The 68998-nt window shown below is 42.3% G+C and overlaps 6 protein-coding genes across 13 annotated transcripts; 3 read left to right on the top strand and 3 right to left on the bottom strand.

The window, feature by feature from the left end:
- Window positions 1–305: 305 nt before the first annotated feature.
- On the bottom strand, window positions 306–5826 carry LOC110369470 (circumsporozoite protein). The gene is made up of 4 exons (XM_021324103.2): window positions 5738–5826; window positions 4106–4273; window positions 3880–4026; window positions 306–2615 (listed from the first exon to the last, which is right to left on the bottom strand). The coding sequence occupies exons 1-4, from the start codon at window positions 5738–5740 to the stop codon at window positions 2538–2540; spliced, it is 396 nt and encodes a 131-aa protein (XP_021179778.2). The 5' UTR covers window positions 5741–5826; the 3' UTR covers window positions 306–2537.
- Window positions 5827–8356: 2530 nt separating this feature from the next.
- On the top strand, window positions 8357–15382 carry rnf11a (ring finger protein 11a). 2 transcript variants are annotated; one of them, XM_012877661.3, is made up of 3 exons: window positions 8357–8720; window positions 11091–11260; window positions 14000–15382. In XM_012877661.3, exons 1-3 carry the CDS (start codon window positions 8622–8624, stop codon window positions 14169–14171), a joined length of 441 nt encoding a protein of 146 aa, XP_012733115.2. In that variant the 5' UTR covers window positions 8357–8621; the 3' UTR covers window positions 14172–15382. The 2 variants fall into 2 exon arrangements, with proteins under 2 accessions (XP_012733115.2, XP_012733114.2); XM_012877660.3 differs by having other exon boundaries at window positions 11088–11260.
- A 1634-nt stretch (window positions 15383–17016) lies between these two features.
- On the bottom strand, window positions 17017–18997 carry LOC105936705 (heme oxygenase). Its single transcript, XM_036136829.1, has 6 exons — window positions 18882–18997; window positions 18696–18767; window positions 18433–18544; window positions 18122–18337; window positions 17572–17844; window positions 17017–17460 (listed from the first exon to the last, which is right to left on the bottom strand). The coding sequence occupies exons 2-6, from the start codon at window positions 18743–18745 to the stop codon at window positions 17278–17280; spliced, it is 834 nt and encodes a 277-aa protein (XP_035992722.1). The 5' UTR covers window positions 18746–18767; window positions 18882–18997; the 3' UTR covers window positions 17017–17277.
- A 4393-nt stretch (window positions 18998–23390) lies between these two features.
- Window positions 23391–29264, top strand: LOC105936690. Of its 6 annotated transcripts, none has more exons than XM_036136826.1 (7): window positions 23391–23913; window positions 24649–24688; window positions 25019–25125; window positions 25371–25427; window positions 25504–25857; window positions 28743–28865; window positions 29009–29264. In XM_036136826.1, the coding sequence occupies exons 1-7, from the start codon at window positions 23842–23844 to the stop codon at window positions 29051–29053; spliced, it is 798 nt and encodes a 265-aa protein (XP_035992719.1). In that variant the 5' UTR covers window positions 23391–23841; the 3' UTR covers window positions 29054–29264. The 6 variants fall into 6 exon arrangements, with proteins under 6 accessions (XP_035992719.1, XP_021179772.2, XP_012733092.2 ...); XM_021324097.2 differs by having other exon boundaries at window positions 23393–23910; window positions 24649–24734; window positions 29009–29263; XM_012877638.3 differs by having other exon boundaries at window positions 23396–23910; window positions 29009–29262.
- Window positions 29265–31841: 2577 nt separating this feature from the next.
- LOC105936689 lies at window positions 31842–40634 on the top strand. 2 transcript variants are annotated; one of them, XM_021324091.2, is made up of 8 exons: window positions 31842–32008; window positions 33723–34057; window positions 34167–34277; window positions 34576–34698; window positions 37105–37465; window positions 37730–37789; window positions 38239–38609; window positions 38740–40634. In XM_021324091.2, exons 2-8 carry the CDS (start codon window positions 33725–33727, stop codon window positions 40267–40269), a joined length of 2889 nt encoding a protein of 962 aa, XP_021179766.2. In that variant the 5' UTR covers window positions 31842–32008; window positions 33723–33724; the 3' UTR covers window positions 40270–40634. The 2 variants fall into 2 exon arrangements, with proteins under 2 accessions (XP_021179766.2, XP_012733091.2); XM_012877637.3 differs by having other exon boundaries at window positions 31842–32054.
- A 6765-nt stretch (window positions 40635–47399) lies between these two features.
- lyl1 (LYL1 basic helix-loop-helix family member) lies at window positions 47400–54196 on the bottom strand. Its single transcript, XM_012877612.3, has 3 exons — window positions 52861–54196; window positions 50887–50984; window positions 47400–48099 (listed from the first exon to the last, which is right to left on the bottom strand). The coding sequence occupies exons 1-3, from the start codon at window positions 53610–53612 to the stop codon at window positions 47585–47587; spliced, it is 1365 nt and encodes a 454-aa protein (XP_012733066.2). The 5' UTR covers window positions 53613–54196; the 3' UTR covers window positions 47400–47584.
- Between the last annotated feature and the right edge of the window lie 14802 nt (window positions 54197–68998).

Below are 68998 nucleotides of genomic sequence, written 5' to 3'. Positions count from 1 at the left end.
AAGAGAACGCTTCCGGTTCTTCCTTTGAACTCTTTTCGTCTAACATCATCACTTGGTCCTTACATTTCTGACTCCTCTCATGATTCTGTAATGCATTTTTACTTTTTTGCGTCTGCGAGCAAATCAGTACGTACATTACTTTACCTGAGAGTTATCCTTAGGTATACGTTGAACGCAAAACCCCAGAGCATAAAGGTTTGTCTTAGCGTTCCAACATACGGGTCGAAATACTAAATCCTAAGAACCGCTGAAGGAAAAAGAGGTTTCGGTTTATCATATACAGGAATGGCACAAGTCCCCAAGACTTTAGTTCTGTTGATTTATTTGTCATTGCACAGCAAACATCATCTCATGAAAAGTCATACGTTACATTTCTGTTCAGTACAATTCAGTCAGGAGCAATGGATCATAAAGTGCCGTGTGAAAAGTTGCCCCAAAATAAAAAAAAAATACAGAGGACTGTGTCAATTATTTGCTTTGATGCAAGCATCGTCGACTGGTTGTGCACACGTTAAATAAAAATATACCAGCACGTGAAACATTTAAGGCAGCACAGGTGCACAGCAAGTACGCCAACCTATCGCGGATCTTCTAGACAAAACAGAACATTAAAATGTTGCATTTATGTCCTTAAAAGAGGTTTTCTTTTTTTTTTTTTGGGCAAAAGATTTGCTCCACTGAAAATGTGTACCACCAAGATTTTCTCCCAAAGTTCCCCCCGAAACATATTCAACATGTAAGAAAAAAAAAAAAAAAATAAACAAACATTCACGGAGCCCAGCGATGCAGACGGTGTGTTAAAAGACGGGAAAAGCGAGCGGAACAGATGTTCGCACACACTCCAGATGCTCCAGACGTTCTCGGCTCAGCGAGTAGGCCAAATAAAACAGCCAGGAACAGCTGCAGACAAAGCGCGCCATATGTTCTATTGTTGATCACACACGGCCCGGTCTAGCTGCGCCGCTAACGGGAGCAGGAACGAAGGAGGTCTGAACTGGAACGCTCTCTTGTGATCAGCTCTGTGTGTTTTAGACAGAGGGTGAGAAGAGAGCCAGCGTCAATGGGAAACAAAACCGGAGACAATCTGCTTTTTGACAGCAAAATGTGAAAAACAAACCGACGGCATGCATTTGAACCAGAGATGTGCCAACTCCAAAACAAAAAAATAAATAAATAACAGATCTTTTTATATTTAAAATCAGACATTAAAAACCTCAGACAGTCTTAAAATGTTTTCTTTGGTGATCTAATATCCATTATCCTCCCTTTTATTATAATCCAGCGTCAAAACACGATGCATTTACTCTACCTCAAATTCCTCTGATTGGTCCGTTATCAGGCTGGCCCTCTTTAGAGTTTGGTAAGAAATAAATAAGCTAATTATGTTCCACTATAACCGCTCCAGTATTTTATTAAATGAAGAACAATAAATAGCATTCACTATGCAAGCTTCCTTTTTAAATAACTGAAAGTGTGGAAGCTGGGCTTCATCAACAGCTTGATGGCACCAGGCTACCTATGCAGTCTCTATTTCAATACTTTCCAGCTCTGGAAAAGTCTGATAGAAGGAAACCAGAGTATAGAAAATCCTGCTTTTCCCAGACTTTATCTCCTTTGTCCAAATTCTGAGTCCTTTCTTGTGTCCTTCTGTCCTATTTTCCTTGTATGCTTCCTCTGTCCTTTCTTGTGCACTTATTCCTTTTTTTTTGTTCTTGCTTTCTTCTTCTAGAGGTCCCTGTCCTTCCTATAGTTTTTCTTCATTATTTCCTTTGTTGTATTGTTTAATTTTCCCTTAAGTCCTAGCCGCCTTCCTTCAATCTCTTCTTTCTTCCTGTCCTACCTAATTTCCCTTTTCTTCCTTTCCTTCTCTACGTGCTTCCTTGAATCCTGACAACCTTCTTCTTTATGTCCTTCCTGTACTTCTGTTCTCTCTTCAATTCTTTCCCTTTGTCCTGTCTTTTTTCCCCTTCCTCCCTGATGTGCTTCCTTCCTTCCTCCATCCCATTTCCCCTTAATGCATTTCCTCTTTCCTTCCTTTTGTCACTCATTTAATGTTTTATATTCTCAAATGACCAGAAAACACTGAACCTCTTATAGAAAAGTCTGAAATCCTGCACAGGAGCCCCATCCCTCCAACCACCAATAGGCCAAACTATATTGCATGCAAAATCCTTTACTTGCAGTATGTTTCTGTTTATTTGTTCTTCATAGAAGACCCCTCACCCATGACCCTATATACTGTATGATGATAGCATAATAAACTCCTGACGGGCGACTGCAAGCTGTGTCATACGCTATTTGGCTTTCAAGGTTACCAAGTGTTTCCCAATTTTACTTCTGCATTTCAGCAGTTACACAGTTAATCATCCCACAGAGGAGGATAGAGGATCAGAGCCAGAACCCAAAAACCAGGGCCAGAGTGTAGCCCAGCATTTAGGTATTCTGACTGAAACAAGGCCTCATAAATCTGTGTCCATAAGGGCGTAATAAAGGCCATTTTTGCCCAGCACGGCATTCTAGCTGAACCTTAACACAACTCAAACACTTCCAGTTGGCTGAATGTCCTCTTCATCCGTCCCGCTGACGTCTCCATCGTGATCCGTGGTTTCAGAGCGCTGCGGATGAAAACATTTACATCTCAATAAATTACAATATCCCCAACAGGTTTATTTATGCAAGTGGTGGAATTCAAAAAGTGTAACTCGTACAGACTCTCCACGCACAGGGATTTATTTTTAGGTGTTTTTAATTCTGTTTTGTTTATCACGACAGTTTACAGCTGATGAAAACCCAAAATTCAGTTTCGCTGAAAATTTAATTACCGCCTAAGACCAGTAAAAAAAAAAAAAAGAAAAGAAAAAGAAAGAAAAAGAAAGGATTTTGCGACACAGATATCAGCGTCTACACAATCACGGGGAAGTCTGGTGACTTGCCAGCTGACGTGGCAGACAGTCAGGCCATAAACGCCATTGCTTAGAAGAAGCTTATTGGTCACAGAATCTTATTCATAAAAGGTTAAGAGGATGGGAAGAAAAAGTGTGGGAGTAAAGCTTTCACAAGCAACAGGAAGAACAGCAACCATGAGAGGGTTGTGGAGCAAAGGCCATTCCAGAGCCTGAGTGGGGTCACGGCTTCAAGGGTCACCCCGCACAGATCTAGTCATACACCACTACTGCTGTCATACTCCTTGTGTTAAGACACAGCTGACCCAGTGCACTGCAAAAAGAGAACTAAAAATAAGTACAATTTTCTTGAAATGAATGTATTGCCCTTGATTTGAGCAGGTAAATAAGACTATTTGGCAATGGAATGAGTATTTTTACCCCTAAAATAAGATAATTAGATATACTGCACTTGAAATAAGACGATGGAGACGAATCGTTCCTATTTTAAGTGCAAAAATCTTATTCCATTGGCAAATAGTCCTATTTATCTGCTTAAATCAAGGATCAATTTCTTATTTTTAGGTCTATTTTTGCAGTGAGACAATGAGACAACGTCAGAAGCTGGGCTAACAAGAAAAAGGGCTGAACGGCTACTCAGTGGTCCTTAGATGAATGTAAAGTTTGCACTTCATTTGGAAATCAAGGTCCTAGAATCAGGAGAAAGATTGCAGAGGGACAAAATCCTCTGTGCTGAAGTTTCCATGGTCTGTAAAACTGGAACGTTTTGAGAAACCCAGTTCTGGGTTTTCATCAGCGTGACCCATAGTCATGAAAATGAATAGAAATAAACAAGTGAAATACACAGATCTGTGGGTGTAACATGTCTTTATAACAGGAGCTTCCCTTCTTAACATTAAATGAACCTGAGAAGCCCCTCTAGGCGTAGCACCTTTCGCCCTGCTGTGAAAACAGTACCGGATTCATGATGACGTACCTGAGGGTTCTCGTACGCCTGGGGGGCGGGGTCAGTCTCCTGCACCGGGTGTCGCTCCTTCCCATCGCCCGACTCGCTGTCCTCCTGTCCGCCTGGAGGCGTGCCGTCGTGCTCTGGGGGAGGCGGGGGAGCAGCGGTGTTCTGGATCTGCAGAGATTTCACCGCCACATCTCTTAGCCGTCTCCGGTGATTAAAACTCCAGATCGGCGAGGAGGCACTTGCCTACCTCTGGGTCATGTGGTTGATCGCCTGTCTCTTGGACTGGACGCCTTGCATCGCACATAAATGGAATCGCAGCGTGTTGAGGCCGTGGTGGAGGGACTCCGGGGGGCCGGCTCCATGAGGCTGGAGGTGGGAGCGGCGGTGGAGGTACGTGGACTACGTAGTTTGTCTCCTGAATATACACACAGACACAAGAACTAGATAAAGCCTGTATACACTGCAAAAACGGATCTAAAAATAAGTAAAATGTTCTTAAAATTAGTGTATTTGTCCTTGATTTAAGCAGGTAAAAAAGATTATTTGCCAATGGAATGAGTATTTTTACCCCTAAAATAAGATAATTAGACATCCTGCACTTGAAATAAGGTGATGGAGATGAGTTGTTCCTATTTTAAGTGCAAAAATCTTATTCCATTGGCAAATAGTCTTATTTACCTGCTCAAATCAAGGACAAATACACTAATTTTTAGAACATTTTACTTGTTTTAAGTTCCGTTTTTGCAGTGTACATGTGGGAACGGTTCTAGAGGACTCTGTCTGACAGCTTATCCTACATCTAGTATCGCCGTAAAGCTCCAAAATGATCTCCAGCTTCTCCACCCTCTCTATGCTACATATCTGTAAAAGTGATGGTTTCCGGCGAGGGACAGCGATGCTGCCGCAGGTGTCAGGCAAAGAGGAATAAAGACAGAAAGGAAACGGCTGCACCAGCACACACAGCGGTGAGTTCTGCTCGGTTTGTCTAAAACTTTATATAATCAAAATAAAACTCAACATGAGTTGGTGACCTGACACCTCTTCACCTGTTGTCTGGTTAATGATTTTTGATTCCAATGTTTTGTTTGAGGTCTGACCTGCTGATCCTCGCTTGGACCAATTCTGATTTGTTTAGAAGGTTTAAAAACAACAGCAACGACAAAGGGCCACAGGTTCCTCGAATGAGGTGGTGAATAATCTTAAATTTAACAGAAAATGAAGAAATTGTAAGATCTCGCCAATTTCTTCAGTCATTAACCTTTATCAAATGTGAAGGAAATCCCTAGAGTACATTTCAGATGGGTTTATAGACTGAAAATACCGAGCGTTTTCAGTTTTGGGGCGTTTTATAAACAAGAAAATGTGTCTTCCAGTCACGAGAAAGTTGCCTCCTCTCCGATCTGTGGCCAGCCGATGGTGGTTCTCTTCTTAGAACCGGTCCAAACGAGTCAGAACCACCAGACAAGGACCTGCAGGACCGGCTGTACCATCACCATTAACACATCAGAGTCAAACCCTGGCTCGAACAAGGCTGAACGCTTCAGACTTAAGGATCCACGTCAAATTCTGCCAAAATATTGTGCCCGTTGCCATAGTGTTTACTAATAAAGCACATCAGCCTGCGCCAGTTATGACGTCACTGACCCAAAATACACACAGAGCAGAACCACCAGGTTCATTTCCTTCGGTGACTTTTTAAAAACTGTTGTAGTCTATATTCCTGCATGGGAAACCCATAGTTTGTAACCTAGCGGAGGGATTTATCCCCAGTGAACACAACACAACCCAAATGTGTCTGTTTAGAGCGGAATCAGCCACATAAATCAAATGTTTCTACGCGCGGGTGTCTACGAGCAGCACTACATTATCCTCTACTCACCATTCCTGACGTCCTTTGGAAGACGGCAAAAACAATGCCGCTTCCTACAGCCCACTGTGACACCACGTGTTGCTTTACGTATGAAAACGTCAACTGTTGGGTGGGCGTAACACATCACATCCGGTTCTGCTGGAGTTAGCCTGTTAGCATGTAGCCTACATTCCGTACGTAGCTCAGCGGTACGTACGCATATACGTAGACGCGTCGTTGGGCGCAGGTTCGCACGTCAACGTCACCGCCATATTGTATGTGGCAGAAAAAAGTTAAGTTCTGTTGTAGTGAACGTGGATCAGAAAAAAAAAAAAAAAATTAAATATCATGAGGTGTTTAAGAGGCAAAGAATGGGGAGCAGGTAGGAAAACTTTGAAAATATTATATGTTGGACTTATTAGATCGGTTATAGATTATGGATGTGTGGTATATAATTCTGCCTCAAGTAACTTATTAAAAGAAATAGATAAAATACAGTATCAAGCGTTAAGAATTTGCTGTGGGGCAATGAAGACGACACCAGTGTCAGCACTACAGGTAGAAATGGGGGAAATGCCATTGGAGTTAAGAAGGAAACAATTAGGAGTAGGGTTTTGGGCAAAAGTAAAAGGGCATAAAAAAAGTTATCCTATAAATAATATATTACCATGCCAAGAAAGTGTTAAGAATGTAAAAGTAAATAGTTTTGGATGGATAATAAATAAAGAAATAAAGGAAATAGGATTAAATCAATGTTTAATTAGCCCGGTTGTGGATTTTTCATGTAATCCGCCTTGGATACAAAAAGAGGTGAAAGTTGATTTAACATTGTTGGAAGAAGGAAGACAAACGGTAGAAGGAGAGGTGGAAAGATACATAAGAAGGGTATATGGAGAATACTTACAAATATATACAGATGCATCAAAAATGGTAAATGATAGAGTAGGGATAGCATTTATAATTCCAGATTTAAACATTATGGAAAATAAAAGATTAATGGATAATTTGAATTGAGTTACTGGCTATTTCAATGGCGTTAAAATGGAGTGAAGAATTAAGAGAAAAGAAAGTGTTAATTTGTTCTGATTCAAGTAGTGCATTAATAAGTATTATGGAACAAGAGTCGGAAGCAAGACAAGACATTCTGATAGATATAAATAATTCAATAAGTAAAATGGGAAAAAATGGATCTACTGTTAAATTTATTTGGATTCCGGCTCATACCGGAATAGTTGGAAATGAATTAGCAGATACATTTGCAAAGAGTGCGAGTAAGAGAAATGAAGTTGAACTGGAAGGTAAGTATAGTAAAAATGAGATAAGGAGTATAAGTAAAATATATTACAAAAAGAAGTGGCAGGAAAAATGGGAGGGTGAAAAGAAGGCAAGGTTTTATTATAATATTCAAAAAAAAGTGGGGGAGTGTAGAAAAGAAAATAGGAATAAACAAGAGGAAGATATTATATCTAGATTAAGATTTGGACATGTAGGGTTAAATAGTACTTTGAAAATAATAAATAAACATAGTACGGGGTTATGTAATTTTTGTGGAAAGTTGGAAACAGTTATACATATTTTTATGGAATGTAATAAATATAATCTAGAAAGAGAGGAATTAGTAGAAGAGTTAAATAGGAATAAAGTTAAATTAAATATTAGAGATCTGCTACAAAAATCTTCTGGAGATGTGGTTTTTAAATCCGTGTTTAGGTTTCTTAGGAAAACAGGTCTAATAGGGAGATTATAGGGATTAGACATCTGGTTCATACTCCAGTCCAGAAGGTGGCGGTAATGCACCTGAAAGTTGTTTGCCAACCGCCATAAAACAAAAAGAAGAAGAAGAAGTGGATCAGAGAAGATGCCTCATTCCTAAGCTGCGTGGAAATGTATTCGGGCTGATTTCACTACTTGTATCTGCCTTCTATAAACTAAGGCTGCACCATGTTGCAAAACTGGACACACTAAAGCTGCAGAGTGGCAACACTAGGAAAAAGCCGTGCAAGACCATTCTTTTTCAAGGTTTTTAGCTTGCATACAGTACAGACTATTGTATTTAGACATAGTTGTGCATATATAGATTTTCAAGAATTATAAATAAGCCAAATAAATAGCTGTGCATCTTTATACTGAAATTTGCTGCAATTTACTGTGATCTTTTTCAAGCTGTATGCCAACGAAATTTCGTTCTGTACGCACTTTGTGCATACAAAATGACAATAAAGTTGTCTAAGTCTATATAACCATAGGTTAAGATTATAGCTGTCTATATATATATATATATATATATATATATATATATATATATATATATATATATATATATATATATTATAAGAACTGTGTCTCCAGCTAAGTGAGATCATGTATGTTGCTACACAAAGTCACTTCACCCTGGAACTAGGCTTTTTTTAATGAGTGACCATGATTTGCATGAAGAAACGGGAAAATGTCTGAGTGGAAATTATTGTCGTATTCCACAGGAGAGGAGAAATCTAGGGGTTATTCCATGGGCCACTGTAACAGAGGCATGACAACAACTCTACAAAGTTTGGATTGCTTTTAAAATTAGTTTAAAGTTGGTGGGAAAAGTTTTTCTTCTGTTCTTGTACCTTTTATTTTGAAACGCAAGTCGGAAGTTCCGTATTGGCCAGCTTCCTTATGACGACATTTCCGGCTTGTTTGCTGGCGTAAACACACCAAACAGCTGGCCGCGTCTACCTGGTCAAAACAGTCCATTAACATCTGTGTCACCTGCCGGGACGCAGAGCCGCCGTATTACTCCGCGCCCAGCGGTGATTCGCCTGAACTCGTCCTTCCTGCCGCCTCCTCTCCGCGACTAAACGGCTCGTTCCCTGCAGACTTCTGCCCACAAAAAAGAAGCGTCCGCCTTCTCTCTCATGGTGGTTTCAGGTCAATGGGGAACTGCCTGTTTTCACAAGGTGGGGATGACTTTTCACTGCTGAACGAGTCCGAGGGGGGCAGTCTGCCCGGAGAGCCCCCGCCGCCCTACCAGGTGAGCAGCCGGGGGGTAGATTGGGTTAGTGCAGCCCTGAAGCTCAGGATGGGGACAAGGTTTCATATAAAATGTAGAATGTTGTAGCAGTGTGACCAAAAAACCCAGCGTTCCTGGTTCATCACAATCCAGACTAGTTTCTGAGGCCAAGTATGAGACTGAAGGAGAGCTTCTACTGTTTTGGTTTCACATTACAAGTCCATTACCGCACCGCGTATTGACGCGTTGGAACTGGATCTGCTTGGCGCCTCTAAACATAAGAAACGTACTTCCAACTGTAATGTGCAACACTCTTTGTTGTTTCCGGTGGGGTTTTAGACGTAATTCTGCTTAAAATCAGCATTTTCTTGGCGTACATGTAATAATCTTAGCGGAAACCTTTAAGAAACGTTCCCTAGCCGGTACCGTTTCCCTAATCTCCAGACTTGCTTCGCGAAAAGGTTCTACTAAAGTAGAGCGAAGGTTAGTTTCAGCTCAGACTGCGTGATGACTATCAGGAACTTCTAAAAGTTACGTCACACTTTTAGTTTAAGCTTCAAAGCTAAACTAAGACGTTCTCAGTGCAACCTCTGAGTTCCCAGAACGTTCCCTGAAAGTTACACAGCGCATAACCCTTAGAACACCTCAGGTTCCCCAACCTGCAGAGAGGACCTGGACAAGACAAGAGGGACTTCATGGAAAGTGTCAAGAAAGGTTCTCTAAAGTTTTTCTGAAAGGCTGTTTCAGAAGTTTCACAGCAAAACCTTATAAGAGCATGGGGGGGATGATCTTAAAGGCCGAACTGCTACTTTCACGGTTTAGAGAATGTCCCCCGAGTCGCAAACCGCACATAACCCTGAGAGAACGCTTCTGGGAACGTTCTCTGAAGGTTGCAGGTTTTTCTAGCCTTCGGAGAACCTCTAGAAAATGTTTCGTAAAGGTTCTCTGGAGATCAGTTTTAGCATTGTGCGATTTATTTATTTATAATGGTATCTATTGGGGATCGCTTGTTCCCCACAAGTTATCCTCCACTTTCACGTTCCGACCTTCAGAGAACGCTCCAGGAATGAATTAGGGCTGGGCAGTATATCAAGATTATAAAAAAATATCAAGATTAAAAAATAAAAAAAACAGACATAAGATGAGATGGTATACGGTTTATATCGAGATGGTTTATCTTGCATTTGAATTATACTTTTATGTGTTCCAGTAGGTTATTTTTTTCAGCTATTTGTCATATTTATCTATTTATCTGTTTGTTAAAAATAATGTGCCTGTGAGAAATCTTGGATAAAGCTTTGATTCAGAGATGCCTTTTGATCATTACTTTATGAAAATAAAAATACATTGAGATAAATATTGTATATCGGGATTCAGCCTCAAAACATTGAGTTATTATGTTTGCTCCATATCGCCCACCCTAGTGTGTGTGTGTGTGTGTGTGTGTGTGTGTGTGTGTGTATTGAAGCTGAATGGGTCTTCCCAATGAAAGGTAACGGTAACTAATTATTCTCCAAATGAGTGAAAAGGTGGCTGTTGGGCGGCAAAGTGAATGTGTTGGAGTGGCCTTCATAAATGTCCTGATCTCTGTTCTTGTAGAGGATTAGTGAGCTGAGCTGAAACCTCCGTAACCAGAGGTTCTGCCAGGAGGAACGAGACAGAACTGGTGAACTAGTGAGAGGAGCCTGTAGGAGGATTCCCCAAAACGTTTGATCCGATCCCTGCAGGTTAAAAAGCAATTGTGCCAAATGTTAAGGAAACCTGCGTACATTTCTGGAGCTGAGGAAGGGGCATAAAAACAATCACCAAAGCCCCCTAACCCACCCACCACTTACTTATTAACTAATGATTAAATATCAGTGAGAGAAAAAAAAATCAATACTTTGCAGAGGATACAGGAATGACGGGTCATGCCTCTTAATCGTCCGTCTTTGCCTGCCTGTGTAATTCTACGGTCAGATAAATGGACTCTGCAGCGTGTGTCAGTAAAAACTTCAAACACCACGCTCCTGATGTTCCCACTGTGTCCCTGCCAGCTGTCCATCCTCGTCTGTGTTTATTTGCCACGCAGCTAACGTTCCCCACGTGCTCTGCTTTTCGCGTCTTTCTCTTTTTTTTTTTCTTTTTTTCACCTGTCTGGCATTTGTGGTCTTAATCCAGGTGTTATTTGGTTGCTGATACGCTCAATCAGCTGGTCCAGAGCGTAAAACCACTCTCCCGTTAGGGCGATTACTTGTTATGAAAGATGTTACAGAGCACTAGCTCTACCAGCAGAAATCCTGTGGGGAGCAAAGCTTAGAATCAGTGCAGGGAGGGGAAAAAACAGTGTATGGATTTGACTCGTGGACTCTGCTTTTAGAGCTGATTTTGGTGATCTGTTCGTTCCAGCAGCACGCCCCACCGGTGCCCGTCTTCCACCCCACGCCGGGGGAGAGCCGTCTGGCCAATCAGCTGACCGAGGAGGAGCAGATCCGCATCGCTCAGCGAATCGGACTCATCCAGCATCTTCCCAGAGGTGTCTTCGACCCGGGGTCTGACCCCTCGGAGAAGAAAGTAAAAGAGTAAGTCCTCAACGGGGACGTTGTACCATCAAAAAAAAAAAAAAACCTTGCAAAAGTTTTCATACCCAATGAGATTTAGCACATTTTGGCGCTGCGTTGCTGCAACGTTTCCTGTGTTGTCGTGGGGGTTTTATGCAATGCACCAACACAGGGAAGCAGATTATTGTGAAGTGGAATCACTGCTCAAAAAACGAGAGGAACAGCGTTTGATCAGAGAATAACATTCAGCCAGTTAAAGGTGTGGAACATCGATCTGGTCAGTTCAGTAGTAGAGGGGGCTGGTGATGGCCGTCGGCTGGTTTGGTGTTGACAAAATGAACACCAGGGGCAACAATGAGACGACCCCCCCCCCCCCCCCCCCTGTTCTGGCGCCCTGTTCTTTTCACAGCTGAGCTCATGTGACAGACTGGAAAGGGTCTGGAGAAGCTGCGGTGAGCTTAATGCCGCCTGCGGCACTGTCCAGGATGATGGGTTTGGTGGTGGACGTACAGACCCGTGCAGGATAAATGATAGCACCCTGGCTGCCAACAATCCTGACTCCCATTGTTAGAGCCTTGGCTGATTCACGGGGTCCTGGGTTCCTCCTGGTGCATGATGATGCCCGGCCTCATGTGGCAAGGTTACGCAGGCAGTTCCTGGAGGATGAAGGAGCTGGTACTGTTGACTGGCCTCCAGGCGCCCCTGATCTAAATCCATGAGAACATCTCTGTCATGTTTAGGTCCATCCAGCACCAGCAGGTTCAATCTCAGACTGTCCAGGAGCTCAGTGATGCCCTGGTGTTTTATGAAATGTTCATTTCAGGATCTGGAGAGATCGGCAAACACAAATAAGGACTCAAACATTGTTTCTGTTAGAATATAAGGCCCACATTTATTATTCCCCACAGAACACACCAACACAAAACAGCAAGCACTTCGCAACCGCAAAGTAGCAAGCACTTAAAGCCGACAAGCTTTCAAACAGGCGTGTTGTTCCATCTCTTACCATGGTTAGGACTGGGAAGTCGGTCAGTCCGCTTAGAGCACAATCCACGCGGCCGGGCGTCCATACAACCCACGGCTGACTTCAACGACTGAGGGCGGTCCCCTCCTTTTTATACCAATAAACAAAGTATCAGATGGGAGCGAGAGTGGCCACTTCTCCCTCCCATCTGAGCTGTTCGTCCCGTTTCCAAAACAAAAACCGTTCCCAGCATCTCAGCAGTGTGTGAAGCAAAATAATATTGCAAACTCAGATAATAGTGCAAATATAAGCAAAATAAGGAATACAGAAACAGTCTTTCCCACAACACATTGTCATAGGTTCTCACCACTAGTTAAAAGAAGTTATAGCAAAATAACACATGTTTTTCTTAGTTTTATTTGAGCAACATAACAGGCACGACTAATATGTTGCTCTTAGTTTAAAACTAACCAGTTTTTCCCAAAATACATTGTCAAAGAACAAAAATAATTCTTTAATTTATCACCTGGTGAGGATCTGGGAGGACACACCTGGACACCATCCGTCGCCTCGATAGGCACCTGCCCCGACGTCATCAGGCATGCACACCAGCACGTGGGAGCCGTACTGACTACCGAGTACCGGATGTGAGTTGCTGCAATGACGTTTCAGCGACCTGGACAATCCTGCCACATCAGTTTTTCACTTTCACTGTGGGTTGGCCGTTTTTATTTTCATCAGATGATGCGGCATCCTTTAGTTCCCAACACATTCAAGATCAGTTTGGATATCCAGCAGGATTTTTATTAGAGAACAGTGGTGAAGTAACACCAAGCAGACCAGGGAACCTTGGAGACAGGTCAGGAAGAATGAATGGAAAGTTAGATTCTAAGGCAACAACCCAAACTTTGAACGTCTCTGCTCAGCCCATCACCTGAAAAGGGAAAGAGTACAGCGTATTTTGGTCTCAGACGGATCCTGCAGAGACCCACGGCTCAGGTGGCAGAATCTGATAACATGGCAACTAGTAGCCGCTTCACTCTGCCGGCCTCCAGGGAAGAGTGGCGAGAAGAAATCCATGTTCATAGGAGTCCATCAGAAGTCCTGATTGCTGCTTACCACATGCAATGTAGGGGATGAAGCACGCATGCGGAAAAATGGTACCCTGGTCACATGAGATCTGCATGAAACATGTTTAATCTACATGCAACATGTTATGTGTGGTGAAACATGGCGCTGGCAGGGTTATGTTGTGGGGAGGTTTTTTTGTTTTGTTTTGTTTTTTGGACGCTTTTTTTTCTTTCGGAATGACCCAAAACGTCCAGCCAGAGCTACAATGTTCAGATCCAAATCATTCATTTCTGAGATTGGTCAAGTCAAAGTCCAGCCTTTACATGCAGCTATCAACCTGCGGTGAGACCTGAGAACTGCCGTCGAGAGACGCTCTCCATGCAGTTTGACTGATCCTGAGCTACTTTGAAAAGAAGAGAAGGACAGGGTGTTCAGTCTCTAGACGTGTAAAGCTAGCAAAGACACGGCCCCAGAAAAACACGCAGTTGCAATAACCCCCAGAGGTGATTCTACCAGGTATATGCTCAGGATGCAGGTACACGCCTCATTTTTCAGATTTTATGTGGGGAACCAAGCCGGACAGCTTTGAATGGTTTGCCTTCCACGTCCCAGTAATGTGCTGCTTTGTGTTCTGTCGCACGCCAAGCCGGTAAAATGCACCGCCGCCTGTGGCTGTGAGGTAAGAGCGCCGATGCTTGCTGACGTGCTGCGTCTCTCCTCCTCAGGTGTGTGATCTGCATGGTGGATTTTGAATACGGCGATCCCATCCGGTTCTTGCCTTGCCTTCACATCTACCACCTGGACTGCATCGACCCCTGGCTGATGCGCTCCTTCACCTGCCCCTCCTGCATGGAGCCCGTCGACGCAGCCCTGCTCTGCACCTACGAAACCAACTGAGCACCGGCCACCCGCCGGGCGCTGCTGCCCAGAAGTAGACGCCCCGCTTTTAGCCAGACTACCCTAGCTGTTTAACAGGGCTAGCCGGGGCGGGGCGGCCCTGTGCAGATGTTTGGAAGCTCTATGGGGAGAAGATGACGCACGTCAGGAACAGTTTTCTACGGCGCGTTTCTATAGATTTGATACACACCTGTGTGTTTGCCTTTCTGCTGTAGGGAAATGCGGAGAGGCCTGTCAGACCAGCAAACGCTGTGCTTGAAGTATATAAAAAAAAAAGAGATAAAATACCATGATTTTTAAGGTCATCAGTAGAGTTTGCTTCCCCTTTGATGGAGCATTGTCCGTCATTTCAGCTTGGGACATTTGTCAGTCATGTGACCTCATTGTTTGTCAAGTTGCCAATGAAAACTTGAAGAGAAAGGAGGGTTTTCTTTGAGAGAATCTTTTGGTCCGGGGTGTTGCAAGAAACACCTTCCCAGCGTTCACCTTAGTTTTCCTGATCAGACTCACGTTGTCAGGACTTCTGGCTTTTCCGACGTTATCAGTTCAGCTGTCAACCTGATTAGAGGATTCCTCTTTTTTTTTTTTTTTTTCTTTTTTTTTGCCAGTGTTGGTTGCGTTGTTGGGTTGATCTTTTCCTCCGTTTGAATTCTCCGCTTGGCTTTTGATTTAAAATACAGTCCTTCCAGTTTGCGTGTTTTGGTTTACTGTCAGAAACATTTACGTTTGCTTTGGTTATGCAGTTTTTGAACTTCTGCCAGTGATTCCCAAGGCTCCAGAGTTCGGTAGCACAAAACGCGAGGCGGCATGCGCGTCGCGTCGGGAGAACTGGTGAAACAAGCAGCCGTAGCAGCAGGCAGGGATGTAAAGGCAACGTGAAGCCTGACTTCAGCCGTTAAGAGGCTCCGAGTACGACGGCGTTTCTGATTTACTGTGCACTCGCTGTGCCTTTGGTAATGGTTGGGCTAAGTTCTGTGAAGTACAATCACTTTTTGACTCTTACTTTGTCGTTCTTTAGTTTTCCTCTAGGAGGAGACACATACCAGCACAATGCGTCACATTCTGTTTCACCAGGCTGGAGAGGTGACCTGGCTGCTGCAGCAAGCAGCAACAGTCTGTGTGTGTTTTAATTTATAATGTATGCAAAATGTGCACAACGTTTTGAAAATTCAAAAAAAAAAAAATCACAATAAATGTGAGTTTTAACTCTTTTCAGAAGTGGAGTCGTGTTCATTGCTTTTATTGATTTCTTTTTTTTTAATCCTAATGTTTTGGCTTGTAGGGGCAATCAAAGGGGAAACAACATAATAATTCTTGTGCTGTGGTCTTAATATCCTTTTACTTCAGCTGGGGAGATTATTCAGGCGGGGTTCACAGAAAAACTATTCCATGGTTCAGCAAACTGTAGGTTTTTCCTGTTAAGACAGGAAAATATTTAACTTTTCTAAAATCAATCAGTTCCAAGTGACTTCCCTGTTTGTCTATGCACGTATGCAACAAAATGTAATTCTGTTATATATTTCTTCTACTTACTGGACATAAGTGAACAATTAAAGAGATTCTCATCAGACTAAAGCTAGTTAGGAAGGTCAGGGTATTGTTTTGCAATAAAAGTCTGCGGGGTGAAATAAAAGGAGCTGAATTCATTGGTATGCCACCTGACAGATTTCAAAATTCAGACACCATCTTATCGGTGAGATCACTATTGCTTCTTCCAGGGAGAAGACTGCTGTCCAGATATACCGACCACATCGTAGAGCCTGGTGATCAACAATAATGTAAATTCACTTTAGTTAAGGCCAGGTCACGGCTGAGAAAGCCACCGAGTCAGCTGACATGGTGTCGCTAGAGACTATAAGGCCGTTTGCTTGGAGTAATGGTTACAGACACCAGACTGAAACATGTCAAAGAAACTCATGTGCTTCTAATGAAGAAACTAGGGCTGGACGATATAGGGGAAAAAAAGCATATCGATAATTATCAACAAATTCAAAACATATTTAAGTGCAGCCTTGGCCATTTGATGCCGTTTAATGACCTATTTTTAAATAAAGAACAACAAACACTGAATTCAAACTCAACCCTTTATTTAACCAACTTTTCAAAGAATTTGTGCTTTCTGAGCTCTTTAAAGGGGGCGGAGCTTGGTTCCTGGGTCTGCACTTGGTTGAGAGGATGTAATGACTGTAGTATTAACCTACATGATAGGCTGGAATGCAAAAAGGAAGGAAAACTGTTCTTCTATTGAACTTTTTATTGACCCTTTTTTTTTCTATCATCGATATATATTAAATTATTGTTCAGCCCTGGAAAAACCGAAAAAGAAACGCTCTCTGGGGACCGTCAAAAGCAAAAACACCACACCCTCAGCAGGATAAAGCAGACCTTTCTCTTTATGATCAGCCCACCTTGGGTCTCCAAGCACACCACACGGTGTGCATGCTCACATAACGGATGGCTCTCCTTTATAACAAGCTACTAGCTTCCGTACGCTGTTCAGGGTGTGCTAACCAGACCAAAGCCCTGCATTGTAGCATTAGGAGCCAGAAATAAACATGCTTTTCCTGGAGCAAGAGAGTCTTCTTGTTCACCGCCACCGCCAAATTAACCACACAGTTAAATAAGAATGACAGCGTCATTGTTCTGTGTATAATTATAAATAAGCGATGCATGGTAGCGAAAATGATTCATCCATCTTCATCTGCTAGGCAAAGAGGCTTTTTTTCTCCCACAGACTGTTTGTGGACATTGACTATAAACACCAACAGACCCAAAATGTTAAGTGAACAGCACCAACATATATCCATAATAATGGGAGGGAGGCGTAAAATAAAACATATCAAGCTTTTTTTCCCTGTTCACGGATTTTATTTTATTACAAAAGGTGGCATATATACAGTTTACTTTCAGTATTGCACATATTAATGCATTTTGCGTTATCAGCGTGATAGAGAAAACAGTACAAATCAAGTCAGTACACAATGGAAACAAATACAGTATATTACACAGGCTCTTGGAATTGTTATCAGTCGTATACAAAAGGGACCGTCAGGTTAGATTAAAAGGACACGAACAAGAAAATACACAGTATTTTCGTTTACCGTCTCTACAATGCATAGAGTCCCATGACAGCAGCCAGAGCCACAAAGAGTCCCAGGGCCATCCTGACCATAGGAGAAAGGCTTCCTGGCAACTGGAGTGTTTTCCTATAAACTGCGTTGGAGTTTGTCGAGCTTTCCTGCTGCAGATTTCCTGCGACACTGAGCATCTTCTGTAAGCCATCGAACACCTGTAAAGCAATGGTTGACACGTCAGCGGCCTGTGGCTGAATGATTAACAGAGAGCAAAGGCTGCCTTACACCTGACATGCCCCGGTGCCCGGTCCGTCGGCCCTCCTCACCTGGATGTTAAGCTCGAAGGCCCTGACGGCCTCCTCCAGCACGCCGCTCCTCTCCTCCGCCGTCAGCTCCACGCTGTTCATGCGGCCGCGATAGAGCTGCTTGAAGAGGTTGGGGCTGGAGACGCCGGGGAAGGCGAAGAAAGACAGACCCTCGCTGCCTTTCAGACCCATGGACTTCTGGGCGATTCGGCCGAGGACCTGCCCCCCAGAGAGGTCTCCTAAGTATCGGGTGTAAGCGTGGGCAACCAGGAACTCTGGGTTTTCTTTGCCAATCTGAAAAACACGCAAGAATGAAGCGTGTTACTCCTTTGAGGCCAGACTTAGAATTTCTGAGACCTGTTTGTTTTTCTAATAAAGAAAAAAAACTGCTGTGTTGGTTGTTGCTAAATATAATGAAATTGTTAAATGCATGAAATTCTTGTTTCTTTTCATCTATGACAATTACGTGATCACAAAAGCCTAAAGTACCAAATTGTATATTATAAAGGCTTATGTTGTTCTCACCTACTAAAGAAATGAGAAGTTAGCACGCGTAGTCTAGAAACTCTACCTGTCTGAGTCTGTGGCAGTATCTCTGAGTGGCGGCAGGGACGACGATCTTCTCCCTCCAGGCCGGCCCGTAGAAGTACTCCAGGTCCGTCTCGATGGACTTGAGCCGGGCCAGTTCGGCGGGGAAGTAAATGGGTGCGACGGCAGGATGGTTGGAGTTCCTGTCCAGCTCTTCCTCCAAGGCCTGGTAGATCTCGTACAGGGAGCACAGGAGGAGCTACGGAGCAGGAGCAGGAGAGGAGCTGCCATTTAACCCGCGAGAATCCAATGAGCGTGAGCACGATTGTCTTGCTCGATCGGGTTTATCGTTACCTTGTATTGTGGAAGCGTGACTTGTCCCCGCTGGAAGCTCAGCATCAGTTCTGTGTTTTCTGCTCTGACGTGGCTCTCCTTGGTCACCTCTTTGATTTGCTCAGAGAGATCCCTGTGTGTGAGAGAAAGAGGGATGGTTCTTAGGAAAATAATGGAAAAAAAATAGCATTTTTGGATATTGTCCACGGGACAAATGTGCAAGACAAAGGTTTATATATATGTAGTGAAAAAAATGTAAATAAATCACAGTAGCTCAGTCTAACCTGTTCTCCGTTTGCTCTGCTGACATCTGCGTCCTCCTTTCTGCTTCCATTCTGCTCTTGAAAAAGTTAAAGCTGTAGGAAAACATGTTTATGAAAATTAAATCAGCGTGCAGCATAATACCCTACAGTATAAAAAAAATCTAATATATTACAAAAAGTCCCTGAAATGTGCTGTGATTTACTCACCAGCTGTGATGAAGTCCTTCAGGTTCAGTTGCAGCTCTCTGTCTGGCTCTCCAGCTCTGTTTGGGTGGCTTCACTCCTCTCCACCCTTTATACTAAATGCCTCCCCCCCCCCCCCCCCCCCCACCACCCTGCCTCTATGAAAACAGGAACTCTGAGTCACACACCCTGTGCTAGACATGAGACGGCAACTTCAGCAGAAGCAGTAGGAGGGACGGAGACAAACCATGATGGAGCAGTTTTCACAAGTAGGCTTGGAAAACTGCAGAGGGAGGGACTACAGGGCATAGCATGAGTGAGGAATTTTTTTTGTTGTTTCAGTGTCCTGGAAAATCAGTGGGCTGAGTGCAAAACATGACAGGGCAACTTAGGAGGAGGAGGAGGAAGAGGAGGAGGAGGAGGAGGAGGAGCTGGGCCTAAACATGACACTGAGAGTTTCTGAGGCTGCAGAGGGAGGAAGTGTTGAAACAGTCAACATACCGTCACATGACAGCACGAAGCTTTCACTTCTGTGGAAAAACGAACATGAAATAAATGACAAAACTAATCAAAGCAAAGCAACGGTTTGTAAAAGTCCAGTACAGCGCAATTAATAGAATGGCAGAAAATGTCCAAGAGAAACCTGTTTTCCAAGATTCTTTCCAAGCTTTTCAAAAGGAATATACATTCTGATGTTATGCAGAGTTATTAGCAGGATCCAGTTGTCAGGATCATTGGGTGTTGGGTTTTGGGGTTCTATTGTGTCTCTGCTTTCATCATTTTCCTGTCGTTTATGTTCTCTAGCCGATGCTTTATTAGTTCACTCCTTTAGGTTCAGTTTCCTCTTTATGTCTTGTATTCTGTTCCCTGTGTATTCTAGTTCATTTATCTCAGACCTCTCTTAGTCTTCCCTTTGGTTTTGTGCTTCCTTGCGTTCTAGTTCAGCTCCTCCGTGTTCATTACTGTCCTTCCCTCAGTTTCCCTGCTTACTTTCTAACTAAATGTACTTTTTAACTCAACTTCCAATACCATTCTCCTCACCTCCCTCAGTATTTAAGGTCCATGTTGGCCATTGTTCCCCGCTGGTTCCTTTCATTCTATTTCCATATTCTCTGTTATCCTATTATCCTGCCTGTGCGCCGTGTCTAGTGCCTTATTTGTCGTTAGTTATCATTAAATCCTTATATAAATATATTCAGCATGCTGCCCCGAGTTGCTGTTTGTAACACCAGTGCTTCAAACAAATGTATCCAACTCTCTAATTAATAACACTGTTGTGGAAGGAAATTTGTTTATGGTTTTCATAATGTCTCCTGAATCTGAAAAGTGTGGCATGCATTTAAATTCACTGTCCTTACTCTGATAGGGCAGCAACCTGCACCTGAGCACGCTTTAATCTAAGCGTAAATCCAGCTGTTCTGTGAAGGCCTCAGAGGTTTGTTGGAGAACATTAGTGAACAAGGAAGATTCGAAGGAGTTTGACTTATTTTGCATTGTATGTAGCTTACTATAGGCTAGCTGTAGCAGCAAACAGGAGCTTAAAACTGTCTGTGCGTAAATGGGAACTACATAGGACTTTTAATAGCAAAGAAAACACTATGTTCCTGTCGTATCCAGTAGCATCATGGTGTTTTTCTGAGTTGGGCAATCCATCTGGGCAGAACTGCTTGCAATCAGTGATGCATTTCTGCAGATTAAATGTCAGGCTATCTGTCAGAGCGTTGAATCTGGACAAAAGGTGATTCATGCAGCAAACACCCTACTGAATAACCCACAACTGTAGAAGAAACGAACAAAAAAAAACACATTCTTAACGAGTGAGCCAAAGCAATGACTTTGGTCCTATATAAAGATTGTGAAGGGAGTAACTGAGGACCAAAACAGAACATTTAGAAAAATAGTTTCATAAATAAAGCATTTAAAGAAAGTGGCAAAACATCTTAGGGCTGTTATGCAGATGAATGCACTAAAATCCCAATAACCCTACAATACTTACAGGCCTGTGGATAACTGCTGCTAATGAAAGCTGTTCTTTTAATACTACTACTGATAATAATACCAACAACTACAACAACAATAATAAAAATAATGGTAATGATGATATTTTAAGGATGGTTGGTTTTGTTTCCTTCCTCTGTAGATTTGTTTACCAATCCCCCCCACATCTAAAATCTGAAATTTGAGGCAATAATCATGTTTGTGCATTTTGGCCTCACAGTGTATATATTTTTATATACTGTAACTAAAAAGACTGTATGGCAAGACAGGTCCAATCTCAGCGGGATGGCGGAAACCTGCCTGGCTTTGCTTGTTTTCACATAGTTTGGGTTGAACATCTTGCAGAAATATGGAAATAGAAGAGCTATGAGACACGATAAGTGAGTGAAGCCTCGTTTGGTCTCAAACCACCTTATTTTGGGGAGAAACTCTGATCCATTAATGATGGTTTGTTGCCACTAGTAGCATTTTAATAGCATTTTTTAAAGTTCTTAGGTCTGATCAAATCTTAACTTACTTTAGTCATTATAGAGGACTTGTCAAAACAACAGAGGTTGACCAAAGTCCTGAACTGGCTTGTTAACAAAAGCAAATATGCATTATTAAAACCATGCTGTGCCAAACAGCAAGGTCTAAATTCACTGTAGAATTTTATGAATACATAAAAGAGTAAAGTCAAGTTACATCGTGAAAGTCCAGGTTTGCCCATATCAATAGCCAAAGAGGCTTTATAGCGATAGAAAAGGTGTTGGGGCAGATCTGGTATACTCTTCCTTGGGCAGCCACAGCAAAGGCTCGGCCGCCTTGTCTCAGGAACTTCCAGCTGAGGTTGGTTAGCGGACCCATGTGTCCTGGCTGCAATACAAGGACCAGGAGTTCAGTTATCATTGTTAAAAGATCCAGAAACCGAGAGCAAAACATAAAAAAATCAGTCTTAATTAGCACTGGTAGCCTGGGGAGTAAAATATAAATTGGTTGATTCATTGACACACTCCCACTTACCAGTAAGAAGACAGGCTTCTGCATTTTCAACTAGCAGTTAACCACATATCACTATCAGTGACTGATCGACGTCACAGTAGGTATAAGGAATTGCAGTAATCCTGTATAGACGCATGAATTTCTCCCTCCCAATTCCTTGAGAGGGAGAAATCCTTTGACTTTGAGTCTGAGTCGGTAAAAGCGTGATGACAGATCATCTGCTTATCGAATTGGGCAACTCAAAGGTCACACTGAGGGGTTTAACAGATAGTGCTTCTGCTAGAGTAAAAAAATAATCAAAGTGTCCATTTTATTGAGATGGAGAAAGTAACTGGGCATACAGAAATGGCTTCCCGAATGCTAGATTTACATTGTTTCCTGGCTTTTAACAAAATAAAATTAACCAAGCAGAGAAAAAAAAACATTGCTAATCCTAAATTTCTGCATCAGCCTCAATTATAATGTTTCATTACAGCCACGTCATTCCTATGGATTTTTCATATTCATGTATATCCATTTTTTTAAATGAGTGAAGTCCATGGTTTACAACAAACACGGTTGCGTAAGCATTTCAAACTACAGCGACACCCAGTGGTCATGTTTATTTTAAATCATGAAACAGCACGCCAGGCTGAAACATGACTCAGCATTTCAGAAAAGAAGGAGGAGGAGGAGGAGGAGAAGGCGGAGGAAGGGAGTAAACATGAGACAGCAGCTTCAGCTCGTCTCCACGTGAACAACTGAGATTTACCCCCTAGTTCTGGGTCCAGATTTACCAGGTCATTAAAGTCGTGAGCTATAAGATATACAAGCAATACAAAAAAAACAAAAAAAACAACAACTTTTCTACTCAAACTAAAGTCGATACCAACTTGAACCCTGAGTCTTTCAAAACCACGTCAGGTGGTCTGACATGACGACATGTTTTCACTTGTCATGCGTTTGCTTTAGATATCACTAAATGTCCCCATGACCTCATGGGTAAATCAACCCCTCATGCAACAAAGTTTTTTTCCCTTTGCTTTTTTTGTTTTGTTTTTGTTTACACGTTTGTTCTATAATTTACTTGGACGACGTCTTTGTTAGCAGCAACCTCCTACGTTGGTAGAGTTCACCTCCTGTCTGCAGGGGTTTCACCACAGACAGCGCAGTCAGATCACCCAGTGAAAGTCATCAGGATAAAGGCTGATCGTTGACCCAGTGAAAGTGCCGCACAGCTCAACAGTTGGCCCTGCTTAAAGGTGTGGACCTCTAATAGAATACATTTAAATAACCTTTAAACTCTGGCACAGGTAGGCTTCAGCTGGTGTAACGGTAGAAACTAGAGCAGTGGTTCTCAGTCCTGCTCCTCAGGTAACCCTGCCCTGTGTGTTTTAGGTGTCTCCTTGCTGCCACACACCTGACTTATATGACTGACAGTTTAACAGGCCTCATGTGGCGCTGCACCTGATGGCTGCCGAGGAGCTCATGCAATCATTTGGATCAGGTGTGCCGCAACAGAGAGACATCTAAAACATGCAGGGCAGGGCTACTTGAGGACCAGGATTGAGAACTGCAGTATTTTCCAACCCTGGTCCTCAAGGCACACTGACCTGCACGTTTAGACTGACCTGATTCAGCACGCCTTATTTCAATTGATGGCTGATTAGCAGGCTTTCACTGGACTGCAGTTATCTGAGTCGGGGGGGACATCTAAGACATGCAAGGCAGTGTGTCTTGACCGAGGATCAGGATTGGTAAACGCTGCTCCAGACACAGGAGCATTTTTCAGATGGCAGGTGATGGAGCAGGTCACCAGGATCAGGTTTGCTGTTGCAGGGAAACATACGGGATTGTGGATCCTCGGGGAAACTCTGGTCTAGCCCAGTGGTTTCCGCTCCTGGCCCTGGGGGAACCCATTGTCCTGCATGTTTTAGCTGTTTCCCTGCCTCCACACAGCTGACTTAAATAAACTGTCTCAAGGTCCCCGTGAGCCCAGAAGAAGAATAGAAGGTTTGTTTCTCTGATGGATTTGAAAGGCGTGGAGCAAGCAAGCCTGGATGCCGAGGAATGCAGATCCAAGAGCCCTCATCAGGTGGTTGGGATGTTTTTTGCACTTCTTAAATCATAAGGAATCTACTTTCTGTTTGTTGTAATTATAACACACGGGCAAGCTAGGTTTTGTGTATCACGGCTTAAACAAAACTTGCATAACATCAGGAATTTCGAGGAACACCAGACAGAATCATTTGGCTAAACCTTTTGGATAGAGTTGGAAAAATTGTTTTGCTCCAGCTCCAGTGATAACGAGCCGGTCTCTCAGAACTTTGCCTCCAAAATTGACGGCAATTTGTTTTTGCAAGCAGCCAGAGGCCAGAGCTGACTTATCAGAGGGATCATTAACCAACAACTTAGAGAGTAGTAAAATATAGAAGTTCTGTGGTTATGCACAGCCTAAAATCACACATGTTCTGTTGCTTCATTGAACTTATTCATTAATAAACTCTGTCTATCAATGGGCCCCTGCTCTAAACATGACAAAACAAAGCTCCAGATAGTCTGGTGGCTTTTTGGTTTTGCTGTGTCCCCTTTAAATGGTATTTAAAGGCTGTCTGGATGCGCCCATGTTGATTAATAATTTTGTGTGATGTCTCTAATAACTCTATGTTGAGTGTGAATGGACTAAATTCTTTGTTTCCCTGTGACCCTGAATCATTAGCATAACTGTATGACGTCAGCGTGGCTGTTGGAGAGCGAGGCGGTATTAAACTGAGGTTTTGTCCAACGCTGAGAAGTATTGATCATCTATACAAATTCATCGTATCTCTTGCAGGAACTGAATGGCTGCCTAACTGAGAGAAGCCAACATGTCGGTGAGGACTCAGCTCTTCAGGGAGTTGCTCTGCTCTGACATAATGAGTCAGTGTTTATTTATCCAGTTCCTTTAATCATGTTTCAGCAGTCTCTACATGTTTGGTGTACGGCCTTTCATCAGAAAACAATGATCTGTTATCAGATTTGATCACGTGGTAATTTCCAGGTGGAGGTGGCAGCGATACACGAGCTCAAATGTCTCTTTTTAGATGCTGCGTCTTTAAAATGTGTGGCGCAGGGTTGTCTGAGCAATCATTAAAAAAAAAGTGAAATGTGAGTTTTGTAAATTTCACATCATCAAATGTCTCATGAAGTTGCTGTCGTTGCAGAGAGGAGTGGAATGGGTTCTGAACCTGTCTGGACAGAGTCCTCTTGTCCTTTGCCTTCACATTTAGTCTACGTGCCGCAGGATAGATGGATGATGGGAGATCCCGAGGTGAGAACCCGTAATCTAAGAAACTGTTTGTGAAGGGATTTAAATTTGTCATATTGTTTGTCCTAACGTGTTAGAATATCATCAGATATTAAATTCTGGTTGCAGGCCAGGAAGGTTTTGATAAAACGGACTGATCAGTGAAGACTTCCTGCTGGCAGCCTTGTGGCATGTTCCAAATTAACTGTGTTGAAATGAAACCCCCTTTTAATTCCAACCCGTTAAACTTTTTGAGATTTTCTTTCCAGAACTTCCCTGACAACCTGTTGCATTCATGCTGCACAGTAGAGGGCGCCGTGGACCAGGTACCTGCACGTTTATCTGTAGCAACAGCTCATGTTGTTTCACCTCTGACTGCATAACCATCTATGTTTCTGACAGAGATGCTCAGATCCCTCCGTGGAATGTTGGCTGTGTCTGGCCAACCAGCCGCACACGGCAGACAGTCACACTGACCGGGACAACGGCCCGTCTCTCTCTCACGTTATGGACAGCGCTGACCTGCGGACCCCCTCACCTGCCGGAGCCACTGCTGGTCCTGAGCTGTGCAGCTTCATGGCCGACACATGCGGTCTCATTGGTTCTTGGTGCAGCGTGTGCAGGTCCTCCTGGGACACGATCAGGTCCAGGATTCCCAGTTCCAGTTCTGACCACTGTCCAGTCAGCGCTGCAGCACACCTGCACCTCCTGGGAGAGTCCTTGACTCTCATTGGGAGGCATCTTGAGGAGACTGATGTGAGTAGATCAAAACGTAAAAATGCAGAGCTTTGTAAAAGTATTTTGCTTCAGCCCCTGTTGCGTCAAAAACCACAAACTCAGACTTGATTGGGAAAGTCGGCCACACTGGTGAGGGGAAAGGGAAATGAAACAGGGCTTTCAAAATGTTTCACAAATAAAACTCAGGAAAATGTGGCATGCCGGCATTCGGCCTCAGTGAGTCAGTGCTTCGTAGAGCCACCTGTTGCTGAAATTACAGCCGTACGTCTCCATCAACTTTTCCGCGTCTGGACACTGAGAATTTTACTCATACCTTTAGCTCAGTCAGACTGGATTGAGGGCATCTGCGAACATCAAGTCTATTTTGAATTGGGTTTAGGTCAGGCCTGTGACTGGGCCATTCTAAGAAGAATATGACAGGATCAGAACCATTATTGCTGTCCTGGCTGTATGTTTGCAGACCTTCTCCTGGTGGAAAACAAATCTCTGCCCCAACCTTAAGTTTTTTTTTTTTTTTTTTGCCTCCAACAGGTTTTCTTCCATGATTGACCTGTATTTAGCTCTAGCCATGTCCCCTGCAAAAGAAACACATTCCCCTTCAAGTCTTGTGACAAATAGTCTTCCTTTTTAAGGTTTTCTTTTAACAATAATTATCTTCTTGCCACTCTTCATAAAAGAGGCCAGATTTCAGAGTGCTAGAGTAGTACAGGGTTTCCCACCTGTGCTGTAGATCTCTAGCAGCTCCTCTAGAGTTACTATAGGCCTCAAGGCTGCTTCTCTGTCATGCCTAGGGTTGCTGGTGTGCTGGAGCACCTTCCAAATTATCTCTGATGGCTTCAACAGAGTGCTCTGAAAAGTACAAAGCTTGGAATGTTGGTTTATTACCTCACCCTTGTTTAAACTTATCTGCAGCTTTCCCTCTGACCTGTCTGCTGGGTTCCTTGTTTGTTCACTGATGTTCTCAAACAAACCTCTGACACCTTCACTGAACAAAGTTTTATACTTAAATTACCCACAGATTTACTCTACTTTTTAACTAGGTGACTTCTAAAGCTAGTAGGTTGCTGTGTGTGTTTTACTGATAATTTATGGAGATTGGTAGAATTTAAAAATCATGTGGCATAAATAGGTAATAACATTCATTCAAGGGACACTATAACTTATTTTCAGCTTTTATGTTCATTTTGCACCTCAGCAACTCCTGTGAAGTACAGGACAGCAGCTTCACAGCTGTTTTGTTTGTTTAATGCACAATGTCTTCCATTGCGGCAATAAATGTATAAATAAATGCAAACAGAAATGGGCATATTTTAATAGAATTAAATCAGTATAGAAAGATGACCAAACAACTGAAGATGGCGCCTTATTTGACTTTGTATAAAGTTAGGTGGCATGTTGAGTTCATTCTCAGGTTATTTTATGTGAAATTGATGGTCTCTTTGTCACAGCTGGACCTTGGTCATGGTCATTTGGGAACAAAGAGCATCTTAGTTTTATTTTTAATAACTGCTGGAACATTTCATTGGTATGAGTTCATTTGTTTTAAAATTGGGTATCCACATAGTCTAAATGACTTGAAATATCTACAGATGATGATGATGCACAACAGGAATTGAGCTTGTGAAACAAAATGAAGCAAAACTGTTTGACATGCACAAGACAAAGCTAAAAATCAAATAATTTTTAGACACAGTACATTAAAAATAAACACAATTGTTTATCCTTCTAAAAAGACTTTGGAGAGGTGAAGTTTGCTAGCCTCGTGAGACCATCCTGATCTCGCGAGGTTTCAAGGTTTCACTCGCAGATCAGTCTGGATTTACCTGACTCCGCCAGATAGATTTGCTCCGCATATCCATCTGGAAACCTTCCGTTGAAGTAACTTTGGGAAGGGGCGAAAATACTGGTTAGCTGATTGGCCTATGTTGGTGATAGACGGGCCAAATGAACCAATCAGATTCGTCGTCGCTCTAACAGAGCGACGACGAAAACACAACCACAAGCCAAGCTACTCTTGCTGCTGCAGGTAAAGGCTCGTTAGCTCAGCAGAGAAATACTCTGTAATTCCGATAAAACTTGCTCGATAGCCACGCTAACGCTAGTTTCATCGGCTGAAACCGCCATGTTGTTTAGACTGAACTGACGCGCTTCCCGTTGCGTCACACCTCAACCCGCCTCAAAGCCAACGCTGATTGGACGTTCGTTTGGTGAACGGCTCCAAATTTTCTTCAACGGAGAGTAGCCAGACTGATCTGCGAGTGAAACCTTGAAACCTCGCGAGATCAGGATGGTCTCACGAGGCTAAGTCTGGATACCCTCCGTTGAAGAAAATTTGGAGCCGTTCACCAAACGAACGTCCAATCAGCGTTGGCTTTGAGGCGGGTTGAGGTGTGACGCAACGGGAAGCGCGTCAGTTCAGTCTAAAGAACATGGCGGCTTCAGCCGATGAAACTAGCGTTAGCGCGGCTATCGAGCAAGTTTTATCGGAATTACAGAGTATTTCTCTGCTGAGCTAACGAGCCTTTACTTGCAGCAGCAAGAGTAGCTTGGCTTGTGGTTGTGTTTTCGTCGTCGCTCGTAACAGAGCGACGACGAATCTGATTGGTTTATTTGGCCCGTCTATCACCAACATAGGCCAATCAGCTAACCAGTATTTTCGCCCCTTCCCAAAATTACTTCAATGGAAGGTTTCCAGATGGATATGCGGAGCAAATCTATCTGGCGGAGTCAGGTAAGAAGTTTGCCACTTAACAAGAAAAATGTAAAAAATGTCTCCACCTCCTCTCGCCTGAAGTTTTTTTTTTTTTTTAAAGGTTAAATTGCTGAAAGTGCAAAAATAAAAAAGGGTAGTGCTTTGCTCCAACATATTCATAGCCTTAAGGAGTGATACTGTCGCCCTGCAGAAAAGGGTGTGCATGTGGAGCAGCCTCTCTCTGCTCCTGGACTCCTTGCTGTGTGCGCTGGCTCCTCTGATGTGCCTCACTACACAGATTCCTGAGCTGACGAGCTGCACCGAGCACACGCTGGTGAGCAAGGCTGCAAGTTCACACCAAATACTTTAAACAAATTATGTACGTGTTAATGTAAAGGAAACTTTAATTGTAATTTGAGGGGGAAATTCCTGATTTTATTTATTTATTTATTTATTTATTTATTTATTTTTCTCCAGGCCTCCACTCTGGAAAACGTTGTTTACATGATGCCTGGCCTATAAATGAAGACCTCACTGCTTCTACACTAAGATGCACGGACAGATCTGTTACCTTTTTTCATTTAGCTTTCAAACACGAATGTGAATATTTAAGTTCAGTTTGCACATTTATTGCATTTTTTGATTAAACAATTTCGCTGAACACTGATTCGTGCAGGTTTATCTTTTTGTTTGAAAAGTCACATGGAGATCCTGTTTCAGTGGGAGACGGAGGTGGTTTTACATATTTTAGTCGTAACATAGTTTGTTTGGAAATAAACACTGTATATTCTTCATGATCTGAGGTTATTTGTTTAATCTTTGTGTGGATAATGTGTAAATCTTAAACAAAATAGGATAATTAGCTTAGCTTTACTATATATTAATTGTCTGATCATAAGCTTCATCTTTAAAATGGGGTCATGTGTGACAATGGTTTTTATTTATTTATTTGATGGAAAATCACCCAAAATATGGCTTGTGCGAGTTGAATTCCCAGCATGAGGCCCTTCCGTTGAGCTGCAGACGTAGCCAGGCTCCCACATCTGTTGGCTCCCCTGTGAAGATGGGACAATCTTTTAATTAGGCGTGCACTTATAGGGTGAACGTTCACATGCTGAGCACATTGGAACAAAATCCCCTGTCTCATGATTTTAGACCCTCTCAGACATACCCGAATGCCTTTTTTTTGGGGGGGTATTTTTTATATTTATATTGTAATCTGATGGACTTTTACTGTAAACTGAAGAGGTATAATCAATGGGTCATTAAGCAAGGTGATAATTCAAAATATGTGGCCAAAATCAACCATTCCCATGGCTAGCACAGTCCCCAGACCTAAATACTACAGAAAGCCAATGTAGTGGGCTGGGCAGGCTCAAGAAATATTTTTTTTCAGTAGTTCTATTCAAAAAAGTGAAACTGGCATGTTGCATTAATTCACTACATGCACTGATATATTTTAAATGTTTTAATTTTGATTAAAACTGACTAATAAAAAAAAATAAAGTATCTCAGAAAATTAGGATATTACTTAAGACCAATACAAAAAATGGATTTCCAGAAATGTTGGCCATCTGAAAAGTATGAACATGAAAAGTATGATGTTTTCAGTTAAGTATTGAGTATACACCATTCAACACTTAGTTGGGGCTCCTCTTGCCTGGATCACTACAGCAATGTGGCGTGGCATGGAGCCGATCAGTCTGTGGCACTGCTCAGGTGTTAAGAGAGCCCAGGCTGCTCTGATAGTGGCCTCCAGCTCTTCTGCATTGTAAGATCCATCATATTGCATCTTCCTCAGAAAACACAGTGGACCAACACCAGCATACCACCTCAAACCATCACTGACTGCAGAAACTTCCCACAGGACCTTAAGCAACGTGGATTCTGCGCCTCTCCTCTCTTCCTCCAGACTCTGGGACCTTGATTTCCAAAAGAAGTGCAGAATTTACTTTCCTCAGAGAACAAAACTGTGGATCACTCAGCAGCTGCCCAGTCCCTTTTGTCTCTCCACATTTTTGAATAAAAATGCATTTTTATTTTATCTATAGGCACCTTTCTCAACACTCAAGGTCACCTTATAGAATCGGCAATATAACACTCAATCCCATAAACATTGAATCAACAAAGAGCAGGAATAAAATAAAGAACAGGAGAAAGGATGGGATCTTTACAATTAAATTTAAAAAATATAAAGAGTATGCCTGTCTAAAAAGATACGTTTTAAAAGTAGTTATGGACGTGGAGTGTTGGATGTAGTGGGGCAGAGAGTTCCAAATATATGGAGCTGAATGACTGAAAGCTCTGGTAAAACAGACGAGCATGTGGAAGAAGAGGACCTGAGAGAGCGAGTAGGTATCTTCATATGAAGGAGAAGAATTTTTTATTAATTATGAATGGTTTTAGTTTCACAATCCTCTCCAGGGTGCGGTCATCCCTGTTGCTTGTACACTTTCTTCTGCCACATCTTTTCCTTCCCTTCACCTCTCTAGTGATGTGCTAACCCTAAGTCAGCAGTGTGGCGCCTACAGAACTAGACTGAGACCATTTAAAGGTCTTTGCTGGTGTTTTAAGGTGTTTTGAGTTAATTAGCTGATTGGAGTGTGGTACCAGGAGTCTTCAATATTAGACCTTTTCAGAATATTCTAATTTAATGAGATATTGGATTTGGGGTTTTCATTATAATCAGTTATAATCATCAAAATTAAAAGAGACACTTGAAATATATCATTCTGTGTGTAATGAATGAATATAATGTACACATTTCACCTTTTGAATGGAATTAGTGGGGGAAAAATCAACTCTTTCATGATATTCTAATTACATGACCAGCCCCTGTATGTCATTCAACCTGATCCGTCCAACAACTGTAAAAGCTTTGTAAGGGGCCGTGGAAAAAAAAGACAATTGTAAACTTGTTTTACCTGAAGTATTTCAGATGGTATGTAAAGCAAAAATGCAAAGTACTTTTCCATAACTTCCTGTCTGATGAACACACATAAAAAACAAGCAAACAGAAGGTTCTGTTTGAATCCTTGTCTCCGCCTGCTGTAAACCTGTCTGGTGTTTCTGAGACGTGCCCTCAAACCAATCCGGCCACAAAAACAGAGTATTTACTCCCAGTTTACCAGTCGTTCTCCATGGCAACGGCAAAGCCCTGAAGGAGATGTTCTCTGACTGACACCCAGCAGTTTTGATTCTCCGTGGGTGCGGCAGATTAAACTCAGTGATTCACATGCATGGCAGGTTGTACCTTCTCTCCGCCCCGCGCTGGAATGCTCTCCTCCCTGCAGACAGAGAAACCAGAAATACACTCATTGGTGTTTGTGTGCGGTTAAAGCTGGGAGTGGTGAGATGGGTAAACTCGCCGACAGAGCGCACCTCACCTGAGCTGGCACCTTTCAGGTAATCGGCTGGGAAGCGAGGACGGCTGAAGCTGACTGGATGGGAATCCTTCGCTAGGAACCACTAAAGAAAGTGAGACCTTCGTATGAGTTCTGCTTTGTAGACGTCAAATACACCAGTAAGAATTTTTATTGTTGTTTTTGTGGTGCGAATGCGTTCTAAGGCAGGAATACTTTTATACTCTATACTTTTATAATGGGGATTGTAAGTTTCTGAAACATTAGTTGTTCATTTCTGAGAGTTTACCGTGGTGACAAAAATGTATGATGTGGGATTTTCATGTTCTGTCAGCATTTACTAGGAAAGAAACACTGACTATAGTTACACAAATGCTGTGAAGTACATTAGTTCTTTACTTTTAGGGTTTACTTTTGTGTTCGTGTCGCCATGACCTTCAACATCAGTGTCCAGGGTAGAGCTGTCGTTGAGGAACTCATCCCTTCATTCGGCCGGTTCTTATCTTTGCATTTGCTGTTGTGGGTTTTAGTGTTTGCATATCAGGCTAAATATAATGGGAAAGTCTGAGCAGAATGTAGCCAGACTGGACTGGCAAGGTGTGGCTTATCAAACACCATGACATCCAACAGGTTGTGGTTTCCGATGAGATGAAGGTTTCAGCCAATTCCAGCCAAAGGCCTTTAACTATTGATATAATTATGTTACAACTATCCAGACTGAAGACGAACGATACAGATTTGTTAATGCACTCAATGCAAATATACAGGTATATAGATATAAAATCAATTATTTTGAATGTTATTCATAAGTTCATTTTGTTCAGTAACTGAGTTCTAAAAGGGGAATACATTTTCTAGATTAACACAGACTGAAGCCTTTATTTTGGTTAATTATGATTTCCCCTCACCTCCAGCTATACAAACACAGTATTTAAGATCAGAACGTTGCATCAGACCAATAAGAAGCAACATTTATATATGCAGAAATTAGGGCTTAATTGAAGTATTTTTAAAACCAGTTTAAAGGTTATTGTTTTTTTCTTTTTCTTTTTATCTGACAAACTCCTGCATGTTGTAATTTATTGAATAATACTGTATAGGTATGTGTGTATAGTTCTTGTTTGTTCAAACCCACCTCTTAAGGATGGTGGGTCTGGCTGCCTTATAATGTCAGGGCAGATTTCCTCCACAAATTGGCATTTTCCTTTTGTTTGCTGATTAATTTCATTAAATTAAAGGAAAACATATACACCACACTGGATTTGGCAGCAGAAGGCATGTTTAGATCGCTATCAGTATATCTTCTCTGATGGGAACTTGATTACCTATGACCTTTTCAGCTGTCTAGGATTTTTTTTTTACACATGTTCCCACTGTGGGATCCAACATGTCACAACGTCCCCTGACGCTCAGCCAGGTCCTGTCACTCCAAATTTGTGGACATGTCTCCCAACTCTGCTGATTTTATTATGTTGCTTTTATGTGAATACTAAAACAGTGATGTTTAACGTAAAAGACTGAGTTGAAATATTATGCTGGCAAACAAAACTACTGATCATTCCTGTTGTATAAATGAAAGCTAAAATAAAGTAGGAACTGTGTGGGTTTTAATCCGGGCGATGACTAAAACAAAGTGTGGGCAGTAATGGAGCAGTACCAAAGGTTTAGCATGTTCCACCTGTTGCACAAGAAACTCTAGTTGTTGATCAAGGTTCCTGCAGTGGGTTAGCGTCTAAAGAGGACCGGCCACAGTTATAATATATATAATTATTGGATTGTAAATAAATGCTCCACGTTTGACCCTTCCCTCCCCTCATCCTTTCCACCAGGCATGAGTGAACACTTGCGTGAAGGCCTCAGTGGGTCCTCATCCTCAGACCTACGGCTCCTTCTCTTGGGGAACATCGGGTGCGGGAAGACGTCGTCGGCGGACACCATCCTGGGTCAGCTGTCTGCCGTCTCTCCCAGCTCCTCCAGGAGTTGCGCACTGCGCGAGGGCTTCGCCGAGGGCAGGCGCGTGACCCTCGTGGAGGCGCCGAGATGGTACTGGGATGGTACCAAGATGATAGACGGCGTCAGAAAGGAGACGGAGCGGGCCATGACCCTGCTGGCACCGGGCCCGCATGCTGTTCTGCTGCTCGTGCCCGTGTGCCAGTTCACGGAGGTCAGTCGCCGTTTGGAGCTTCGGTCACGTTTCCGACCTAAGCTTGAGATGTTTGTTGGGCTAAACTGAAGCGCAGGCAGCCGGTAAACGAACTGATGTTTGTCTCCAGATGGAGGGTCGAGTGCCTGCAGAGCTGGAGAAGTTGTTTGGAACGGAGGTGCTGGATCATACCCTGGTGCTATTGACATGTGGAGACTACTTGATGAGACAAACAGTGGAGGTATTAGCAAATTCCATCCATCACATTCCCTTAAATCCTTTTTGACCGTGTATGTAAAAAATTTATGGCGACTATCTAATTGTAATTCTCACCAGTGACTCTAATACACTACCAAATGCACTTCCCAGATTCCTCTTTAGGCTTTTTTTTTTCCTATGCCAACTAACTTCCTCCTTCCATCCTTGGTGCATTCTTTAAATGTTTCCAAGCGTGTGACTGGTTTCATTTTTGGCTAATTAAGAAGACACGCAAAGCACTCTAAGTCCAAATTCACTCAGGCCAATTTGCTTTTCCTCAGGAGTACCTGCAGACCGAACACTCAGGCCTGAGGGAGGTCATCGATCGCTGCGGGGGGAGGTACCACGTCTTTAACAACCGCCAGCGGCGGGACAAGGAGCAGGTTCAGGAGCTGCTGGAGAAGGTGAGCCCACCAATCAAGTAGCAATCAGCAGCTATTTGTGCAGCGATTGCTCAGGCCTTTTGGTCATTGTGGTAACCGTGCCGGTCAGCAGCTAGGTATGCACGTTGTTTCACTTTACACATTTCAATGGTCAGACTCGCATCCAGAAAACAGTCAGGTCTGGTTAGATGTTGATGATCATGCCATTTACCAGCTGAAGTAGAACAGATGGAACTGTTAGCAAATCTGTTTTTTTTATTTTATTTATTTTGGCTAAATGTCCTGAAGCCGACAACGGAGGTGAAAGAAACAATGAGGGATTGAGTTGTTGGGTGAATACAAAACAGAACATTTAGTTGTCTGCATGGAGATTTATCACAACTTATTCTTTTATTTGTTATTTTCTTATTTATGAATCTAAACAGGGACAGTGTACAATATAGATTAACCTGAGAAAGGAGAGGTGCATTGTACCTGGTTATAGCTCTGGTGCTAATTTAAAGCCGTAGTCCCTGGACCAGCTGCTGTTAAAAATGTAGAAGTCAGTCTGATGCTATTTGATAGAAACACTCCATTATAAAAACACCATCACATATACATTCTAGTAGCATATAGACACAATTTATATGCAATGCTTCATGACACGTATACTCCCGAACTCCCTCTGCAGACGCCACTTACATCAGCTCCCAGAATGAACACAGGTTTGCTCTTTAGAGAAGCCGTTGTTTCGTCAGACGTGAAATATTGGGAAAGTCTGTGCATGTTTAATAGTTCTGTTGGCAGCGTGGTCCATTGTTGTATCGCCTCACTCGAGAACGCTGACGTGGCAAAATAAGTTCTGCATTTAGGAACCCTACACTCAACTCAAGCAGTTGAACGAGCGACTCAGATTTATTTTTTATTTTTTTTAAAGAGGGGCACCAATGCCATGGATAACTGTGAAAAGCAGACATGTTTGTGTTACATGATTGAGTTTTCAAAACTTAGGATATTACACTTGGTAAGAATATGACAGTGAGGAAAAAGACGTGCTTTCTTGTCATTGATCATGAGAGAAGGCTTGTTTATTGACTCCAGAGGCCTTAAAATGTTTTTTTAACCTTGAGACCAACTTTTAATTTCACCATAAAAATAAAATGAACACTTCATTAAGCAGAAAATAACAGAATTTTACCTCTATCCATGAAATGGAGCTCTAGCCAGTGTCTGACTGCAGATACTTTGGAGTTTTTACTTTTATGAAGGACTCTATTTGTCTCACAGTCGGAGCTTCGATCTATGAAGGACGTTGCATGAGTTAAGAGAGTTTTAGTTCTGAGTTGAGAAACCAGAAGGACTTAAAAAAAACATTTCTGCTAATTGCTATTAGCAACATGAGGCAAAAGCAACATTTTCCATTTTGTGTTTTAAAACAGCAAAGGAACATGTTCGCAATTAGAGATTAAACAACAGTTTGTATCCAACTGGTTTAACAAGACACGAAGTAAAAAAAAGTGCAAACAAATAGTTCATAACTGCAACTTTCACTAAATTTTACAGCTGCAGGATTCCCTTTGAATTTTGAACTCAGACTTTTCAAGTTGAAACCCTGACTTTGAGGTTTTTTTTGGTAAACCTCAGCTTTAGGAACACAGAAAGCCTGACTTCTGAGTAAAAAATAAATAAATGAGCCTGTGCACTGCGTTTCCAAAAGTAGTCTCTCACCAATCCCAGTCCTTGCGTTCGGCTGCTCCAATCACATCCATGTCCAAAGCTTTGTAAGAGGCAGCAGCTAGGCCTGCAAACTGCTTCTACAGACAACAGCTTTCAATGTGCATTTGGAAGAATGGACAAACATTTTACCAAAACACACTTCTAACTTGCAGGAAGCCTTCTCAGTAGAGCTGACACTGTCATGGCAGCAAAAAGTGGTTCAGTCAGTGCCACATTAATCAGCATGGATTAAGACTAGTATGTCACCCAAAGTCACATGTGTATTAAAGAAACTAGCAACTTTTTACTTTTGCAAACAAACAAAACCCAGCAACAGACTTTGAACTGACTAGAAAAATCTAATTTTGTGTTTTCTTCAAGGTCATAGTCCAAGCTATAGCTGTAGCTATTATTGTCAGTATGGGACTGCTATTTGCTTGAAAACGTGTTAGTAAGGTTTACACACAGGGGTGAAAAATTGAAGCTTAATATTTCCTATATTTCCTATATTCAGCACCTCCAGAAAGGTTGCAAATGAGTGGCCAGATGGGTTATTTTGGGCTAATACACCTAGACCAAAAGCCTTAGGAGATAACCTGAGGAATAGATTTTCTAATTCACAACAATCTCTACTTAATCACCACTCTGAATGAGAATGACTGAAATAGTGATAACAGAGGGAACCTTTTTTGTTTTTATTTCCTACAATTATATTATTTCACTCCTCAACAGGTGGATCACATGGTGCAGAGAAACGGGGTATACTGCAAGAAAACACCAGAGGACGAAGAGCTGGAGAGACGGGTGCTAGAGCGAAAGCGAGAGCTGATGGAGAGCTTCAGAGCTCAGAAGGAGGAGAAACCAAAGCCAGTGGTGGTGAAGAGCATCCCAAACACAGACATCGCCGACAGAGGAGGGTTCATCAGCACTTCAGAGAGAAGAAGAGAGTACAAGGACGATATAGATGGAATGGTGGCTGAGGCTCGAGTTTCTAACGGGCTTTATTCAACTCCAGCACCTGAGCAGCCCTCACATTCAGAGCCACGGGACGACAGGCAGTTAACCAGGACACCCAGTTTCAGACTGAATGAAGGTCAGTGTTTGTGTTGCATTCAAGTGCAAATAGAGTGAGACAGCTCACCTCCACCCAGTTAGCCCAAAATATCTTCTTATACAGATAAATATATAAATATATATATTCTGAATGTAAATATAGATATTCTATATTTCTGTATTTTCCTGGGGTAATTGTGTCAGATAAATAACTACATCTACCCAGTTCAATGTTTTCCTTTGCTTCGCACCAGTAAAGCGGAGCAGAGATGTAATCAGAGCTCTTCCTGTTTCTCCCCTGTAGATGGAGCCATCCTCTCAAAGATTTCTGAGACTCAATCAAAGCCTAAACTGATCTCCACTTGTAAGTCTGACTACAGCTGCTTTAAGTATTCATACCTATTAATAATAATAATAATAATAATAATAATAATAATAATAATAATAATAATAATAATAATAATAATAATAATAATAATAATAATAATAATAAAACTGTTAAAGAGGCCCATGGTAACTGTGGAGGAGCTGCATGGGGTTTTGCATGTGGGGCAGAAAACAAACACTGGCCCCTCCATTTACACACAAACAGAAAAAAAATACACACACACACACACACACACACACACACACACACACACACACACACACACACACACACACACATATATATATATATATATATATATATATATATATATATATATATATATATAGTTAATACATAAGTTAATATTTGAAGTGGGACAAATGTGGAAAAGTTTATTCTAGAGGTATATTAGATCGATGTTACAGTAAAAACTTTATTTTCAGTTCATCACAGAATCAACAGCTTTGAGGAAACTTCCCCTGAGCCGTCGCCCGTCCCATTCACCTCCTCAACAAACATGAAGCAGTCCTATTCACCTCCTCATTCGCCCGTCTTCTCCTCGCCCCAACACGCCATTCAAACCTTCACCGCCTCGCCTTCGTCGGTATCCCAGTCCTCCTCGCCCCTTGCATCCCCGTCTCCGCCGTCCTCCCCCCCTGAGCTTCGTCTGGTCTTGATTGGTCGATCCGGGGGAGGGAAGAGCGCTGCTGGCAACTGCATCCTGGGACAGGAGGTGTTTGAGTCCCATTCCGAGAGCTTCACAGCCGTCACTCAGAAGTGTGACAAAAAGAAGGCAATGGTGGAAGGAAGAAGGGTTAGTGATTCAAACCACCAGAGTGCAGTTTGATTGTGTGTGTTTTGTAGCTGTGATTCGCTCCAACTTATCCTCTAAGATCAAAAATGCTCATGCTCTTTCTCCACCTGTTGTCTTGTCTCGGCTGCAGGTGTCGGTGGTGGACACGCCGGATTGGTTCAACTCGGAGCAGACTCCGGATGAAGTGCGGGCTCAGATCTCTTCGTGCGTCGCGCTGTCCAGTCCCGGCCCTCACGCCTTCCTCCTGTGCGTCCCGCTAGACCAGCCGGCGAAGACCGAACTGCAGGCCCTCAGAGCACTCGGGACGGTTTTTGGCCCCGAGGCGGTCCAGAAGCACACCGTGGTCCTCTTTACGTATGTGGATCGGCTGAGGGCCAGCGGGAAAGCAGAAGGCAAGAGCGCCGAGGAATACATCGCCAGCCAAAGAGGGGATTTGGTAGAGCTGGTGGAAAAATGCAGAGACAGGTTTCACGTGTTGGAGAAGGGAGGAGGGAGGAGGCAGAAGCAGAATGTGGCAGAGCTGCTAGACAAGGTGGAGCAGACGGTGAAGGAAGCTGGAGGACAGTGTTATTCTAGTCCGGCCTTTCAGGAGGCGGAGGACAGAGTGAGGCAGAGACAGCTGGAGATAGCAAGGGAACGGAAGGGCGTACAGCCTGCGCTAGCAGCAGCGGACGCTGGGCGGCTCAGCACCATGAGGCAGCCTCTGGAGCAAATAAACGAAGAGATGACAGAGGATGAGATTAAGGACACAAGGGATGAGGCAGAGAGGAGCGTAAGCAACACAAGTATAGAGAGCCTTCCGCCTGTTACTCTTTCCTCTGTGTCGCCCTCACTTCTCAGTTCTATGATGGAGAGGATGGAGTCCAGTGCCAAGATGTTACCCAAGCTGTTGGCGACCAGCTCGGCGTGGGTAGGCGAGGGCGCAAAGCAGTTGAAGAGTAGTCCGGTGTGGGGAAAAGTTGGCAGCGGCGCCCAGAATGTCCAAAAGATGGTTGCGGACAGCGGCGTGTGGGAAAAGGTGGGAGCCACCGCGGGGCAAGTGTCCCAAGCTGTGGGGAAAAGGGTTCCCCAAAAGGTTGTGGACGGCTCTGCGTGGGTGGGATCTGGCGCAAAAGCGGTGACGGCAAGTCCGATGTGGGAAAAAGTGGGTTCAGGGGCCAAGCTGATGGCCGACAGCTCGAAGCGCGTCGGAGCTGGGATCGGAACCGGAGCGAAGAATCTGGCCAGCAGCCCCGTGTGGGGGAAGGTGGGGGAAAGGGCCATAACTGGAGCTAAACTGATGGCAGATGGTTCTGTGAAGGTGGGAGCCGGGATCGGTGCTGGTGCAAAGAAAATGGCACAGAGTCCCGTGTGGGGGAAGATGGGTTCCGGAGTAAAGGCGGGGGCCAAAAGGGTGTCTGAGAGCTCAGTGTGGGAAAAAATGGGGAATGCTGCCAAACAGGTGCCGAAGACGGTCATCCTGGGTGCGGTTCTGGGTCTGGTGCTCGGTGTGATTTTGGCAGGTCTGATTGGTGGGGCTGTTGGGACAGCTGCAGGATCCGCTGTCAGTGAGGTGGCCCGGCGAAAATTCAGCAAGAAAAACACATTGGATGGAACAGGAAGCTCTGAGATATCAGTGAACAACAGCATTGATGGCAGGAAACTCATGAAAACAGAGTAAAGGACTAAAATGGATCAGTCATGCCAAATTTAAAACCAATATAAAACACTTTTTTCTGTTGCGATCATACTATCACTAACTAAATATTGTGTCATCAATACTTTTTGACACCAGTACTTTTCCCCCCATTTTTATTTGTTTTCAGATAATGGATTGTTCAAGTTTATCCCACTTTTTGTACATAGAAAAACATGATCATTTAGGAGGAGTTTTGTTCATGAAAATAAAAATTGACACATCTATATAGAATGAGGTTTACTTAAAAGGAATTGCTGTTGCAAATGAATATTTGTGTGATTCTCATATCAACATTAATGGTACATTTTGTCAATTTTTGGGACTGAAATAAAAATCTTCTATTTACAGGGTGCCTGTATAGAACTTTAGATTTCAGATTTTTAGATTTTATTTTATTTTTTATTTTATTTTTTTTAGATTTCAGCTATTTCTTAGACAAACATGAAGCAAATTACACATTGTAGGCTAAACTGTAATGTGATCCTCTGAAGGAAACTGAAGTTGGTGACGGTGGAGCGGGAACAGATGCTATTTACTTTTTATGCTATATTTTATTTACCTCAAACTTTGGAACTTGGATCAATACATTATATTTGCTTACTCTTGTGTTCAGTTACGAGGCTTTGTGCTGTTAGCAGTGAAAGGTGAAAACAATGTATTTCTCTGCATTTCTTTTTATTCAAACATTGTAATAAGAGAATAGCACCAACAACCTATGACCTGTGTTTGACAAACACCAACGTTAATATCAATGTTATATTGCAACAAAGACCATGATTTAAACAATTACCCACCATGTTGGATTTTAAAGTGGTGGCACTTGAAATTGTAGTTTATTATTTTTCTACTTGGAACCTTAATACGCAAATAAACCTCATCCTTCAACCAAACATGCAGTACCAATGATCAGATTGCTTTCCTTCTTTGGTTTTTATGACAAGAAAAAAAAAAAAAAACCTGACGCTCCCACCCACAGACACACATCTGCTTTCTAGTGCACAGATACATGTGATGCACTAAGCTCAGATGTATCATGTCAGTTTTCCAGCCCGCAGCATTTCAGCATACGTTTGTTCTTATGCATACAGTCATTGACATATTGCTTGTTCCCATCTGTTAAAAACCCACAATGGTCACTGACATAATTTGAAACTGACAAAAGTAATAATTACTGAATAATTACTGAGTACTGAAACTTAAACAATCAAAGTCAGATATTATCTTTGAATTCTGGTTTAACAGATTAATAAAAATAAATAAATAAATAAATAATGAAACAGGCCTGGACAGAATTGATGGGGTCTGTGGCATCGAAGCAATAAGTAATAATGACACCTGGTGTTTCAAGTCGGAACAACACAAAAACCCTTCGGCGTCGCACTGGGTGCCAATCAAGAGAGATGGGGAAGTTGTGCAGCTAGACATGACGATGAGTGAAGCCAAAGTAAGTTGGTATTGTTGAATAAACAGCAGATATGTGAACATTAAGGTGTCTCTCAGATAAGGTATAAGGCGGGGATGTTTTCTACCTATTCTGTCAACGGGGACTGTCGGTGCACCTTGAGAGGGAATTTGGTGAGCTGCCACGCTATTTGGGGAGCAGCGCACCTCTTCTAGTACTCTACTTATCACTGACAACTGCGAGACCAGCTACCTTAGAAAAACTAAAGACAAAACTGGTCCTTACGTGTCTAGGGGAAACTTTGCCCACTCAGCATTAGTTTAACTTAATTAGTTCTCTCAAACTTCTCCATCTTTCAATCCTTGTTTTACTCCGCCTGGGTTGTTTTACCTTTTTGAAAGATGCCGAAGCCTCTCAGGTGTTGTTGAGACCACAGCCACATCAAGGGAGGTTGGCTACAGTCCTGTGGACCTTAAATCTCAGACTACTATGTGCAGCTGTAATCACAGGAACATGAAGCTGCTTGCAGATGGTCTTACAGCCTTTACCGTTAACATGCTCATCTATAATTATCCTTCTAATCTCCTGAGAGAACTCTCTCCTTGGCTTCCTGTGATGCATGTTCAGTGTGGTCCACACCATGATTTTTGTCCAGGTCTGTTTCATTAGTTTATTTATTTTTAGTGATTCTGTTGTATGACAAAAAACGTCTGATTTTCATTGGTCAATTTTCAATATTCATGTATTATTAATTTTGTCAATTTCAAGTTATTTCAGTGACCATTGTGGAATTTTTTTAATTAACAGCAGGGTACCAGCAATTTTGTCCATAACTGTATTAAGTATGAAAAATAAGTAAGTAAAAATAGCATGTCTGTTGGACATTGTGTCACTGTTAAGGGTGACACTGCTGAACCCGATATTCAGCCGGACACATTTGTTTACAACGTTTATTGTGTGGGAAGAATAGTGGCAGGTGAGGCAGACAAGCAGAACCAGACTTGGACAGATGAGGTATGGCAGATGGTGCAGGCAGGTGGGGATGAGCAGGTAGTGACAGAGCAGAACAGGAGATGCAGACACAGGCGACTTTTATCTGAAGAGTCCAGCTGGCTGAGCACACAGGAACTGGTAGAGGAAGGGCATATTGAGACGAGATCAGATCAGATAAGACGGGATGAAGAGACGTTCTGGCCAAGATGAGTTGGCTGAGGCAGGTAAATGTAGGCCGGTGAACAGGTGACCAGAGTTGAATGTAATTACTGGCAGCAGGTGGACCTTATGTGGGCCAACTGATTGGATAGTGGCTGAGAGGTGACAGGCTGATAGGAAAAGTCCAGAAAAGTCCAAAATAAACAAACAAAAGCCTAAATCATGACATTAGGCCGTTGCAGAGCTGGAGAGCTCCTTCTCTGAAACCCTGCTGTGCACTACAGTGCACAAAGCATTATTGCAGATCATTCCTCCCAGCAGCTCTTACACTTTATAATCATCACTGCTCCCAACTCAGATAAATGTTTGTATTTCTGCTGTTTTTGCAAAGTCTTTTCATTATTAATATCAACACGCTGTTGGTGTTTTTTATGCAGAAATATACATGCACATTTTGCACATTTTTAGAGTCCACCTACTCTGTTGCACGCTTCTTTAATTTTGTGAGGATGCTTTTTAATAACTAACTATGCAGTCATTTTTCTTAAGTTTTAAATTTACTTAGAGCGCGCGCACACACACACACACACACACACACACACATACACACACATACACATCTATCTATCTATTGATCGATCTATTTATCGATCGATCAATAGATATTCCATTTCGCTTTGCTGGTGGTACCCCTGAATTTCCCCAACGTGGGGCAATAAAGTATCTTTTTATTCTATTCTGAGAACAACAAATTAATTCAATTCAATTTTATTTATATAGCGCCAATTCATGAAACACGTCATCTCAAGGCACTTTACAAAGTCAAATTCAATCAGATTATACAGATTGGGTATATACCCAGTAACGGTAAATTTAAAACAGAGAGATACTGCTATTTAATTTTTGTGTGTCAGAAATTGGAAATTATGACCAAAATATACATAATTGCTGTTGTTGTGGCAAAATATTTTAGAATTTTATTTCTTCTAATTTATGCTCTTTATTCTGCAGCATTTAACCATTATACCAAGCATAACATATCATAATTTTTAACATAACAATTAGAAAGGTCATTAAGCCAATACAAACTTTGTAAATAATTGCATGTTTGAGAGGATTTACAACTGCAGCTCCTAACTTTACCCCCACACCTCAGCAGACAGGAGCCAGGGCTTGGAATGAAGGGCAAAGGGGGAAAATAGGGGCATTTAATCTGGGTGTTCACGGGGCTGATGTGGCACTTGTTATGAAATATTTCAGAGTAGCCACCATAATCTGCTGAGCCTAAATAAAAATAATTATTTGTATAGTGACAGCCTCTTGGTGTAGCTTCAGGAAATCTTTCTTTTCACCAGTTTACTACAACATTACAGGTGTGAAATATGTGGCAATGACAGTCAGTTTTTTTTCCGCTTCACTTTAAGAGACTTTCTGCTGTATCATTCCAACACCCTGACATCTCTTTTTTGTTTCTGCAATATCTGAAAAGGGCCGGCCTCGTCTGCACGCCGCAGCCTGCCTGTGCATCTGCAGCGTAATTCGTAAACGTAGGTTCATTTGACTTTGGCCGATGAAATGATGCTAGAGGTGCAGTATTTATCTGGTGTGGAGGGGGAGGAGGGATGGGGGCTAAAATGTTATCTCTGAGTCCCAGGCTGGCACATGTGACCCTGCTTGAACCCTGTATCAGGAGGAGAGAGGGTAGACACCACAGCTGTCAAAAGGGATGGTTCAGGATTTTTTTAAAAAGGTTGTAGCCAGGAAATATCTTACCTAATAGGTAACTGTCTTGGCATCTTCGTTTCGTATAAATCCAGATTAGTTGGTCCTCGAGGCTGACACTTATTGCCCAACAGCGGCAAAGACCAAAGTGGACTTCTGCTGTTCTAGAGGAAGTCCAGCTCCAAAAGTGGCATAGTTGGTTCATGCAGATTCTGTTTTATGAACATTCAAACTATTGTCACGTTTACATTGAATGGTTATTTAGAAAGAGGCCTGGATGTGCCAACATTTTCTACAGTTGAATAAAAACAAAACTGAAGTAATCATTTTTGGACCAATAGAGGAACGATCAAGCGTTAGCACAGAGCTACAGCTGCTTCAGACTGATCAGGCCTGAAATCTGGGAGTAGTGATGGATTCAAACCTGAACCTTCAAAGGCATCTAAGACACTTACAAGGTTCTATCACCTGAAGAACATTTCTAGGATTAAAGGACTGATGTCTCAGCAGGATCTGGAAAAACTAATCCATGCGTTTATTTTTAGTCGAATAGATTACTGCAACGGTGTCTTCACAGGTCTGCCTAAAAAGTGGATCAGACAGCTGCAGCTGATCCAGAACGCTGCTGCCCGCGTCCTCACTAAGACTAAGAAAGTAGAACACATAACCCCAGTTCTAAAGTCCTTACACTGGCTCCCTATATCTCAGAGAATAGACTTTAAAATACTTCTGTTAGTTTATAAATCCCTAAATGGCTTAGCACCTAAATACATCACAGACTTGTTATCAGTGTATCAACTTTCCAGACCACTCAGGTCTTCTGGCTCCAGCCTACTCTGCATACCTAGAACCAGAACTAAACAAGGAGAAGCAGCATTTAGTTCCTATACCCTACTTATCTGGAACAAACTCCCACAAAACTGTAAAAGTGCTGAAAGCTTGAGTTAATTTAAGTCAAGGTTAAAAACCTATTTGTTTAGAGTTGCTTTTGACTGTTAATGTTGAGAACTGTTGTCTTTCACTGAAACATCATTAAATTAAGTTTGTAGTCCAACTTTTCTTGATTCTACAACAATGTACAGCACTTTGAATTGGCCTGTTACTGAAATATGCCAGACAAATTAGCTTGCTTTGCCTTACAGCAGGTAACAGTTGAACTGCTCATAAACTTTGAATTGAACCTTGTTGTATAAACCGTGATCTATCCCTTTAACGTTTCATTTTCTTAACCAGAAGAAAAGAACTGAAAGAAATAAATGCACAAAGTTTAGAGAGATCTCATGTTGAATCATATTTCCTGCTAGCAGCCTGTTACCAGTCAGCACAGCACTAAAAACTGCAGGCTTAGGAGGATTTTATATATATATATATATATATATATATATATATATATATATATATATATATATATATACCTGCAATAGACTGCCGACCTGTCCAGGTTGTACCGCGCCTCTCACCCATTGACAGCTGGAGACAGGCACAAGCACCTCATGCGACCACGCAAGGGATAGATGAGTTAGAAAATAAAAATAAAAAAATAAAATATATATATATATATATATAAACAAATTTCAGCTGCATATGAGCATGTCTGAGATTGCAGCCCCCCTGTGGCATCTGTGGCAGCTGAAAAAAAGCAGGGAAGGGCCAGAGCAGCTTGGCACAGCAGAGCGGGCAGATGCAGCCGTAGCAGTGTTGTGAAAGCTGCCCTTCCTGTTGTGTGATCCCGAAACTGCCTGCACAAGGGTTCCCAGCGCATCCTGGTGGGCTTTTTTAATCCGGTCTCTTTTTTTTTGGGTAGGCGTGTGTGTGTGTGTGTGTGTGTGTGTGTGTGTGTGTGTGTGTGTGTGTGTGTGTGTGTGTATGTGTGAGGAGGGGTGGGGTGGAGGGTCTCACTTCTTTCTTTCATTCAATGATTCCTGCCCCACACGGCGAAAACCTCTCGTCGAACACACACTCACACGCAACCACCGCCCCCTCCTTCAGGAAGCTTGTTGGCCATCAATGAGACAGCACTAACTGTAGCCGTTTCCTGGCCACTTGATAGAGCCACAGCTGAACCTCGCCCCGCACTTTTTCACTTTCCTCCACCGTGCTGAACCCCATCTTTAACCACATCCCACATCCATCCTGACCTTCCCCAACCTCAACTGCACAGCTAAAACTGCCGCTCTCATAAATCTTTGACCGCGCTGTGCAACAGAGCTGGAGATTTGATACGTGTTTTTCTGAAAATTCCCTCTGGGTCTTACTGAAGATAAACAATCCCAGTGCTGTTCATTTGTGTGATAACAGACTTGGGACCATAAGGACACATCATTTATGTACCACTTCTCATGTAAAATAGTAAGATTATGTTAAAAAGCAGGCATCTCTAACCCTAAAATCTGTATCGTCTCTAATCGAACATCCGTTGCTTATGGCAGCTAAATCTCACCGAGTTTACGATTTTACGGAACTCCGTAGGGAAGCCAAATGTTCCCGAAACTGAGCGAAGCAAACACATTTGGATGTGTTGAGAAATAGTGCTGACTGTGAGTCGTCTTCGGAGAGCAGTTAAGAGGATGTCAAATAGGGAACAGCAAACTAAGACGCGCTTATCTTATTGTCTGGTAAAAGTGTGTCACAACTTCAAGGTGGAACCATCGATCCCGCTTCTTTTTTCAGCGAGGACGGGAGGAACGTTGAACAACGTGGTGGCGAGGCCAGAGGCGCACCGTGAGCCTCTGTGCCGGCGCAGCGCAGGTCGCAGCTGTACGTGGAAACCTCTGACACGCAGATGGGACGTTAGGGGTGTTGGCACACTGCTACAAAACACAGGCTGTTAAGAGCATCAAATGCCACCAAAATCCAAAATTTTTATTCACACTGCTTAGAAGCGGATTTCAAAACACTGGATGATTGAAGGAAACGCCACACTCAGTCTTCTAACACTTCTGGGGGCATCTGGTTAGTCAAACATTGTGTTTGCCTCCCGGTGTCTGTACAGGGTTCTGGTATCTGTCTTTGTTCTTACAGTCACCGCTCATCCTTAGAGGCAGCAATCATTGTCATCTGGCCTTTCACCTTGATTTCATGCGTTACCAACGACGACCTAGCCCCATAGCTCTCCTCACTGTCCGTGTCTCCGAAGCAGCTCGAGGTTGCCGGAGAGCTCGCCAAGGCGATGACCGAGTCCGTTGAATCCCTGTGGGCCGATGGCACGGCAGCGGGGCTGGCCGCAGCGGACGGCGTGTCCCTCTGGAACAGAGTCCTCTGGCCGTTGCCGTCCAAGCCGGCCGCGCCGCCGCTGCGCTCGGCTTTGTCGTCGCCCGAGTCCCTGCTCCGGTTCTGGGCCTGGTCGTTGAGCAGCGTGACCAGGAAGTTGATGTACTTCACGGCCAGGCGCAGGATTTCGTTCTTGCTGAGCTTCTTGTCAGGCGGGTGCGTGGGGATGAGTTTCCTGAGCTCGGAGAACGCCCCGTTCACGTTCTGCTGCCGCCAGCGCTCCCGGCTGTTGGTGAACACCCGACGGGCGAGCTTCTGAGGAGGGCCTGGTGGAAATACAGACAGGCTGCGTGAATCGACCAGAGTGGCGCAGGCCAAAATGGGTTATTATTCATGACCAAACTGGCAAAAGGTTCGGGCGAATTCTCCGAAGTGCAATGAGTGTAAAGCTGTTGGCGTGTCCCTGATTGTCAGATTCCCCAAAAAGCAAGTTCAAGAATCAAGAACCTTTGTCGTCATTGTGTGTTACCATAATGACATTTTTGATGATGCAGGATGCACATAATTACACATAACATGCAGACACAACAAGACATATTCTTTCCATGTCTTGGAACCCCCCCAAACCGAACGGTTGATTGCACTGATGAACAACAACACTCCCTGGGGGGCCTTAAGCGTGCAAACAGTCCTTAGTAGCTAATGGACTCGTTTTCAAGTGAAAAGGTCAGACAGCAGTTTGCAATACAGTGCAATACATTTAGCTGCAGAATTGTGCAATCTGCACGAATGTCTAACTAGAAGTGTGCAAATACACATTTGTAAGTAAGAGACAGAATACATTATTTTCTGCTACTATAATAGCTCTGTCAAGCAAATGGTGACTTTCCAGATTAGAGTGACTCAACAAATGATTATGTGTATCTAAGTCATATCCAGAACAAATGACACAGGGCAGAAATGCCCCTGAAAGTAGAATTCTTCATCATTTCAAGAGAGGTCTGATCGGTATTATGCAAACAATTTCCGTTAAAAAAAAAGCAATTGCATTTAAAATCCAGTTTTTTTAAATTCAGACTAAAAACCTATACAACTTTCTAACATAGTGCTTCAAATGCAGAGTGAAGAAACAGAACATGGTGAGCATGTTTAGCATTTTTGCCTAAGAATGCACCATAGGCTAAATTCGATACATACTTTGTTTAATGTCTTAATTTTTTTAAAATTGTCTAAATGTAGACTTTTTATAATTACAATTGAATTGTGAGAAAACAAGCAACACTTAAATGTGAGGCCTCTCAACACTAGTCCAGTGTTTCCCTAACTGAGCTATTTGTCAGGATGTCTGGTAAATATATACGTCCAGGACTTTTTTATATTCTGTCTGAACTGCCTCTTCTCTGAGAGAGGAGCTTAATGAAGAAGTTCTAGTTGGAAATTATTATTCTTACTGCAAAACTGGTCGACAAGCTGAACTTCCTCTCTGATCTTATCAACAGAGTGTAATCTTGTCAGTGCACAACCTGAACGGCTCAATTTACCATATCAATTAGGATTAAAGTTTATGTTTCCATCTGTCAGGACATTATATGCTGCTTTATGTAATAAATTAGAATATAATCAAAAAGGTGACCTATTTCGGTAATTTCATTCTCCAAGTTAAACAGATTAATTACTCAAAGACAGATGTTGTCAAGCCTTTACTTCTCATAGATTTTCTGCTTATAACTAACAAAAACACAACATTTAAGATTAGACCATTACGTTAGACCAATAAAAAACATTTCTACTAAAGATATGTGGGCTGAGTGAAAAGTATATTTAATAACTGCTTAAAGATTTATATTTCTAAAACATACTTCTAATCTGACAAAAAGCCTCTTTGGAAGGCATGTTCTAATTGACTGAATATGACTGTATATGTATATATCTCGCCATATTTATCACTACTTTTATGCACATTATTGATGGAATATCCAAACTAAAAAAAAGTTCAGTTAGGTCATAATACTAGATCAAATAAAGCTGTCTGATTATTTGTGTATGCTTTCTGTCATTTTATATGATATACAAACTTTTGTTATTGGCCTTAAACATTTTTTTTTAATTTTAAATTGAAGCTCAGACAACTTTTAAATCCAGGTTATTAATAGATGCATCACTGGCTAATGACCAAATGAGGTCTATATATCCTGCTAACACTGAAATGAGGCTTGTTGCTCACTGGAAACTCAAATAAATGAACTCTACAGGGAAGATTCCCATCTCATTGCATTGCACTGAGAAATCTCTGCTCGCTCGGGCGTCGCACAACGGATGGGAAAAGAGGAGGAGACGAGGTGGTAAGCGAGTGCACAGCTATGCCCCCTCCCAGCAGTAGGAACTAACAGCCCTTTTTTGATTTATTAAATAAACTGTAATCAACAATAGATTACAAAGTTGTGTTGCACATACATGTTGTCATTTTACAATATGATGCACTTTTAAATTCATTCTGTGTCTTTAAATGAATCAAAGAGATTGATCACTCCACTGTGCGTCACATTTATTTCTTTTATTGCGGTGCAGTAAGGACATCCACATCATTAATTGCTTTTTCTGAAGAATTTGACGAACAACACTGGCTGACACTGTTAGAGGGTTTCTTTGAAGTTTTTAGGGGGTTCTTATCAGGTTTGGAACCGATGCGGTCCTTTAGGATAAACCTTATTTCTTCGGTCACTTTTGCACCTGTTGTGTTAAGATTAGCACGAATAAGTTGCATCTGCATCAATTTGTGGTGGAATCTAATCCAGCACAGACATCAGAACAGATGATGCCTAAAACAGGTCCAGGTAATAGACAGATTACTGTCCTTTGTGAATTTCACCCAATAATGTCTACATTCATCACTTATACTTGGATTTTACATTTTAATAATGCAGAGGGATTTCTTTAGATATTCAGCAGGGATAAATAGGAATAATGTTGAACATAAGCTGGCAGATATCAGAAGGATACAAGACTTTTTAGCCGTAAGTCAAAGATCAGGCGTCACATCTGTGCAGTGGGGACTCATATCCGCTACAAAGTTTGAGATGATGCCAGTATGAGCTGTCTGTAGTGAAACTCACATTCGTTGATCTCCATCTCAAAATGAGACGAGGGCCTCCTCTTGATGCGGATGTTGTTGTTGACGCCGTAGGTTCCTCCTGAGGGTCCCAGGTAGGAACTAGGAAAACCAAACACACATCGAACAATAAGTGACAGAAAAGATAGGAAAGGTAGGAGAAAGCCAGGTTGGGATGTTCCACCACCCCTGCTTTCAAAAACAGCCACATTAAGGGAGAATGTGGAGAGGAAATGTTAATGAATGTGGGTTTCTTATGGTAGCATTGATCCAATGGTTCAGCCTATAAATTGGTTCCTTTAAAGCTAAAAAACAGTTTGACAATATATTAAGTGCCCTTTGTGTGCCACACATAGCTAATCTTATTTGTAACAACTCAAATGCAACAGTGCAGTGCAGTCCATCGATCACTGCGGGGAGTTGTGTAATGCCAGAAGTTTGGGTTTCACATCACACAGAAACGTGGCCTTCTCAGTGAGCGCCATCATCGTCACAGCTCCCATCGCATGAAGTCACTGTCATCGAGGGTTGGCAATGTTGGCCGCAATTGTTTAGCTGTCTTTCTGAATTGCCTTTTGCCTGTGAGATCACTGAAGCAACATTTACGGACGCATTTCACAGTTTTCAGACTTTCAGGATTAATGTAAATCTGATGAAACTTGACCGTACGATCACAAAGAGGCTGTTTTGTCTAATTTGTAGCAAATAGAATTGCTAAATAACAGGACATAGATTGTGTATCACTTTAAATCGTTAAATGACCTTTTTGAGCATCCAAAAAAAAAATCCCATGAGAAATATCTGGATGGTGTTTCAAATGTGTCAAGGTTTGCACATGGAGAGCATATAGCAAACTGGGTTTTATTTCTTTTCATTATTGATGAAAATCTGAAAAGTGCGGCAGGCATTTGCACTGAGCTTCCTTTGCTATCATAGCCCTAAATCAAGCACAGTTAGTGAATACAGTCATGCTGTGGTAAAATTAATCTGAGTATACATTCAGCTGCTCTGTGGAGGTTTGTTGGAGAACATTAGTGAACAGGTGAGCAGGGAGGAAGCAGACTGCTCAGGCAGAGTTAGGTTATAAAACAATATTCCAAACTTGAGCCTCTCACAGAGCACTGTTCAATCCATCATCTGAAAATGTAAAAAGCATCGCTGGGTGCTGTGAGTAGTGCAGTCAATGTGTCTGGTCTTTATGGAAAAGGAGCAACGAGAAAGTGATTAAAGGAAGAAAGCCATGCAGGGGAGACAGCAAACGTGTGAAGGTGTTCTGGTCAATGACACCGAAACGAAACCTTTTGGTCTACATGCAAAACACTGCGTGGTGGAAAACTAACGCTGCTCATCGACCTGAAAACACCATCCCCACAGGAAGCCATGCAGGTAGCAGCATCACGCTGCAGGGGTGTAAAAGTCCAGACAGCAGGTTCACCTTCCAGCAGGACAGTGACCCTCAGCATACAGCCAGAGCTGAGTCCAAGAGATACACTAGATTATAACAGTGTGGTAAAACAGGGTCTTTCCTTCTAACCTGCCTGATGTTGATATTTTCCAAACAACGCTCAAGAAAATAAATGTAAGCCCTGTAAGACCAAGCCTGGTGCACAATGTGCTCCATTTGAAGACGTTATGCACTGCAAAATGGGAACAAAAAGTAAGTAAAATCTTCATGAGATTAATGTATTTGTCCTTGATATGAGCAGGTAAATAAGATTATCTACCAATGGAATAAGATTTTTTGACTTAAAATAGGAACAATTCATCTACATTATCTTATTTCAAGTGCAGTATATCTAATTATCTTACTTTAGGGGTCAAAATACTCATTCCATTGGCAAATAATCTTATTTACCTGCTCAAATCCAGGACAAATACACCCATTTCAAGAAGACTTTACTTCCTTTTTGTTGCCTTTTTGCAGTGTGAGGCAAAACAGTTGGGAATGACACAGAGTACACGAACAGCCAAGTCTCACCTGGTGAGGAACGGATGTGCAGGCAGGTATTGCTGAGCCAAGAGGGGCCCAGGAAGACCGTTGGAGGGGCCTCCAGGACCTCCAGATAATCCCGAAGCTCCAGGACCCACCATGGTTAAACAGCTCTGCTGGCCGCGCCGGATGTCCCCGTGGGGTCCGTGTATGAGGCTGGGAATCGGGTGGAGGGCAGTCAAGGGGGTATTGGGGAGAGGCAGAGGGGGCTTGCTGTGACCGAGGCTGATTACCGGGATGTGTGGAGGGAGGGGAGAGAGGGAGGACGATGAGCGGACGTTTGCGGTGGAAGCCGCAGGTGGCAGAGGGCACGGAGAAGTCTTGGCTGGAGCCGGGAGGAGCGGAGGCGGAGAAGAAAGAGTTGGGGACCCCTGCGTCGAGGCAGCCGCATTACAGGCAGTGATTCTTGATCCCTCTAGTTTTGACGCCTCTTTGTCCTGCTCCGTCTCCCTGATGGCAGACTCGGGTGGACCACCTGCCTGTTGACTGGTTGACACTGTTGTCAGGATGATGGGAGACCGAGTCGTGGCTGCAGCAGGGGCGTTCATATGCTCCGTAGGCCCAGATTTACTGGTGGGGTGTGGGCTTCTAACGGAGTCCAAGGACACCGAAGGACTCTGTGGCTCCACGGACGCACAGGAGGGCGAAGAGGTGGAAGAAGAGGGAGAGGAAGAGGAGGTGGGACGAGGCAGGTCAGGAGGGGAGGCAGGTGGAGCGGAGTGTTTCAGTTTCTCCATCATGGTGGCGAGGTCTTTGGAATAAACTGTCACTATCAACGCTGGGCTTCGTTCAGAAGGTGTTCCTCTTCATCAAGCTTGAGATGAACTAAAGGTTTCATGTTCAACAGTCCGTGAAGGTGACTTCTGGCCCTAACGCCTTTGTTCAGATCTTCTTAAACATATTGGAGTGTCCTGGAATCAATCCATCAGATTAGGGTTCAGGGTCTGCATGAAGGTCTCCTCTGTCCTTAGACGTTGTGGCTTCAGATGACAGATAATTCCCTGAAAGCTTCAACCCGAGCCAGTCTGGCCTGTTGTTGTTTTTTTTTTCTGATGACTTTCTGGTCACTGTGAGGCAATAAACGCGTTGCAGTCCGCGCAGTACTGAAAGAAGGCTCAGGTCTGTCCCACCGGACCCGGCTACGGCGTACAGCAGAAGTTGATCTTGTGCTCTGATCTATATTTAAAATGGATGTCTGTAGTTGTCTTACAGTACATCCTGAGTGGCACAGTTTAGGTTCTGAACAAGTCCCTGGTGACTGCTCTTGATAAGTTTCTGTTCAGCTGTCTCTAGCGTGTGTGTGTTCGTGTGTGTGTGTGTTTGTGCGTGTGTGTGTGTGCGTTCGTTCGTGAATGATTGTGTGTTTATACTCCGAGGATGTGACTCAAAATCCTTGGAAGGAGGCAAAATGGCCCAGATCCTTGAAGATTGGACTGATATCAAAGAATCTGCTGAACAAAAGAAAGAATTAAAAAAAACATCAGGATTTGTTGCATATTATGCTTGGAAGGTCAGTTCTGACATAGCTGGTGCTGCAGTGGTTGAAATATAACTTTTTTTTTTCATTGCATGCTGCAACTTTGATCACCCTGAATTGTGCTGAATACCAAGGAAAGTTGCTGTTCTACTTTAAGGAGAAATAGTTATTCCTTCCCCCCATGCACTGCAAGAGTACTTCTAATGTTCAGGTTTTGCAATAGTAATTGTTCCTGTTTTGTCTTTTCTGGTCATCGTGACTTTATTTTGGACAGTTCCGTCTTCTCTCAGAGGTCTAGGGACGACTGCCGCACGTGGAACCAAATGAAATCTCTGTACAGCGCAGTTAGTTGAAGCATCATGCAAATGATATGTTGGTTAAAACAAGCTTGGTGGAAGCCGCACCTACACAGAGCTCTGATAGAAATCTAACTGGACTGTAAATAACCAAGACCTGGTTGTTCTCATCAGTCAGTTCTCTACAGAACGCTATTGAAATGAATGCTTTTCTGTTTTCCCCCTGTTTTTTTAAATAGAAAATCTTAATTTTTTTTTTTACATAAAAAAAACATATTGTCATTATTTGTTTATTATACAATTTTGAAAGAATGTTAGGTATATATATATATAGATATATATATATATATATATATATGCCCAGAACTATATATCTATAAGATATATATATAATATTAATATTAAGTTATATGTATAGATATATTATATATAGATATATATATATATTATATATGCATATGTGTTTATATATATATATATATATTATATATATATATATATATAGTAGCTATATAATGTATATATATATATATATATATGTTATATATATAAATATGTGTATATATGTATATATACACCTGTATCTATATCAGATACTATATATTATATATATATATATATATATATATATATATATATATTTGTTATCTTGAGGTTTTTACATCAATAATGATTTTGTTAACCAAAATGTTCCTATCATAACTATTACACTGTAAGTGTTCATGAATGCGCTGCCTGTGCCATATGGTGCGGTAAGCGCAACCTTATTTCATTCACTTCAAAAACAAAAACTGCACACTAACTTAACTCTGACTGCAAATCTAAAATGGAAAAAAAACAATAGAAGTAACGCGATTACTCACTGACACATAATGCGTGGCTCCTCGTCTGTCCGTCTCGCAACGTCCGTCGGAGTGGAAATGATCTGAGACGGTGCAGGTTGTAAGTGCGCAGCACTTAAACGCCGTCTCCCTCCTCCCTCTGCTCAGCCGCACTCCATGCGAGCCTGTCAGCGTCTGCCTGTCAGTGTCTGAAGTCAGAGCTGGAGCCAAACTGTCTGACATTACTCAAAGAATGCCTCGAGACCGACGTGAATCCCCTTCAAAACTTCAAATTAATAAACAAATAAGTAAAATGTTGTCAAAAATAACAGCTGAAGAGTAACTTAAACAGCCTCTCAGTTGAGGCACTAATATCTATTTCTTTCTTTCTTTCTTTCTTTTTTCAAAGATGAATTTAAAGCATGAAGATGGACAGCTCCGGTGTCCCCTGTCCCTCCTCCTGTCCCTGTGTCATCCTCACCTGTCTGTCTTTCCCCGCTCTGTCTATCCCTATCCCACTTCTTCGCCAGAAAGACACAATCATCTAGGTGGTTGCCAGAGTTCTGGTTCTGGCAAAGGAGAGGTGGGAGAGAAGAGGGAGGGGGGTGGGGGTAAGGGAACCATGTTGCAAGGAGAGTTTTCCGCTCCCTGCTGGACAAGAGGATGTGCTAGTACAATGTGGTGGCTGCTGATAAGAGCCTCAAAAGCTGCCTGTGGTCTGCAGATAAGGAACCACCACCACCCCTCCTCTGCCCCCCCCCACCAGCAGTGCACACACACACACACACACACACACACACACACACACACAGCACTGGACCGGTCAGTCCCCGGCTTTGGAGGGAGCTGGACTGTTTCCGAGCATGTATGTGCCATCGCATGGACATCACATGACAATAAACAGAGCCTGTAAACGTTCGAAACATTCCCATTTGGGGGAATATTTACTAAAAGCGAGTCTGGGTTTTTTTTTTGTGCACGATGCCGTGGGTGCTACATATTTCTGTCATTATATCTTTATTCTGAAGAAGGAATGGCTATAAAGCAAATGTTGCACGTTCATTATGTACATATAGGAACGGAGACAGGTCCCAGCAAATGCATTCAGGAAGCTTGAACTTTGACATGTCTGCTCACATTACGACCAACAAACGTCGATGTGTTTTATGTGGCAGACCATCACCAAACAGAGCATAATGGTAAAGTTAAATTAGGTCCGTCGAGTTGGATTCTGGGACTGGACTGTGTGTATAGTTGCGTGTTCAGGTCCTACTCCTTCTGGATGGTTGACCTACGCCCCATGCTCCGTCCTTTAGCAGCCTCAAAAGCCTTCTTCCAGCATTTCCCTGTATTTTGCGTTTTCCATCCAAGTCTATTCTGACCATTTTCCACGTCTTTGCTGAAGAAAGGCACACCCACAGCATGGCGGTGGAGAAAGTTACCTCTTTGGACGGGGCTCCTTGGGGCTTGTTTTCATTGATCAGAGCTCTTCCTGCCTGACCTGTCAGCTACGATGGACGGCCATGGCTACGGAGGTTTGCTGTTGTGCCATCCTCTTTCTATCTTCATATAGCAGATAGAAAGGTGTTCTGTGAGAGTCAATTCACTTCAAAAATACTTTATTAATCCCAAAGGGAAATTATGATGAGGCCTGGGGTATTGTTTAGTTAAATTAATCCTGTTTCCAAGTTTCCCCTGACCCCCCCTGCTTGGTTCCTTGGTCGGCATGATGCAGTGTGTTCACTAATGTGCTCTAACACACCTCTGAGGCCTTGTCAGAACAGCTGGATATTCACTGAGATTGAATTACACACAGGTGGGATCCTTTTACAAAATATGGGGATTTACACATGCTGTTGTCTGCACTGGATTTTTATTTTTTAAAGATATCAGAATTAAGGGGCCGGACACAATTGCACACCATATACTGTGAATTGGTGAATGGAACGCAACTAATTATGAAAAAAATATATTTTTTTTATGCTAGCTGTAGATGTGACGTAGATAACTTTGACCTGCAGATTAAATGTCATCTTGAGCTCTTGTGAGTAAAGGAGGGATTCTTTTTTCCTTCAGGCCATATAAAAAAAATGGTGGAGAGATTCTCCCCGTTTAAAGCCCAAGCCTATATTAGCAGCAGTCTCCACTGGCAGCAGTGTGCATCAGCCAGTGGAGCCACTGCTGGTTTTTGGTCCCGTGGTTGCTTCTTTGGCACCAGACCACACACCTGTGTCACTACTGACCAATACTTGAATCATCATCTTGGTAAGTTTCAACACCGACAGCTCTGAACTTCCTTCCTCCAGTCTGTCGCCCCGCCGTTCTCCTCGGTGCCGACCCGCTCCAGGCCTCTCCCTCCCAGTCTGTTGCTCACCGCCGCCCTCAGGGTCAGCGCTTCTTTGCGCGTTCCCCCAGTCATTTCCTTCTCAGACACATTGAGCACAAACATTACGGTGCCTTTTACAGTTACCTGACCTTCGAGGTCCTGGGAATGAGCGCGGGTGTACGGAGCAATAAATCTGTCAGCACCCTCATCACCCTTCATCGCATCATTGTTTTCTTCTTTTTATGTCATTGTTGCCATCTTTGCCATCATCATTGCTACAAACAATGGTGGCTGTGTCTGAATCAGAGTGCAGGCAGTGTCATTGCTGGCTGTCACAGCTTTGTGCGTCCAACAGCTGTGGTTCTGGTTGATCACTTCATTTGACAGGGGGAAAAAAAAAAACGTTTCAGTGGCACTGATGCGCCTGCAGATGCAACACGAATTTGCGTGTAACGTATAAAAAGCTCCCCGAGGGACAGAAAGAAATCCAGTGGGATTAGACTTCCTGTTCAGCACAGTACATCGGACCGGCAAAACGGAAAACCTACCGAACAAATGTGTAAAGGAATGAAAGTGTAGCACAGCATATCAGACAGAGTAAAACAAGCGCCGCTTTTCCTTTATATTTTACTATATGAATTACATTTTTTGGGGGGATTTTCAAAAACGTAAGGCTGTTTTACAGTGAGGTATAGGATTAGTGCTAAAAATACCAAACCTAAAGACCCATAAGAGCCTAACTGAACTTTACAGATAATTTGTGGAATTAGCCGTTGCTTTATTTAAATCAGGAGACGTATGAAACTTTGTTACTCAGTTGCCAGCTAACTTGTTTTACATTTTTGGGTCTCTCCCTCTTGTCAGGGTTCTTCTAAGGCAATCACTGGTTTCACCTGACCAGACACGACGAGAACTGTTGCTTGCTCGTTAAGGCCCAGCTTAAACGCTGCAACTGCAAATGGGGAATAATAATAGAAACAAAACAATAACAGACAGCTTCCGTTCTTCCCTTGAGTGAGGAAGAAATCAAGAGAGGATTGTTGTAATCTCAGGGCGACAACACTGCTACGCCCTCCTCCTCCTGGCCACCTGAACATCAGAGAGAGAGAGAGAGAGAGAGAGAGAGAGAGAGAGAGAGAGAGAGAGATAGAGAGAGAGCATAACGGAGAATATTAGCTGATGACTCAAACTTTATGTTGTTTATGTAGGATGATGCCCAACAGAGCTGACCGTAAGAGGACAAAAAGGAAGCAGTCATAAATGGAGCTTATTTTGTCTGCTGCTCTGTGAGTGGAACAGACTCGTCAAGCGTATAGAAGCTCCTCCTCTTTGATGGAAAATGCTGTGTTGTCAGTGTGAATTGTTTGCGAGACAGAGGCGAAATCCAACGGCGGGCGATCCAAGTGGTTCTTTTCTGACCTCCTGGATGGATCATGGATGCACCCCTGAAGTGATTTGTTATACGTTCCTGGGAAGATTCACCATTTGTGTATATTGGGTTTCACTGAGGTTTTGACTCCCAAAACCTTGGAAACCTTGGAAACAAATTTATCTTTTTGCATTTACTCAGGTTAGCTTTGATGATAAGTGTGACATAAGCAAAACAGAAGAAATCTATAAGGAGGGTAGTATGTTTTCAGATTACATGAAATGTGATAAGGCTACTATCTGCTAGACGGATGCAGTCTGTGTACTAAAACTCCTCAAGGAGTTACATTTACCTTGACCATCTTTACATACTCTGGTCAATGGGAAGCACTTCATCCAGTTGCAATCCACTAAAAGGCTTTGAAGGTAACTCAAAGATAGAAATGTGTGTAGAGTTACCAAGTGGCTCAGCAGTAGAACGGGTGTGCCATATGCTGAAGCTAAAGTCCTCAATGCAGTCGTCTCTGGTTTGATTCCAGGCTCCGGGCCGTTTACTGCAGGTCCTTCCGTTCTCTCTCAACCCCTTTTTCTCTACAGCTATTAAGGACAATTGTTGCCTAAATCCTTACAAAAATCACAAAACACATATAATTTAATTGTTTTACACACAGGAGGGCTCCATTGTTTGTTGGCTATAGCTACACAGCTTCATTTTCTGAGATGACCTATTAATCTGATGAATACATTTGATACTTCAAAATGCCTACATGAGTCACCCATCATGTTCAGGACAAATGTCAAAGAATATTGGGTGATTACTACCTTACCCCCCCCCCCCCCCCACACACACACACACACACACACACACACACTCACACACACACACGCACACACCCTTCATTTCATCAGGCGAGTTTAAATGATCTGCCAATGAAATAAGAATTTTGCACTTAAAATAGGAACAACTCATCCATGTCTATTTATCTTATATTAGGGGACAAAATACTAATTCCATTGGCAGATAATTTTATTTATACCTTTATAAATCAAGGACAAATACACTCATTTCAAGAAATTTTTACTTAGTTTTACCTCCCTTTTTGCAGTGTAAGTACAGCCTTGAGAAGACTGTCAGGGAAAATCTATTTAAGAATTAAATAGAGTTTCACAAGGAGTGGACTGGTTATAATTATACATTTCTATATACTTTAATGTGAAATGACCCAGTGTGTGGTTTGAGATTACATTTGTGGAGAATTGCTGTTCTCCATAGATTAGAACATCATTGAAAAGGTCACGCATTTAAGTAAATCAATTAAAAACATAAAACTTGTGTATAAAATAATTTTTTCAGTAAAAAAAAAAAAATTTAATTCATGCTTGTCTAAATATTTTTGTTTACACTATCCACATACAAAAGTAGATTATTGATATGCGAATGTTATGCCTTGGCCTTTACAGTCATGGGGAACTCAATTTAATGGTTGTCCAGGAAACACCATTGACACCCTACACCAGGAGGGTGAGCAACATAAGGTCACTGGGAAAAAAGCTGGCTTTGTAAAGAGTGCTGCACTCATGCTTACAGTTAAGCCCAAAATTATTCATACACTGGTATATTTAGGGTTACTGTAAATAGAACTGAACACACACACAACAAAAAACAATGTTTTGGGTCCTTAAATAGCAATGCCTTGGTACACTGTCACTGCTAACTTTAAACACCATGTTGTGCACTTGGAGTCTGACCAAGTAAATAATCATGAATTGAGGACATGGACATGCCCGAGAGAAAAATACATACACACTCCCTAAAGTGGGCTCCATGGCCACATTTCCTCCATGTCATGTAAACACTATTGTGTGCCTGGCGATAGGGATCGCTGGGAGCTAATTGTTTGAGGCAATATTCACAGTGAATTTCATGGGGAAAGTGACAAACAATGTTGCGAGCATTGGCTGGGACAGACGCTCGCAATCCTTCGACAGATGTTGGATGTGTTTGTTTTTCCTGACGGTAGCCATCCAGCTACAGAACAGAGACGCAGTAGGCAGAGGTTTGCTTAGTGTTGTTTAGCAGTACATAGAAAAAGTAAAGATTTATGCTCCAAGTCTGGATTCTACCCTTTAACATCAATAATAATCTCAGTATAAATAAAACTGTTCTGAATTGTTCTGTTCTTCGGCAGTGATTGCAGAAGTTTTAAGCAGGCTCAGGTATTTAAGGATCTCGAGGACAATAATTAAATTAAATGCACCTGAAGATGTTAGGAAAATGACACAAACCTGCCAAAACATAGTGGTTCACCTAAATAGATCGCCTGGGGAAGGACATTATTATTCAGAGAAGCCACCAAGATGCCCATGGTAACTCTGGAGGAGCTGCAGAGATCCACAGCTCAGGTAAGAGAATCTGTCAACTGTACAGACACATGTCAAGAGCTCCATCAAAAGAGAGTAGAAAGAAAAAAAAAAACATTAAAGAATGGCAAAGGGGTTTTCAAACTAAAATTTTAAGTTTTAAAAAAAAAATAAAACACCAGAGAAAATTGGGTGGAGTTTGGAGCTGTTCCTCCCTTCCATGTCTTGATCCTCTACCACTCCACTTACATTTGTGTCTGTGGCCTAGAAGAAAGACAGTCACCTGGAAAGTTACAGTCTGGAAACCAAAGGATGCTGGCTACTGGTGTTAAGGTAATGCTCTTTTGAAAGTAAAGTTGTGCTAAAGCATGTCTGTTAACCAGATGGAAGGGTAGCCGATAGGACTTGCCAAATGAATCAACTAGAGCCAGTTTCAAATAAAGAAATAAAATAAATAGTTCACTTTGTCTCACAGAGGGGAAATTTGTGTTTAATCCATCTCTTAGGGCACTTTTTCCCAACCCTGGTCTTCAAGTACTCCATTCTTCAAGCTTTAGATGTCTCCTTGCTGCCACAGACCTGGTGTAGATGAATGGATGATTAAGAGGCTTCTGCAGCACTTGATGGTATGCAGAGGCGGTAATGCATCATTTGAATCAGGTGAACTGGAACAGAGATACATGTAAACCAACACCTATCTTGGTGATGCAGAAAAGTACATACATTAGAACTATCGGTAATTGATAAAGGAACATAGTTGGGCAAAGTTAGCAAGTCTGTAAAACAAGCAATGTGATTACCATCCAGATAAAATCCACACTTCTACCCGATCCCCTTCTCACTTGACCTTTTTTCATCTGGTTTCCCATCTGCTCTGGGTTTAAATGAATATTATGCACATAGAAACAACAGTATAAGTAACATTTGTACAAGATGCAAGTTTCTCTTTAATGTGGAGAAATTACAATGGTTATGATGAAGGTGAGTCATCTGAATCTTGGACAGATGAAACACAAATGACCTAGGCCACTTCAGCGATGTCCTGTGAAATTGTCAGAGTTTCCCTGAAGACTTTTTTTTAAATCCAACAAAAGCTCAGCAACACGACCATCAAGGAGGCATATTTTTATTCTCTGCCTGTATAAAGTTCATGGTAACCTTGATTACAGTAACGGCACCTCGTACAGTGTCGACCGCATGTCCGAGCTCACACATCGCTCCGTTCCCAGGATGCACCTGGCTTGGGCCTAACAGGCGGATGTGCGGGACAGCTGTTTCCTGTGCACACTTCCTGGTTTGGCAAAGAGCGGGTGGAGGGATTACAGAGAGGCGGGGGAAGGGTGGGGGGGGGGGGTGCAGAGACCAAATCCATGTGTGGGGCAACAGGCTGGATCTTTTCCAAACAGGACATATCTCTCACAACCACAGATGTGAAAGCACTGACTCTCCTCTCACGCTTTTCATTCATTAAAACATTAGAAATTAGAGCACTTGGAGAAACAAAGACGTAAAGAACGGCTTTAGACACATGGGGAGCTGGGAGAAAGGGCTCCCTTATTGTCTCTTTTCTCGGAATATACTCATTCAGCTGGGATGTGAGCAAATCAGAGCATAATGACCTCAATGAATAGTTTCCTTGATTACACACATATTGTACATTTCTCAGCAACAGGAGCCAAAAAAGGGGCAGAGAACCTTTTTATTGTTGCTCGGTGCGTGACACTGCAATAATGTTTCCCTCCGTGAGAATGATTAAGCACAATAAATAAAACACCTTTAAAGATCTTGTGATTATTGAAAATAATCGCATAAAATAAATTAGAGAGTCTTTTGTTTTTCTTATCATATGTATATAATGGAATAAAATAACCTTTCTCTTGACTCGAGTATATTAATGAAGTAAGTTCTTCCTTTAAATGTTAGGAGACCGAACAGCACCAAGAGCAGCATCTGTGGTACATCCCGACCGTCAAGCATTTGGGGTTCCCCAAAAAATTAGAGTGACTTCCTGATCAGTAATCCCATTCCACCAGCATACATCAAATTCCCATGGTAGCCGTCTGCCTTCTTGGTCAACATAGAGAAACACAGATGTAGGGGAACCAGGAGAACTAGGCCTACCGTACGAGACAAACAGAGAAATGGAGTATGAGGCAGTATAACGGAAGAATCCAGCATTGAACAATGTTAAATCAGGAATTGAAATACTAAGGGGGGATTATGTGAGCAAGACAGAAGAGATGTAGAGCAGCGTTGGCAGAATTAAAGCAGCTGAGGGAGGGAGACTAATTATCACAAACAGAGCTGAACTGAGACACAAAGCAACCAACAAACTGAAGGGGAAATCTAACAGAAATTATTCCAAATGTACAAAGAACAGCACACAAGAATAAACTAAAAAAACAAGGCACAAAAGAAGGAACTACTGTAGCAACACCCAGAGAACATAAACAAAACAAACACAAAACAAACTCAAAACCCCAAACACCTCTAAACAATTGTAGATTAGGTATACATAACATGATGTTTTCAAGTCTTACAGACATTACAGAACTGTGGGCTTTTTGAAGAGCATGTTTAATACCTGCCTAAAGGTACTTTTGATCTGATAAACAAATCTGAATTTATATGACTGTATATTTGTTTTTGAGGGGGAAAAAAATCTAAATGCTTAAGAACTACATTTTGTCAGAGCTGGGAACTTAGATCAGGATGCTTGGTTGGTGAAGTATGAATATGATTAAATTCATTTTAACACGCATGAACATAACTGATTACAAGTTCTGGTCAAGGTTGAACCATTCATAACCACAGCTTATTCCCAACACCATCCATCCATCCATTTTCTTACTCACTTTATCCCTCATGGGGTCGCGAGGGGTTGCTGGTGCCTATCTCCAGCATTTCAATGGGCGAGAGGCGGGGTTCACCCTGGACAGTCTGTCGCAGGGCATATACCCAACTCTTATTGCCATTTTTTCGGTTTACGTTTCAATACTTTTCAGCCAAAGAAATCCTCTCGTGATAAAATCACTGGGCTAAATTTTTACAGAGACAGACTTTTACAGGTTTCCATTCAGCTGTACCTCGCAGAAGTGTACACGGCCTATTAGCTCAGTGCAGAGTTAGCAGACACGAACAAGAGACGAGCGGTGCGGAGCGCTCACCCATTGTCTGGTCTTTGACTCTGAAGCCTCATTACGTGCAGAACTTAACGAGAGCACGGCGGCTTTTAAAACAACCTCACATCCACTTCCACTTTTTGGCAACACATTTACAAATATTTTTATACGACACAAGCGATGACAATAGCCTTCCTTAGTGTGTTTTAATCTCCACGCAGGAGCACCAGACATGCTCTCTGCCCGGGCTTGTGACCATCACTAAGCGTGCAGCTTGCGTGAGCTTTTTGTCTGCGTGTGTGTTTTGGATCCTGATGTGTGGAACGACAGCATATTGTGTCTTCCTCTCTCAGATTTCTCGTCATCAGCACTGCACCCGTCCAAATTCCACTGGTGTGCTCACAGCGTGGCCAGAGGGGCTTGGCCCTGTTGTCAACCTCCATCCTGCAATAATAGGAAACACTGCATCACTTTTCCACATGCTCTTCAATTTACACTCTAAATTCATAATAAACTGGTTCCTGTTTGGAGTTGTTTCCACTCTGTGCTTTGTTATTTACAGTTTGTCTGTATAAAATACAGACACCGCTCTCGTATGAGCTAGAAAAAACAACTTAAATAAGCCTAGTTATGTACCAAAACTTTACAAAATTCTACGCCAGTAGCTGTCTCTGGTTGCATATTTGTGTGTATTTAACATTACACGATCACATGACTGGAAGTACGATATTGTGCACGCTCACAGGGTAAACAAGGAGAACCATTGGAGCTCACAGACACATACAACGTTATAATGAGGTTATAATGAGGTTATAATGGTTAATATACCCTCATAAGTATATGTTTATTCTTACCTGTGAAAGATAAGGCCAGTAGATCTGGTTTGTGCTGTGAATTGGTTGGTACTATGCCACTTCCAATACGGAGGCAATGTTGACGTAGGATTCAGCGCTCAACGAGGCGTCTACTTACTGTATATATGCCCATGACGGAGCCGACTTAGTCAGCGACGCCTAGCGTAGGTGCAAAAGTAGGGAGGTTGGCATATGTTTTTTTTTAAGATGAGTATATGTTTTTTTGTAATTTCTTTGTGAGGTAAAGATACTTGACTAGGCCTGTTTAATTAAAGGTGTGCTTGTGAAAACATAAAGAACAGGAGTCATGTGTCATTTTGGTCAACCAGCAACAAATTGTAGATAAATAATTTTCTCAATTTCACCTAAAAAAATACTATTCTTCAAAAGAAGTGTCAATGTTGTAGTTGCTGACTGCAAAATTGGATTTTTTTTTAGAGTCAAGACTTGATTTTAATACTGTTGATTAGCCAGTTCAAGGGATGAAACCAAAGAGAAGCTAAACCAAACAAATAATCCCGACTTGCAATGAGAGCTCCTTGTTCATCGTGTCGTTGGCAGGAAACTTCTGCTTGTATAGTGCTGCTGGTCTTCTAGCCTGGCCTGTCAGTCTCTCCGGTCTAAAACAGACTAGACCCATCACAGCACGAGAGGCGGGACTCTACCATGCGCCACTCTCAACGGCAGGATTACCCATAATGCAGCAGCGCTTTTCTGTAACCATAACAATCAAGATACATACGGAGATCATTGTTGCTTAGTGCCTTGGGAAATAAACTAAAAAACAGTGAGGGCTCTACCAGCTCCTTTCCAGACTGATACAGCCTATTAGGCTGAGCCTAAGTCAGTCTGACTGGCCAGGCTAGTAATATTCTTTCCTGCATGTTATCTATACTATTGGAAATGCTCCAATCCGACCTTGTTGAAGACATGTCACAGTCTTACCCAGACTTGTGCAAAATGCCCTCATTGTGACATTACCTTGGGCTTGAATAAGCATTTAATAAAATGACCGTTGCTCCAGGAACAGTCAAAATCTATTTAACTATTTAGATGCATTTTAATTCATTTCAAATAATGCCCTTAAAAGTGAATTTCCTTCCTCTGTTGATTAGAACAAAAAATGAATTCATGATCAGTTTAAACCTTAAAGTGTTAAGCTCAAGTCAAGCTTGTCTTTTCTCTGCTCTGCGTGAGACATTAAGCGTTATCTAAAATTATTTAAAAAAGAAGCAAACAAAGGGGAAAAATGAGGGAATCAATTTTTCCTAACAGCTACTGAGCCAGGGCAAAACAAGTGACAAACACTTCGGTGGCATTGCGATGGCTGATTCACTTCCTTTAAACTTTTTTTTTTTTTTGCTTTATTGTTCACCTTGTTATTTTTGTTCCTTTCAACAAGATCTTCTTGTTTTCTTTTGCAGTGGTGCACCTGCAATAGCGACCAATCTAGCTTACATGGAAAAAAAACATTTCTTTGCGAGGTCACAGTTCGGTTCTGAACCCAAAAAAAGGAACCGCTGAGATGTGCAGAACTGGCCTTCCAGCTTCAGAGTAAACACCCCAAGCAGACAGAACTGGCAACCTCTCTGGGGCCCTGAGCTAAAGCCAGAGTTGCTCCTCTTCTTCTGCCCTGTGATTAAGGCTGTTTTCTGGTATCACAACCTGCTGGACCCAAAAGGGCTCACCCTTCTGAAATCTTCCAAACGCACCCTTTGACGTCAATCTGTTATCTAGAACCCTAATGATGTGCAAAAGTTGAGAAATAGTGATAGATCAAATATTTAATTAGATATGTGTACACTGATCGTTCAAACTCACGTGCCCTCAGATTTCCCCATTAAGTTCCTTATGTTCTTTTTTCTTAATCACTAAAATGTATTTCTTTAACTAGTGACAGTTCTTTATTTTACTACCGACTGTAATTAGTCAGTCATTTTTTTTAGCAGTTTATTTCTTATTGTTTGCTTTGATGAGGCCATGCTAGGACAGATTTCTTCATTTGCTTGTCTGCTGCGGCCGACTCAGCACAGGCAGGAAGTGTCTTTATGGTCTTCATGGTAAATGACTGTTATCAAAGCCTATATTTAACCTCTCTTTTGTGAACTTTCCGCCGTGTTTTTTTTTTTAATGAAATCCCAACATGGAAATACGGAGTGAAAAATAAGACCACAGGTTCATCATTAGAAAACTTACATGTAGTGTGTAAAATACAGATTCAGACCACATACAGCAGCCATGAAGCTTTTTCCTCCTGCCTCATTTTCAAACAAATTTGTAGCTAGACAACGTTTCCATGTGTTCTGTAACAGTGTAAAAAAATTCTTTAACAGATGGAAAAACAAAGCAGCAAACACTGTAAGAACTGACAGGTTTTATACAATAAACAACATTGCAAAAAAAACAAAAAAAAAACTCAGAAGGGTGGTTGGATGATGGGCCAATAATATTAAGGTGGGCCCACCAACAGAATTCCAGATAAATAAATGAATAATGATCATGGTGTGACACTATCAGTTTACAATATTCTACTTTTTAAAATACTTTAATTTTCTGAGACAACTTTGTGTTTTCATTATCTGTAAGCCATAATCATGAAAATGACAAGAATTAAAGGCTTGGACTATTCAACTGTGTGTAATGAATATGGATAAGGTATGAGTTGAACTTTCCGAAATGAGTGACCAAAAATATTGAACAGTTTCACAATAATTATCTTTCTTGAGATCTACCTATATATCACTGTGTGGCTGCCTTTGGAAGCACCACTAAATACAACCTCTGTGTTGCTACTGATAGGATTTTGTGTTTGGTTTTGTCTTTGTGAAGGTTTTTCCACTTGCTGGCATTTTAAACAGTTCATTATAACTATCCCAAAGTCTAGAAAATGTGATAGGTTACACATTGTTGCCCTCATGTGGCTGTTTAGACCAACAGTAACTATTTTTTCTCACTGTCAGAAAGGTGAAACTACAGACTGTTGGCTGCAGACTGCCTCTTAGTGTGATTTCATCTCCTGGCCGCTAGGTGGTGACAGAGGCAAATCAAAGAGCGCCATTCTGGTCATTCTGCTTGCATTTTTCAGAAATAAAGTTTAATATGCGTTTTTCATCATCTTATGATAGCTTATGTGGATGTGTTCATAGACATTTCCATTAAGAATGCCTAGACCTTATAAATGTTCAACTGGACTGTTTGTGAGCACCTTTAAATCTGCACAATGTGGAGATATTTCAAGTTTTACTAGGAGAAACGAAATGTAACATTAACATGGCTAAAAATGCATGCAAACATTATTTACAGTTTGTGTATTTCCAGCTATCTACACTTTGTAATTGCCTCTGAGTGATTGGAACTACAGGTCGCCCTTTGTTTGCCCAAAGTTGTGCCACACACACCCTCAAACGCTTTCTCTGCTGGTGGGCCACTCTCTGTGCTGCTCTGAGCGTGGGTGGTCTCTGCCAGGTGGAGGAGAGAAAGATTAACACCAGGCCTGCTCAG

Source organism: Fundulus heteroclitus, chromosome 5 (assembly GCF_011125445.2).
Source record: "Fundulus heteroclitus isolate FHET01 chromosome 5, MU-UCD_Fhet_4.1, whole genome shotgun sequence".
Classification (NCBI taxonomy): Eukaryota; Metazoa; Chordata; class Actinopteri; order Cyprinodontiformes; family Fundulidae; genus Fundulus; species Fundulus heteroclitus.
The sequence above is the reverse complement of the archived record's forward strand: the minus strand, read 5'-3'. Positions and strand labels throughout refer to the sequence as shown.

What these genes read in the sequence shown, in the direction of transcription:
- LOC110369470 (XM_021324103.2), bottom strand. An exon ending in ATCAACCACATGACCCAGAG is followed by an intron (nt 4,027 to 4,105) that starts GTAGGCAAGTGC and finishes AAATCTCTGCAG; the next exon opens with ATCCAGAACACCGCTGCTCC. An exon ending in AGGCGTACGAGAACCCTCAG is followed by an intron (nt 2,616 to 3,879) that starts GTACGTCATCAT and finishes TTTCATCCGCAG; the next exon opens with CGCTCTGAAACCACGGATCA.
- rnf11a (XM_012877660.3), top strand. Translation starts at nt 8,622, where the DNA reads ATGGGGAACTGCCTGTTTTCACAAGGTGGGGATGACTTTTCACTGCTG. An exon ending in AGCCCCCGCCGCCCTACCAG is followed by an intron (nt 8,721 to 11,087) that starts GTGAGCAGCCGG and finishes TGTTCGTTCCAG; the next exon opens with CAGCACGCCCCACCGGTGCC. An exon ending in TCGGAGAAGAAAGTAAAAGA is followed by an intron (nt 11,261 to 13,999) that starts GTAAGTCCTCAA and finishes TCTCCTCCTCAG; the next exon opens with GTGTGTGATCTGCATGGTGG.
- LOC105936705 (XM_036136829.1), bottom strand. Translation starts at nt 18,745, where the DNA reads ATGGAAGCAGAAAGGAGGACGCAGATGTCAGCAGAGCAAACGGAGAAC. An exon ending in GCAGAGCAAACGGAGAACAG is followed by an intron (nt 18,545 to 18,695) that starts GTTAGACTGAGC and finishes TCTCACACACAG; the next exon opens with GGATCTCTCTGAGCAAATCA. An exon ending in TCACGCTTCCACAATACAAG is followed by an intron (nt 18,338 to 18,432) that starts GTAACGATAAAC and finishes CCTGCTCCGTAG; the next exon opens with CTCCTCCTGTGCTCCCTGTA.
- LOC105936690 (XM_036136825.1), top strand. Translation starts at nt 23,842, where the DNA reads ATGGATTTGAAAGGCGTGGAGCAAGCAAGCCTGGATGCCGAGGAATGC. An exon ending in CCAAGAGCCCTCATCAGGTG is followed by an intron (nt 23,914 to 24,648) that starts GTTGGGATGTTT and finishes TATCTCTTGCAG; the next exon opens with GAACTGAATGGCTGCCTAAC. An exon ending in TGAGAGAAGCCAACATGTCG is followed by an intron (nt 24,689 to 25,003) that starts GTGAGGACTCAG and finishes TGTCTCATGAAG; the next exon opens with TTGCTGTCGTTGCAGAGAGG.
- LOC105936689 (XM_021324091.2), top strand. Translation starts at nt 33,725, where the DNA reads ATGAGTGAACACTTGCGTGAAGGCCTCAGTGGGTCCTCATCCTCAGAC. An exon ending in TGATGAGACAAACAGTGGAG is followed by an intron (nt 34,278 to 34,575) that starts GTATTAGCAAAT and finishes GCTTTTCCTCAG; the next exon opens with GAGTACCTGCAGACCGAACA. An exon ending in GCCTAAACTGATCTCCACTT is followed by an intron (nt 37,790 to 38,238) that starts GTAAGTCTGACT and finishes CTTTATTTTCAG; the next exon opens with TTCATCACAGAATCAACAGC.
- lyl1 (XM_012877612.3), bottom strand. Translation starts at nt 53,612, where the DNA reads ATGATGGAGAAACTGAAACACTCCGCTCCACCTGCCTCCCCTCCTGAC. An exon ending in GCACATCCGTTCCTCACCAG is followed by an intron (nt 50,985 to 52,860) that starts GTGAGACTTGGC and finishes TGGTTTTCCTAG; the next exon opens with TTCCTACCTGGGACCCTCAG. An exon ending in TGAGATGGAGATCAACGAAT is followed by an intron (nt 48,100 to 50,886) that starts GTGAGTTTCACT and finishes TATTTCCACCAG; the next exon opens with GCCCTCCTCAGAAGCTCGCC.